We start from the raw sequence: 72,089 nt of genomic DNA, 5'->3' as shown, positions 1-72,089 counted from the left end.
ACATCAATTAGTTCCTTATCTCCCCACAAGTTCATACATATCAAAAGTTCTGAAATCCGACCTCAAATGGTCCTGCAAATCCTCAAGCAAAAGTCTAAGTTTCCAAGCCCCAGTTTACCCAATTTTAGCTCTTAAATTCCATTAATTATAGCTCTAATCCGTGAAATAATAGCATAGAAACGAGTTTTAGGTCCAAATTCCTTACCCCAATGAAGTTCCCTTGAAATCCCTCTTCAAAATCATCCAAAAAGCTCCCAAACCGAATTAGAAATGGTGAAAATAGCTCAAAATCGCGAATGACACAATTTATACCTCCTGCCCAGGCATTCTGCAGCCCTATTTACCGCTTCTGCGGTACTGCATTTGCGGTACTTGAACCGCTTCTGCGGAAATCACTTAAGTCCCCATGTTCCGCATCTGAGATGAAGTATACCGCACCTGTGCCTTCGCAGATGCAGTCCCACAACCTCTTCTATGGTTCCTTACGCTTCTGCGACTCCTCTTCCGCATATGCGGCGTCGCACCTGCGGTCCCCAATCCGCAGGTGCGGAAATACCAAAAGCAACACAATCTACAACTGCAACAATTCCTCAAACTCTCCGTCAACCATCCGAAATCACCCCGAGGCACCCGAGACCTCAATCAAATGCTCCAACATATCCCAAAAACATATTCAAACTTGTACCAATCTTTAAAACAACTCAAACAACATCAAATCAACCAAAACACATCGGATTCAAGCCTAAGTTCCCAAAATCTTCTAAATTCCGCTTTTGATAAAAAACCAAACCAAACCATGTCCGAATAACCCAAAATTTTGCACACACATACCAATTGACACAACAGAACTACTGCAACTCTCGAAATTCCATTCCGACCCCTATACCAAAATCTCACCTACCAACCGGTAATTGCAAAAATATCAACTTCGCCAATTCAAGCCTAAATCTACTCTGAACCTCCAAAACTCATTCCGATCACGCTCCTAAGTCCCAAATCACCTCCCGAAGCTAACCGAACCATCAAAACTCACATTTGAGCCCTCTAACACATAAGTCAACATCTAGTTGACTTTTTCCAACTTAACTCACTCCAAAGAGACTAAGTGTCTCAACCTTACCAAAAGCATTCCGGATTCGATCCGACCAACCCGATACCACATAATACAGATAAACAAAGCATGAAGAAGCAGAAATAGGAGAAAATAGAACGGTAACTCATGAGACGACTGGCTGGGTCGTCACATCCTCCCCAACTTAGACAAACGTTCATCTTCGAACGAGTCAAGAAACATACTTGAAGCCTCAAACAGGTGAGGATATCTGCTCCACATATCCCGCTCGGTCTCCTAGGTAGCCTCCTCCACAGGCTGACCTCTCCGCTACACTTTCACTGAAGCTATATCCTTTGACCTCAACTTTCGAACCTGACGACCCAAAATAGCTACTAGTTCCACATCATAGGTCAAATCATCATCCAACTAAACCGTGCTGAAATCCAGAACATTAGACGGATCCCCAATATACTTCCGGAGCATATAAACATGAAATACCGGATGCATACTCGACAAGCTAGGTGGCAAAGCAAGCTCATAAGCCACCTCCCTAATCCTCCGAAGCACCTCAAAAGGCCCAATGAACCGAGGACTAAATTTCCCTTTCTTCCCAAATGTCATAACACCCTTCATGGGCGAAACCTTCAACAAGACCTTCTCACCAACCATATAGGACATATCCCGAACCTTCTTGTCAGCATAACTCTATTGCCTCGACTGCGCTGTACGAAGCCTTTCCTAAATCACCTTCACCTTTTCTAAAGCATCCTGCACCAAGTCTGTCCCCAATAGCCTAGCCTCGCCTGGCTCGAACCAACTAACTGGAGATCTACACCGCCTCCCATACAAAGCCTCATATGGAGCCATCTGAATACTCGACTGGTAGCTGCTGTTATAAAAAAACTTTACAAGCGGTAGAAACTGATCCCATGACCCTCCGAAATCAATGACACAAGCACGCAACATGTCCTCCAATATCTGAATACTACACTCGGATTTCCCGTCCGTCTAGGGGTGAAAAGCTGTGCTCAACTCAACCTGAGTACCCAACTCTTGCTGCTCCGACCTCTAAAACTGCGAAGTAAACTGAGTGCCCCTATCTGAAATGATGGAAACCGGAACACCATGCAAACGAACAATCTCCCGGATATAGATCTCTACCAACCGCTCTAAAGAATAGGTAGTACACACAGGAATGAAGTGCACGGGCTTGGTCAGCCAATCCACAATCACCCAAATAGCATCGAACTTCCTCAAAGTCCGTGGAAGTCCAACAACAAAGTCCATAGTGATCCTCTCCCACTTCCACTCTGGAATATCCATCTGCTGAAGCAAGCCACCCAGTCTTTGATGCTCATATTTCACTTGCTGACAATTGAGGCACCGAGCTACAAATCCCACAATGTCCTTCTTTATTCTTCTCCACCAATAATGCTGTCTCAGATCCTGATACATCTTCGCGACACCCGGATGAATGGAATATCGCAAGCTATGGGCCTCCTCCAAAATCAACTCCCAAAGCCCATCCACATTGGGCACACAAATCCGGCCCTGCATCCTCAACACCTCATCACCACTAATGGTCACATCTCTGGTATCATTGTGTTGAACTCTGTCCTTAAGGACAAACAAATGTGGATCATCATACTGGCGCTCTCTTATGCTATCATATAAGGAAGACCGAGAAACCACACAAGCCAATACTCGACTGGGCTCCGAAAAATCTAGCTTCACAAATCGATTGGCCAAGGCCTAAACATCAACTGCAAGAGGTCTCTCCCTAACTGGAATATATGCCAAACTCCCCATACTCACCGCCTTTCAGCTCAAGGCATCGGCCACTACATTGGCCTTCCCCATATGGTACAATATAGTGATATCATAATCGTTTAGCAACTCCAACCATCTCCGCTGCCTAAAATTAAGATCCTTCTACTTGATCAAGTGCTGGAGACTACGATTATCAGTAAACACCTCACAAGACACACCATACAAGTAATGTCTCTAAATCTTTAACGCGTGAACTATGGCAGCCAACTCTAAATCATGAACGGGGTAGTTCTTCTCATGGGGCTTCAACTGACGAGAAGCATAAGCAATAACTCTACCCTTCTGAATCAATACACAACCAATACCAACTCTCAAAGCATCACAATAAACGGTATACGTACCTGAAACTGATGGCAAAACTATCACTGGAGCTGTGGTCATAGCTGTCTTGAGCTTCTGAAAGCTCTCCTCACACTCGTCCGACCATACAAATGAAGCACCCTTCTGAGTCAACTTGGTCAAGGGTGATGCGATAGATGAGAATCCTTGAACAAACCGGCGATAATATCCTGCCAAACCAAGAAAGCTATGAATCTCTATGGCTGAGGACGGTCTGGGCCAACTTTGAACCGCATCTATCTTCTTCCGATCAACCTGAATACCCTCGCTGGACACCATGTGCCCCAAGAAAGCCACTGAACTGAGCCAAAACTCACACTTGGAGAATTTTGCATAAAGCTTCTCCTCCCTCAATCTCTGCAACACAACTCTCAAATGCTCCGCGTGCTCCTCCTAACTATGTGAATATACCATAATATCATCAATGAAGACTATGACAAACGAGTTAAGATAAGGCTTGAACACACTGTTCATCAAATGCATGAACGTTGTTGTGCATTTGTCAGCCCGAAAGACATAACAAGGAACTCATAATGACCATATCAGGCCCTGAAAGTTGTCTTAAGAATATCCAAGTCCCTGATCTTCAACTGGTGATAACCTGAATGGAGATCAATCTTGGATAACACCATCGCTCCATGAAGCTGGTCAAATAAATCATCAACGCGAGGCAAATGATACTTGTTCTTAATTGTTACTTTGTTCAACTACCTATAATTAATGCACATCCTTATAGTGCCATCCTTATTCTTCACAAATAGAACCGACGCACCCCAAGGTGACACACTAGGACGAATGAACCCTTTATCTAGGAGTTCCTAAAGTTGCTCATTTAACTCCTTCAACTCCGCTAGTGCCATACGATACGGCAGAATAGAAATAAGCTGAGTGCCCGGCACCAGGTCAATACCAAAATCAATATCCCTGTCCGGTGGCATGCCCGACAGGTCTACAAGAAACACATCGGGAAAATCACTCACAACTGGAACCGAATCCATACTGGGAGTCTCAGCATTGACATCCCTCACAAAGGCTAGATACAAAAGACAACCCTTCCCAACCATACACTGGGCTTTCAAGAATAAGATCACTCTACTGGGAATATAATCAGTCACACATCGATACTCGATCCGTGGCACACCTGGTATAGCAATGTGACTATCTTAGCATGATAGTCCAGAATAGCACGACATGGAGATAACCAATCCATGCCCAAAATGACATTGAAATCCACCATACACAATAATAAAAGATCCACACGGGTTTCCATACCCCTAATAGTCACCATACATGACCGGTACACACGGTCTACAACAATAGTATCACCCACCAGGGTAGTTACATGAACAAGTGAAGCAAGAAACTCACGGGGCGTACCCAAATAACGAGCAAAGTATGATAACACATAAGAAAAGGTGGAACTGGGATCAAATAATACAGAGGCATCTCTATGGCAGACTGAAACAATACTTGTAATAACAACATCTGAAGCAATAACATCGGGTCTGCCTGGAAGTGCATAAAAACGGGCCTGACCGCCACCCGATCGACCTCCCCCTCTAGGGCGACCCCTAGCTGACTGACCTCCACTCCTAGCTAGCTGGGCGGGTGATAGTGAAGTAACTGGCACTGAAGCCGATGACTCACCCCTCTGCTGAGATGAACTCGCAAGACGACGAGGGCACTGCCTCCACATATGACCCATCTCATCACACTTATAACAATTCCCAGGTGCTGGAGAAGGGGACTGAAGGAACCCCTCACACCGGAGTGACTAGCAGATGCACTCGGCATAGAAGAGCCCTGAACTGATAGAGCACAGGACAAACTCTGAGATAAAAGGGCACTAAGTGATGACTGGCCCTGATGAGAACTGTGAGAACCATGCCCCGATGACGCCCCACGATAACTTGGGCGAGCTGGCTAAGCATGCCTGAATGGACGGCCTCGGTCGTGCTGAAACTAACCCGACCTCTCGAAGGAGCACCACTATAGCTATCAGATCCTCGAGGCCTCTTGGCCTCCCTCTCCTCTCGCTCCTGGCGACGAACAAACTCAGTCTCACGGGCGATATCCACAACCTTCTCAAAAGTAGCACTAGTCACCCTCTCCCTGGTCATTAGAATACGAAGCTGATAAGTAAGGCTATCGACAAACCTCCTAATCATCTCTTTATATGTCGGAACCAACCAAATAGCATGACGAGCTAACTCGGAGAACCTCATCTCATATTGCCTCACAGTCATCTCTCCCTGACACAACCACTCAAACTCCCTACATAGCTCCTCTCTACGGGACTGCGGTACATACTTCTCTAGAAAGAGAACGGAGAACTACTGCCAGGTAAGGGGTACTACACTAACAGGCCTACGCCTCTCAAAATCCTCCCACCAAGTGAAGGCAGCTCTTGAAAACTGGTAAGTAGTGAAAGCGACCCCGCTGGTCTCCAGAATACCCGCTGTACGAAGCATCCTCTGACACTTATCCAAGAAACTCAAGGCATCCTCACCTTCTGCACCACTGAAGGTTGGAGGCTAAAGCCTACCAAACCTCTCAAACCTACGCTGCTCGTCCTCTGGCATGGCAGGAACTACATAGTCCTGAGCAGCTGCAATCGGCTGGGCTGGATATGCCCCCGACGTCTGAAGTCCCTGCACAACCTTCTCAGGTGTGCGAGCGGCGGGAGTCTGATTGCCTCCCCCGGCCTGAGAAGTAGTTGTGGCTGTAGTGGCTGAAACCGCTTGAGCTAGGCCAGTGCAAACTGATAAGATCTGAGCTAAGGCCTCCTGAAGACCCGAAATCACAATGGGCACAGCTAGTGCCTGAGCTGGTGCTACTGGAGCATCCATAACTGGGACCTGATCCTAAATTGGGGTAGCTAGTGAATCTGCAGGTGCTTCCCTAGCTGCTCTGCCCCTACCATGGCCTCGACCTCGTCCTCGACCTCTAGTGGACACAACTAGTGGTACTGGTGATTGTCCATCCTGACCGGTAGTGCGTGTCCTCACCATCTATGAGAGAATAGAACAACAGAAGTTTAGTACTCGGATCAACAAAGTCGCATGACAAGAATTTCAAGAATATGAAGTTTTTCCTAAAGGTTCTACATCCTCTCGAGGATAAATACAAACGTCTCCGTACTGATCCGCGAGACTCTACTAAACCTGCTCATGACTCGTGAGACCTATGTAACCTAGGCTCTGATACCAACTTGTTACGACCCTAAACCTAGACCCGATCGTGATGGCACCTCTCGTGTAGACAAGTCCAGCCGACACTTCCCATTTCCAATTATTAACAGTTAAACCATATGAAATAAATATAAAGCATGATAAGATAATCCAAAGTTAATAGATAATAGTATAATTTGCAGAATACAACCCAACACAGCCCGATACCGGGGTGTCACTAGTCATGAGCATCTAAACAATCCGGAATACTCCAAATCAAACTACAGAGTTTAATACAGAAACTAAGAACATGAAGAAATAATATAGGGAAGAGCTCCAGGCTGTGAACGCCAACAGCTACCTAGAGACTCCTCGAATCCGCCTGAGCTGGAAATGATCAGTACTCGAGAGCGAGACCAGATACGCTTGAATCTGCACACAGGGTGTAGGAAGTAAAGTGAGTACTCCAACTCAGCGGGTAATAATCATAAATAAAGACTGAAAGCAGGAAATCACGTAAGGCACAAAGAATGCTATAATGAAGCAGTAAAGCCATTAATACAGTATACCAGTGAACGATAGGTAAAAATACTTTAACTCAAATTTAACTTCATGAAAAGCCTTTTTCAACAATTAAGCAGGTAATTGACAAGCAATTAAGAAAGGACAAACACATAAAAGTTCGCCCCTCGGGCAACATCTCAGAACAATACCAGTCCCTCGGGATCAATCTCACATCATAATGGGTACCCGCACTCACTGGGGTTGTGCATACTCCTGGAGGGGCACCTTACGGCCCAAGTGCAATAGCAAGCCATCTCGTGGTATCATCTCTAGGCTCCCGGCCTCATATTAACAAGCCACCTCGTGGCGTACATATCTCAGGCCCTCGACCTCATAATTAAAATCAAATGTTTCCTCACAACATAGGCCCTTGGCCTTACTCAGTCAAAATCCTCACAAGCCACTCGGCAATAGTAAAACATGATTCTCAGAATTTAAAAGATCATTTAAGTGTTAAAAAAGAGTAAACATGGCTGAGTACGAAAACAGTGAAGTATAACATGATTAATTCAACTATAAAGTCAAAACAGTGAGGAAATATCAATAAAAGTCCTTGAAGGGTTCAAATAGTTTGCATTCAGCCCAAATAATATTGATAGCAAATAGATTTCAGTCAGATACGCGGTAAATTAGTCATTTAGGACGGACTAAGTTACAATCCCCAACAGTGCACGACTCCACGCTCGTCATCAAGCATGTGCATCACCTCAATATAGCACAACGATATGCAAATCCGGGGTTTCATACCCTCAAAACATCATTTAGAATCATTACTTACCTCAAACCGGTCAAATCTCTAGCTCACGATGCCTTTGCCCCTCGAATCAACCTCCACTCGCGTCGAATCTATCCAAAATTAGAATCACGGCATCAAAATATGCTAAGGGAACGAAGCCCAAGAAACAATAATTAATATATGACACAAATCCTGAAATTACCAAAACCCGACCCCCGGGCCCACGTCTCGAAATTCGATAATTTTTACATCAATAGGTTCCTTATCTCCCCACGAGTTCATACATATCAAAAGTTGTGAAATCCGACCTCAAATGGTCGTTCAAATCCTCAAGCAAAAGTCTAAGTTTCCAAGCCCTAGTTTCCCCAATTTTAGCCCTTAAATTCCATTAATTATAGCTCTAATCCGTGAAATAATAGCACAGGAACGAGTTTGAGGTCCAAATTGCTTACCCCAATGAAGTTCCCTTGAAATCCCTCTTCAAAATAGTCCAAAAAGTTCCAAGCCTAATTAGAAATGGTGAAAATAGCTTAAAATCGCGAAGGACACAATTTATACCTTTTACCCAGGCATTTTTGCATTTGCGGCCCTATTTATCGCTTCTACGATACCGCATTTGCGGTACTTGAACCGCTTCTACGGAAATCACTTAAGTCCCCACGTTCCGTATCTGCGATGAACTATACCGCACCTGCGGCCCCACAACCACTTCTACGACTCCTCTTCCGCATATGTGGCGTTGCACTTGCGGTCTCCAATCCGTAGGTGCGGAAATACCAGAAGCAGCACAATCTACAGCTGCAACAATTCCTCAAACTCCCTGTCAACCATCCGAAATCACTCCGAGGCCCCTGGGACCTCAACCAAATGCTCCAACATATCCCAAAACCTTATTCAAACTTGTACCAATCGTTAAAACGCCTCAAACAACATCAAATCAACCAAAACACATCGGATTCAAGCCTAAGTTTCCAAAATTTTCCGAATTCCGCTTTTGAGCAAAAACCCAACCAAACCACGTCCGAATAACCTGAAAATTAGCACACACATCCCAAATGACACAGCAGAACTACTGCAACTCTCGGAATTCCATTCTGACCCCTATACAAAAATCTCACCTACCAACCGGAAATTGCCAAAATATCAACTTCGCCAATTCAAGCCTAAATCTATTGCGAACCTCCAAAACTCATTCCGATCATGCTCCTAAGTCCCAAATCACCTCCCAAAGCTAACCAAACCATCGGAACTCACATCCGATCCCTATAACACATAAGTCAACATCTAGTTGACTTTTTCCAACTTAACTCACTCAAAAGAGACTAAGTGTCTCAATCTTACCAAAAGCATTCCGGATTCGATCCGACCAACCCGATACCACAAAATACAAATAAACAAAGCATGAAGAAGCAAAAATGGGGAAAATGGAACGGTAACTCATGAGACGACTGGCCGGGTCGTCACATGTTTATTATCTGATTTTCTACATGCTTGGGCCTAATGTGCTAAATACCACTTTTTACCGCTTTAATATTATTTGGACTGTATATAAATTGCTGCAAAACCCTTCTCTTCTCATCTTTGGGGAAGTGCACGCTGGCGTGACTTCTTTTCTGTTAGTGTCATACCCTAATTTAGAATGAGGTTCGGACAAGTTACAAAGTTGGATGACCTTTTGGTTTTCGGTACGTAGCCCCCCCTCGGCTCGAGTTGTCCGCTTGCATAACCAAGTCTAAAATAATACACCCAGGTTTTAAACCTAGAATAACTTAGCCTCATGCCGGATCCCTAGTAGGAACGCTTGTTTGCATCATGTGCATTTGACTTTGGGGACTCAACACAAGGGTTGGGTCCATCTAGGACAGGTGTACCCAAAAATCAAAAGACCATCCTGATGCATTATTACGTGCTACTTGTACAATTATTTGCTTCGGTTTGCATGCTGACCAGTTGCTAGAATAAGGAGAAAAATTTGAAAAAAAAAATCAAATTGAGGTATGAGAGAGATAATTACCCGTTTTGAAAAATATGGTGTCCAAAATATACCGAAACTCTGCCGAAATTTTGAAAAAAGAGAAAGAATAGAAAAAGAAATGAAAATTATATCAAAATACTCCATGTTTTTTGTAGCGTCAAAGTTAACTGAACTACGCAGGTCTGATTCTCACCGGATGTGAGATACGTAGGCAAACCTCATCAGTTCTGACCCCAACTTTTAAAAAAAAATCCAAAAATATTTTCCTTTAATTCTTTCTTTAGATGTATTTCCTTATAAAATTCAACAAAAAAGATTTTTTAAACTTTAAAAAAAAGTGTTTCCTTCTTTCCAAAGTCTTTCATACGTAAAAAAAAGAAATAAAAAAAATTAAAATCCAAAATGCGGGTTTCCTTCATTTTGAAGCATTTTTCCTAAAAATCAAAATAAAAAATCAGAAACAAAAATTCAAAAATATTCTTTTCTTCTTTTGTCCATAAAAAATTGAGAAAATAAAAGTCCAAAAATATTTTTCGCTGTTCTTTGAAAGTACTTTCGTAAATTAAAAAAGAGAGAAAAAAAAAGAAAGAAAGAAGAGAAACTCAGAAATCCGAAACCATTTCTTAAATTCCTTCTTTCGAAAATTCACAAGTCAAATCAAAATTCCAAAAAAAACAAAATTATTTTTCTACCTTTTAAGAAGTCTTTTCCAAAAAATTCAAAAATAAAATAAAAAAAAAGAATAAAAAAAGTTCTTTTCTTTCTTTAAAAGTCTTTCTTTCGTAAATGTCATAAAAAATTAAAAATTGAAGTTCAAAGATATTTTTGTTTATCTTTAGAAGTACTTTTGTAAATAAATAAGAACTCAAAAATCCAAAATATTTTCTTAAAAGTCCTTCTTTCGAAAATTAAGAGGCAACATCCAAAATCCAAACAATATTTTCTTTCTTCTTTAGAAAAGAGAAAACAAATGAAAATTCAAACAAAAATATCTTCCTTTTACTTTTGAAATTTTCAAAGTTCAAATCAAAAGAAAAGAAATTTTTTGGATTCTTTCTTTTAAAAAATAAAGATAAAATCAAAATAAAAAATCCAAAAAAAAAATTAAAATATTTTCTTTCTTCTTTTAAAGCGTTTCTTTCAAAAATTTCAAAAAAATAACAAAATAAAAAATTCCAAAATAATATGTTTTTCTATTTTTTAAAGCTTTCATGGTCTGAGTTTTATAAAAATAAACAAACAAAAAAAGAGTTAGTTTATTTACTCCATTCCCAATCTTCCCGAACTAAGCAAGATCTGATTTATGCGGCGTTATGATACGTAGTCAATCCTCATCGGATTCGATCATAGCTATAAAATTAGCTGAGTTAAAAATAATTCGAAAAAAAGAAGAAAAAAAATTGAGTGAAAAAAAAGAATGACAAAAAAAAAGAAAAAAAAGAAAAGAGAGTGCCAAAAATAAAAGTGCGACAGAAACGAAATGAAATCATCAAGGGTGATTGAAGAGAGGCAGAAATAAAAGAAAAGAGGTACATACTGAAAGAGTTAGTTAAGGCCGGGATGAAGCATGCAACCGTTCAAACACATCGTAGAAACATTTAACTGTTAGGTGCATTGCATCCCAACGTGCGATTTCCTATATGTTAATTGTCTCAAAACTAAAAAAGTTGTTGGGTGTGCAAACTAGCCAGGTTTTGGTGGTTGATTTTGTTGGTATTCTAGCCTCCCCTCCTTCACAAGATCCAAAGGCATAGATAGCCCCTGCAAGCAATCTGCCAATCATCGGTCCTGAGGATAGCCCGACATCGGCTATTTTGCAGCTAGAATCAGCAGATGCTGAAGAGAATAAGATGTTGCGTCTCCGCATATTGGAAATGTGGGATGCCTGATCTAATGGTAGGGAACCGCCAAGTGCAATCCCTGGTCCCCTGAGTTGATCCCCAGGTCAGGCGAGGTTACCAACGCCCCTGTGCCCAACCTGCTCATCTCAGGCGGGCACCCTCCAATGCCATCCAATGTTCCTGGCATGCCTTCTATGGTTTTCTCCCAGGCTCCAGTTTCCTGGGAACCTCCAATGTTGTTCTCTGCAGCACCAGTCTACACCAGAGCACAACCAACTTTACCACGGCCGTATATTGAGCCTCCAATGTTCACCTTTCAGGGTTCACAGCTTCGACCAGAAATAACATATGTGACCCCGTACTCTTTCACTCAACCTCCACAATATGATCTCTCGGTGGATCAAGAAAAGGTGGTTAAAAATCCCGAGCAAGAGGAAATGGCTCGGAAGATGAAGAGCCTTGAACAAATCCTGAAAAAACATACGAGGTCTGAGTGGCCAAAAGAGTATCTCATACTCTGACCTCTGTATGTTCCCCCATGTCCACTTGCCAGCTGGCTTCAAGATGCCAAAATTTGAAAAGTACGACGGGCATGGAGATTCGGTCGCTCACCTGAAACGATACTGTAACTATTTGAGAGGCGCTGGTGGAAAAGAGGAGCTGCTAATGGCATATTTTGGGGAAAGCCTCACCGAAATCGCTTCTGAGTGGTATATGGATCAAGAAATTACTCATTGGTACATGTGGGATGATATGGCCCGAAATTTTGTCCGCCAGTTCTAGTATAATGTGGTCATCGCTCTCGACAGAAAATCTTTATCCAATTTGAAGAAGAAAACCGCGGAAAGCTTCCATGAATATGATGTCAAATGGTGTGAGCAAGATGCCAGGGTAAAGCCTCCAATGGACAAAATTTAAATGGTCACTGTCTTTCTACAGGACCAAGAGGCGGACTACTTCCAGAACATGATGTCCGCTATGGGAAAGCCATTTACTGAGGCCATCAAAATTGGGGAAATGGTTGAAAATGGTTTAAAAACAGGTAAAATCTTGAGTTATGCTGCTTTTAAGGCCACATCACAGTCTGCATAGAATGGTTCAGAAGTTTTGATGAACAGAAATAGGAGTGAAGAGGGAGCCATGTTGGTTTCAAGCTCTAGGGGGCCCTCGGGGTCATTCAGCCAATCATATGTGCCTCATATGGTCCCACCACACTATTATCCCCTTCAAAATGCTGCTTATGCCATGGCACCACCTCCTTATGCGGTGATGAACGCGCAACCTTACCCGCGACCACAACATTATACACAAAATCGAGCTCCATCTCCCAGAAATGCCTATCCTTACCAAGCTTCATATAGTCCTAAACAAAATGTTCCCTAGTACAATCTTCACTCAAGAGAGCCTTTCAGAAAGAATCAGTTCACCCCTATTGGTGAATCGTATTCAAGCTTGTTCCAAAAGCTAATCAGGCGAAATCTATTGCAGCCAGTGGCCTCGAACTGACCAAACCCCGAGTCCCCGTTGCACCAAGCTGATGCTAGATGTGAATACCACTCTGGAGCAGTGGGACACAGTACAAAGGACTGTTGGACCCTGAAAAGGGTAGTTGAAGACTTGATTGAAGCTGAAAGAATCGTTCTCCAGGACAAAGAGGCTCCTAATGTGATGAATAATCCTCTGCCTACTCTCACAAATGGGCCAGTAGTCGGAATGATTGGTGAAGATAAAGAATTTAATCCGGCGCTGAAGGCCATTCCAACCATTACCGAGACAGAAGAATAGCCAAAAAATGGTCGCTAAGCCTGAAAGTTCCCCATTAGATGAGAGTCTCGGTAGCCAGTCTTGCTATCTTTTCTGCGTCCGGATTATCTCAGGGTGTGATCCGGATGTTTTACTTTATTGTCTTACTTTCCGATGTAAACCCTTCTATCTTTAAAAATTTTTTAAAAAAAATAAAAAAAAATTCAAAAAATCAAAAATCAAATGAAATTAATATTTCATGTCCAGGAATGTCTTTTTTCTTAATCTTGTCATTTTTCTTATTCTCTTTTTAGTTCTGTTAAATGCAGATTTCAATAACATGACATGCTTACGGACTTCATGCCCAGATCCTAAAACGTTGTCAGACTTCGAAATAATGAATCAAGAATTAGATTGCAATGAAGATAAGTTTAAGGAAATAAAACAAAGAGTTGGAATAGCTAGAGAAAAATTGCCTCCAGATTGGAAAGATCCATACATGGTAACAAGGGTATTGCCAAAGAGAGTGTTGTACCTGGAAAATATCAAAGGAAATGTCTTGAAGCAACTGTCAATGCAAATGCAGCCAAAAGGTACTATGTTAGATCCTCTATATAATATAAATGTTCTCCGGTTGGGATGAAGAAGGCGTTTATTCTCGATAACCAAACACTATCAACCCTTTGCAAACCCTTTGAGCCGGTTACTTTTCTTTGATTACCCTCTTTGGAACCTGAAAGTGTTATTGAATTTTTTTTTGAAAAAATGAGATGAAAAGTGAAAAAAAAGAAAAGAAAAAGAAATACAAAAAAAGGAAGAGAAGACAAAGAAAATGAAAGAAGAAGAAGAAGAAAATATTAAAAAAAGAGAGAGGAAAAGGAAAGAAAAAGAAAAGAAAACAAAAAGTTTCCCTGAACTATGTTCAACTTGATTCCGAAAGGATATGTAGGCAGCCCCTCTCTGGGGTTCAGTCACACCAAAATAAAAATCTAAATTCCCCCCCCCCCAAAAAAAGTGAAACTAGGGCAGATGTTATAATGGTTCGCCGATGGTTTCGCCCGAAAGGTTCCAAAGTTAGTTAATCCAAATCCTTTTTACCCTAAACCCTGTTCAAGTCCTTCTGATCAATCGACAAAGAGGTTCAAAATGGGAGGATACATTTACTTGAATCCAATGCAATCAAAATGAGAGAAATAAAACGAGAGAGTCTTATTGGTGAAAACCCACACGGGCACCGTAAGGCGATGGTAAGAGGAGAAATTGAAAATGAGAGAGTCTTGTTAGTGAAAACTTGCAAAGAGCACTATAAGACGATGGTGAGAAGAGAAATTAGAGAGGTCAGGTTGTGAAAACTCGCAAAGGGCGCCCCTGATCAAAAAGAGGATCCTCACAGCCATCGACATCGATAGAGTCCTAGCAAGGTTTCTCGATTTTGAGGCAAAGGTTGTGACAAATTTCTGAGAGTCAGACGGTTTGCACGGATCAGGCATCTAGTCCAAAAGGCATGTCATATTAATTGAAGTCCGCATGCACTCCAGATAAGTCCTTCTTTCTTTTCTCCTAAAGGGACACATCTTGTTTAAACTCATTCTCTATTCCATTGTTTGTTTGCTTTGAATCCCTTTGGGTCTAACACTGTTCCGAAACTAAGACAAAGAAAGGATGGTAAGACTGGTTTACAGGGTTCTCGTTTGATACGAGCCAATATTCAAGAAGATATCCAGCCTCAACAGGTGCATCGAGTTGACTTCGAATGGCCATGATGGCTGATGCTTTGAAATCAAAAACTCCTGAAAAGAAAGGAAGTCAAAGTCAATGCCCACAAAGCCAAAATAAAGTTGAAAAAAGGTTAAGTCCCACATGGCTAAATGTCTCGGCAAAGATTTAAAAAGCCAAGGGATCCCAAATGCTCTGAAATTGAAGTTAAAAGAAAGAAGCCAAAAATGAAACACCTACGAAGGTAAAACGGGGTTGAAAAAGTTTAAGTCCCACGCGACTAGCTGTTGCACCAAAGTTTGAAGAGCAAAAGTTCCCCAATACTCTGAAGTTAAAAAAAAAGAAGAAAAGAAAGGATAAAAAAAGAAGAATAAAAGGAAGTCAAAAGGGAAAGGCCTACGAAGGCAAAATAAAGTCGAAAAGGTTGAGTTTCACCGACCAACCATCATGGCAAAGTCTAGAAAAACCAGAGGTTCTCCAGGGCCTGAAATGAAATCGGTCCTCAGGGAACAAGCAGTTGCAGTTGAGATCTTCATCAAAGAAACCGGGCCGAGATCAAGTGATTGAAACAATCAAGGCCATAAAACCAACCACCATTTCAAACTGACAAATTGTTTTTTGATTTGAAAACAGGAAAATAGTTGCAGTCCAAAACAACCTTCCAAGAAGCAGGTGCAATAAAAGTAAGGCACGCAGAAACCAAAAAGGTTCTGCAACAAAAGTTGACCCGAAAAGGGGAGTCCTTTTAAACTCTTCATTCATTTTCCTAAATAAAAAAAATATAATAAAAAAAAAGAAAAAGGAAGAAGAAAAAAAAAGAAGAAGAAAGAAAAGAAGAAGAAAAATTCAAAATCATGGTACCCTAGGGTCTCCAATCTCTACCTACGTTTTTCCAACATAAGGTCCCATCCCCTAGTCGCTGCCAGCATAACCTGGTAGTCTTTTCCAGTATAGGTCCCACTCCCTAGTTTATTCCCGACATAACCCGATGACCTTCCCGGTATAACCCGATGACCTTTTCCGGCATAACCCGATGATCTCCCCGACATAACCCCTGGATCTCCCCGGCATAAACCGAGGACCTTTTCCGGCATAACCCGATGACTTTTCCGGCATAACCCGTGCACCTCCCCTGCATAACCCGATGACTTTCCCGGCATAACACATGGATCTCCCCGGCATAACCCGAGTACCTTTCCGGCATAACTCGATGACTTTCTCGACATAACCCGTGGACCTCCCCGGCATAACCCGAGGGCCTTTTTCCGGCATAACCCGATGACTCTCCCGGCATAACCCGTGGACCTCCCCGGTATAACTCGAGGACCTTTTTCCAGCATAACCCGATGACTTTCCCAACATAACCCGTGGACTTCCCCGACATAACCCAAGGACCTTTCACGGCATAACCCGTGGACCTCCCCGGCATAACTCGAAGACCTTTTTCCAGCATAACCCGACGACTTTCCCGGCATAACCTATGGACCTCCCCGGCATAACCCGCCCGACATAACCCGATGACTCTCCCAGCATAACCTGTGGACCTCCCCGGCATAAATCGAAGACCTTTTTCCGGCATAACCCAATGACTTTCCCGGCATAACCCGTGGACCTCATCGGCATAACCCGAGGACCTTTTCCGGCATAACCCGATGACCTTCCCCGGCATAACCCGAGGACCTTTCCGGCATAACCCGGTCATTTTTCCAGCATAACCTGGTAATCTTCCCAACTTAGGGCCTCCGATCCCCAGTTGATTTAATTGTAGATATAGAGTCTCCACTCCCTAATCTCTTTTTCTCAGGGATATACAATCCCGATTTTATTGTTTTCAATAAAGAAGTAGTTTAGATTTTGTTGCAATAACTCACGAAATTTTCCTAGTGATAACTGGGGCAGAAAAATTTTGTTCGTTTGTTTGTTTTGGTGCATGAGCAGGTTTTTACCTTGAGGCACAAGTTTCGAGATGACCAAAAGACGAAGTGAACGAAAAGAAAAACAAGAAAAGAAGTGAACTCTAAGTGTAGAAGCAGAGAAAAGGTGCAGACTGCTCAAGATATGATTGAAGTCACAAGTTTTGCATGTCTCGCCTTGATACGAAAAGCTGAAGATGAATGAACCAGCACCTACAACTAACAAGCATCAAGATTCAGTTCAGAGTCCGCATGAAGAACCAACCAAGATTCAAGATCAAATTTCAAAAGACTCATAAATAGGAATCTTGTAACTCGTTGCTGCTAGGTTTAGTTAGTCTTTTTAATTTTGATTTTTGATGTAATAACAGGGCCGCAGACCGGAGCCTGGGACGGAACCTCGAACTCATCACTCATTTTTTAGAACTACACTGACTTGATTCCTTTAGAGCCAAGGATATGTAGGCAACCTCTAAAGCAAGGTTCGGTCAGACTTTTTCAAAAGATGCTTCCTATGGAGTTTCAAACGGGCAAAAATCGCTCGTAATTGCTCATTTCATCTTTGCTCGAAAACCATTCATGTTCCCGAGCAAAGAGGGGAAGCTGTGAGTACGTGATTTTTGCCCTATATGAAATACTCCTATAAAATTCAAAAAAAAAAAAGATTTTGCAATTATTTGCCATTTTGTAGGACTTTTGGTAGGATTTTATTAATTGTTTGCATTTTTGTGCATGTTTAATTTTTATTAAAATCATGAAAAATATCAAAAATACCATGCATTGAATTTAGATTTTGTTTATATATTATTAGGATTAATTAGTTAATTTTTTTTTTGAAAATAAAAATCACAAAAAATGGCTCATTTTTTTACATTTTAGATTAGAGATTTTTCTCTTTTAATTTAGGATCAAGCAATTGTTATAAATATTATAATTATATAATTATCTTAATTTTACAATTTAGACTAATTTAGGAATTTGATTTAGGTTTTCTCCTAATTAAAGTAAAGAAAAAGGAAAAAAAGAAAAGAAAAGGAAATAAGAAAAGAAATTGAATAAAAGGGTTTAGTTGGATATTGGGCTGATGCTTATACCCAAGTCGGCCCAAATTCCCCTCCCCCCAAACCGATTGATCAGTAATTCCACCCAAGCCCAGACCATTGGCCCAATAAACCCTTCCTTCTCCATTAAAGCACACATTATCAGATTTTTTTAGACCTAAGGGAAGACACCCAAAAAACGGTGCACCTATATGAGATCGAGGATCTCTCTTTCCCCATTCGGAGAAGAAACTCAGCAGCCTCCCATCTCAGTAGAAAAAAAATCAAAATAGACTCTCTTTCACCCAATTCCTATAAACTTTCTCTCATCTATATTCACTCATTTTTATTCTCTCATTTACACACGCACCTTCACGCATACACGCACAGAGAATGAAAAGGATGGGAGATTGATTCTTTGCACAAAGTAACAAATCTAAAAATTAACCAAAACACCGGAAGAGTTACAAAGGGAAAAGCTGGGCAGCAACTTCAAAAAGCAAGAGGAACGAAGAGCAGAATTGTAAAATTATTGAGGGGGAAGGGACAGTCAAATCCTGATTTCGAATTTTGAAACCTTTTGATTTTAGTTTCAAATTTCGGCTGTTACTTCTGATTTTTGATTTGGAGTCCGATGGAGTTTGATTGAGGTCATTGTTCGAGCTCCAGCCAATGATTTTGTTTGGGACGTGTCGTTGTCCATTTTCAAATTGAAGTTTTTCTTTAAAAGGTTAGATCTCTTTCAACAGAAAGGTCCACTGATGACTTCTTATTTTAAATTAATGCATAACTTTGTAACTTTATGTATCTGGATGAATTTTCCTTGGTTTCATAATTATCTCTTTTGTTGCTGCTTATAATACTACTTATTGTGGATTAAAGTGCCTAAAAAATATTTTTTTAATTTTATTTTGAGGCTTAAAACAGTAAAAGGGCATATTTGTTTGAGCGGGATTTTTATCGTACTCGCAAGTTGTTATTTCTTGTTGAATTTGTAGGATATTGAAATTTAGCCGTGAAATTGTTTCCCTTCGCTTCATGTTTATTTTTTTAGTGTTTTGATTTCTTTTGTTTATAATGTCCTTCTCCAGATGTTACTCTTATTAGGTGTTTAGGTTAATTGAACAATTAAAATTTAGCTTTTGACATTTATGGACTAAATAGGGCTGTGAGATTTGATAATTGAAATTTGAAAGTTGGATAAAAAACAAATTCGACTAGAGCCGCTAGCCCAGTCCAACAGAATGCAATAACTGGACCTTTCTTTGTAAATTCATTTAGCTAGTCACTTCACATAGGAAATGAACAACTTTGAACATTCGTAGTTTGATTTAGGCGCGTTTTACAATAAATTATCGCGACTATGAGTACGGTTCCCGTGGTATAGTCACGATAACTAATTTCCAACTTCGGGGGTGCATTTCATGTGACCCAATCATAACAACTTCGAATACTAATAAAATTAACATGTCACAAATCGCGGGTGCATTTCATGTAGCATGGTTTGTGATGTGTCCCAAAACAACAAGTGTACGATAATCGTAACTTGTTCAAGAAATAAATCCATAAATCCTAAAAGCGGTTTTAAAATAATTAAAAGCGGTTATGAAGTTAAAAATGCACAATAGGTTTAAAACATGTAATAAATCAGATAATATGCCAATTATTAATAGTTAAAGCGACCGTGCTAGAACCACGGAACTCGGGAATGCCTAACACCTTCTCCCAAGTTAACAAAATTCCTTAGTTAGAATTTCTGGTTTCGCAAACTTTTAAATAAAGTCCATTTTCCCCGATTTGAGATATTATTTTAAAAATAAATCGATGACTTGGGACACCAAATAAACTATTCCAAGTGGCGACTCTGAAAATAAATAAAATAATTCCATTTTGAATAATGTCACTTTAATTGGAAAAACTCCGTTATATACCCCTCAGGTAGAAAAAGGAGGTGTGACCCCAGGTATTATACCTCCTGATTGCGAGACCTACATAGAGACCGCGAATAATAAATAATCACTGCCCTCAAAATAGTCTACACGAATGCGATGGTTACCAGACCTGACACTTCGCGAATGCGTGCACACCTACCTGATCGTGTAGTCTTAAAGCCCGACGCCCTAGCTAACATCTCCTCTACGCGAACGGGTTACCCTACTCATGATCGCGCTAACTTGAGCCTCTCAAAGCTAGACGAATGCGAGCTTATTAGCGCAAACATGAAGAATAAATGACCGCTGCTAGCAACATTTCTTCGTGATCGCGTCCCTTTCTTTGCGGTCACGAAAGAGGAAACCAGATGCACAAAAATCAACAGTCCAACAATGAAGAAAAATGATCTGACACCCATTCAGAACACACCCGAGGCACTCGAGACCTCGTCCAAACATACCAACAAGTCCTAAAACACAACACAAACTCGCTTGAAGCCTCAAATCACATCAAATAATATCAAAACCATGAATCGTGCATCAATTCAAGCCTAATGAACCAATGAGCTTCCAACTTCTAAAATTAATGTCGAATCATATCAAACCAATTTTGAATGATCTCACATTTTGCACACAAGTCATAAATGACACAACAGACCTATGCCAACTCCCAGAATCGAATTCGAACCGTTATCGACAAAGTCAACTCTCGGTCAAACTTCTCAGCCTTCCAAACCTTCAACTTTCCAACTTTCGCCAAAAACTATCAAATCGACCTACAGGCCTCCAAATTAACATTTGAACATATGTCTAATTCCAAAATCACCATATGAAGATATCAGAATCATCAAAACTCCATTCCAAATTCGTATACATAAAAGTCAAACATCGATCAACTCTTCCAACTTAGGATTCCAAACTTGGGTCTATGTGTCCTAATTCACTCTGAAACATCCCCGGAACCAAACCAACCACCCCAAAAAGTCACATAACCACAAATAAATATAGAATAAGCAATAAATAGGGGAATGTGACTACAATACACAAAACGGCCGACCGGGTAGTTATATTTCCGAATCCATTGTTGGATCCGCCTCTAAAAATACACGCATACAATCCAATTAAGATTGCTCCTCCATCATTCTTTGTACCAGATGAGATGCAGATTAGAGATAATAAACACTAGCATATTCTTATGTATATGACACTGCATATAAGTAATTATACTTGTAACAAGAATGTGTAAGGGGGAGAAGATGTATATTCATTAGCTTCTTTATTTTTTACTTTAGTGTTTCTACGAACGTGTGTTGCACGTTAATAATAGCACGTAATAATTTAGTATATTATTTATATGAAGGAACATCAAAGTCAACGATATGATACAATTATATATATATATATATATATATATATATATATATATATATATATATATGCAAATACAATCCAATATTTGGATTGCTTGCCCTTGCACTTTATTATTGTCATTAAAAAACATAATCATAAAAGGGTAGCCGGTATACAAAGCAACCCTCATTCACGCATGGTCTGGAGAAGGGACATACCCAAGGGATGTGATGTAGATAACTATCCTAATGCAAGTATTAGTGGTTACTTTCACGAACTGTTCCGTGACAAATAGGTCATACATAGACCACTTTACTATTGCTCAAAGTCTCCCCTTCAACAAAATTCAAGCATATTGAAAATTATTTTCGGTTAAATTTAAAAGGATATCTTTCATTTTGTGGAGGAAAAAGTTAAATTCAGGGAATAAATATATGCTTGAAAGTATATTGACCCATCATGATTTCTGCATATATAATGTTATTATATTAAAATCTCTACATACCATTCTTGTACCATTACATAATTCGTTTGATTATCTAAGTTTCTCAGTAGCATAATGGGTGCATTTTCTTTAAATTTAACTTGTATGCGATGAAAGATCAATCCCATTTTAAATTAATATTATCTTCAGTTATCCAATTAAAGCAGCAACCAATTTACTTTTTAAAAAACTAATAAGAATACACGATATCCAAAATTGCAATAATTATAGGGGTATCAAGTTGTTAGTCACACTATGAAGGTTTGGGAGAGGGTGGTGGAGGCCAGGGTGAGGAGGTGTGTGTCTATTTTTGAGAATCAGTTTGGATTCATGCCAGGATGTAAGTGAATCATCTGGTTAGGAAATTAATGGAACAGTATAGGGAGAGGAAGAAGGACTTATATATAATGTTTATTTACCTTGAGAAAGCGTACGATAAAGTCCTGAGGGAGGTCCTTTGGAGGTGTTTGGAGGCTAGTGGTGTTCCGGTAGCGTACATTAGGGTGATAAAGGATATGTATGATAATGCTAAGACTCGGGTGAGGACTATCGGTGGAGACTCAGAGCATTTCCCTGTGGTAATAGGGTTGACCCAGGGATCGACTCTTAGCCCGTTTTTATTTGCCTTAGTGATGGATGTACTGTCGCGACACATCCAAGGGGAGGTGCCTTGGTGCATGCTATTTACCGATGATATAGTATTGGTTGACTAGACACAAAGCGGAGTTAACGCGAGTTTGGAGGTTTGGAGATGGACCCTGGAGTCTAAAGGTTTCAAATTGAGTATAACCAAAAAAAATACTTGGAGTGCAAATTCTGTGACGGACCCATGAAGCAGACGTAGAGGTAAATCTTGATGCTCATGTTATCCCTAAAAGAGCGAGTTTTAAGCATCTCGGGTCTATTATCCAAGGTACAGGGAGATTGACGAAGATGTCGCATATCACATCAGAGCAGGATGAATGAAGTGGAGTCTTGCTTCCGGTGCTGTATATGATAAGAATGTGTCACCCAGACTTAAGGAAAAGTTTTATAGAGTGGTGGTTTGACTGGCTATGTTGTATGGGGCTGAGTGTTAGCCAGTTAGGAACTCCCACATGCAGAAGATGAAAGTAGTAGAGATAAGAATGTTGAGGTGAATGTGCGAGTGTACCAGGAGAGATAAGAGTAAGAATGAAGTTTTCCTGTACAGAGTGGGAGTAGCCTCCGTGGAGGACAAGATGCGAGAGTCGAGGCTGAGATAGTTCAGACATGTTAAGAGAAGAAGCATTGATGCCCCTGTTAAGAAGTGTAAGAGGTTGGCCATGGCGAGTTTTAGAAGAGGTCGAGGTAGGCCTAAAAAATACTGGGGAGAGGTGATTAGACAGGACATGACATTGCTTCAGCTTACTGAGGACATGACCCTTGATAGGAGGGTGTGGAGGTTGAGGATTAAGGTAAAAGGTTAGTGGGTAGTTTTTAGTTGCTCACCGATAGTTTTAGTAGCACGCATGTCCCTTTATATTCTTAGATTTTTATTACATTATGTGGTTTTGTTTGCCTCAGGTATTGTATCCCTTGTTACTAGTATTTGGTACTATTATCCTTTATCTCTCCCTTTTTCTTTTCTCTTCCCTCTTTTTTCCTTTCTTGCTAGCCACTTTTTCTTATTACCCATCCTGAGCCGAGTGTCTATTAGAAACAACCTCTCTACCTGTTAGGTAGGGGTAAGGTCTGCGTATAGAGTACCCTCCCCAGACAACACCTAGTGGGAACATACTAGGTTTGTTCTTGTAGTTGTTGTAAAGACAACCAAAACCACGTAAAAGATAAAAAAATTAGTTGTCAAAAAGAATTGAAAACTTTCCAAAGTATGCATTTTGACGGTTTGCTCTCAAAGATTTACGAACTATGGCTGAGTGGAAGAGGAAGAAGGAATGCAGTGGAATCTATACAAATTAAATCTGGAATGATTCCTAATTGAATAGGATCTCTTTAAGCAATTAAACAGTTGGAACATAACCCATCCCATTTCAAATTTGACTATTGGCGGGGAATATTTTGGTGTCTATTTCATACATACATGATACTAATATACATGAGAGATAATAAAATTGATAACGAATCTGTGAAGTGGAAGGTCATTTGGTAATTTGTAAGGACCCGGCCGGTCGTTTTGAGAGTTTAAGCCCCGATACCATATTAACTGCTTCCCCCGTATCTATTTCTACTATTGTGACTTGTCGGGAGGCTTTGTTTTGGTTTTTGGAGTGTTTTGGGATACTTAGTCCCCTAAATGGAAGCTTAAGTCGTAAGATTTTGACTGTAATTAGAATTGTGTGAAGAAAACTCCGGAATGGAGTTCTGTCAACTTCATCGGGTAATTTTAGGCTTAGGGGTGTGTCCAGATTGTGTTTTGGAGGTCCGTAGCTCATTTAGACTTGAAATGGAGAAAGTCGAACTTTGAAGATTTAGACCAGTAGTGGAGTTTCTGATATCGGGTTCGGAATCCTATTCCGGAAGTTGGACCAAGTCCGTAGGGCTGATTATGACTTATGTACAAAATTTGAGGTCATTGGTTTGATAGGTTCCGGCATCGGTTGTAGAAGTTTGAAAGTTTCAAGTTCTTTAAGTTTGAATTGCAGGGTGATTCGTGATTTTAGCATTGTTTGATGTGGTTTGAGGCTTGACTAAGTTCGTATTGTGTTTTAGGACTTGTTGGTATAATTGGTTGAGGTACCGAGGGCTTCGGGTGTGTTTCAGATGCTTAACATGTTGAAATTTGGACTTAGGCAATTGCTGAAGCTGCTGCACTTGGTGTAATCACACCTGTGTACTTTGGGCAGCAGGTGCGGTGCCGCAGAAGCGACCATGGAGCCACATAAGTAGTTTTGGCCCTGACCTGCCGGGATCGCAGGTGCAGCGAATGGTCTGCAGAAGCGGATGTGCAGATGCAGTCCCAACCCATTTAAGTTGCCTTCGCACCTATGATGGATTTTCTACAGGTGCGGGACCGCAGATGCGGTTGAAGGCTCGCAGAAGCGAATTCTCTGCAGAAAAAAGGGAAATTTTGAGGGTTTGAATTCATTCTTCATTTTTGGACTTGAGAGCTCGAAAATTTGTGATTCTTCAAGAGATTTTCAAAGAAAGCTTTGGGGTAACGATTCCAAACTCGTTTTTGGTTGTATTCCATTAATCCTTAGTTGTTTTCTTCATTAAATTAAGGAATTTGGGTGAGAAGTTGGAAAAATGGGGGAAAAGTTCTCCAACTGAATTTCTGAGTTTTGATTGGGATTTAGACATCGGATTTGGATGATTTTGGTATGAGTGAACTCGTGAGTGAATGGGTATTCATAATTTGTGACTTTTACCCGATTCTGAAAAGTGGGACTGGGGAGGCTTTTTGGCCGATTTTTCCAATTTCTCACATTAGCTTTGATTTCATTAGCTAGATTAGTTTCTTGTAGTTATATTTATGTTATGTAATTGATTTTTGTTAGATTTGTGTCATTCGGAGCCAGATATTCAATGGAAAGGCATTGTGACAAATTGATTTGAGCTTGATTTGAGGTAAGTGGCTTGCCTAACCTTGTGTGGGAAAACTCCTCTTGGGATTTTGTTCTGTATTGATACGTGAGCGCCGTGCACGTGAGGTGACGAGTGCGTACATGGGCTATTTGTTCCAAAACTCCGTTTTTCATTAAGTAAAATACCTGTGTCCTTTTAACTAAACTACACTAGCATATGTAATTATCATGTTTAGGTTAGGACAACATATTTACGTGTCTTAATTGCTTATTTGAACTCTGGGCAGCATGCTTAGTGAATCTCCTATTCTTCCTTGACTTGTACTTAGTCTAAATTGTTGGATTCCGTGTTGTTGTTGTATTTCTATTATTGAGCTGCATATTTACTTTGGAAATACAGAACGGTATTCCGGGAGATCTCCCTATACTGCATATTTTCTTTGGTACTACGGAACGGTATTCTGGGAGACCCCCCTGCACTACATATTTACTTTGGGACTACAGAGCGGTATTCTGGGAGATCCCCTGCATATTTACATTTGGGACTACGAGACGGTATCTCAGGAGAACCCCTATTATTATCCCTATGTACTGAGCTATTACCTTCTCTAATTTCATTCTGTTAAATTTTAGTCTTTATTTACTGTCGTATTTCATTCTGCCTTGCTTTATTATATATATACCAGTAGGGCCTGACCTGACCTTGTCACTACTCAACTGAGGTTAGGCTTGACACTTACTTGGTACCGTTGTGGTGTACTCATGCCCTTTCCCGCACATGTTTTTCATGTGCAGATCCAGATACCGCTTATCAGTCGCATTACCAGTGAGGCGAGACAGCTGTAGAGACTTCAAGGTATATCTGCCGCATCAGCAGACCTTTGAGTCCCTATCTACTCTTCCCTATGTCAAACACTTCTTGTATTTCCTTTGTTTAGACTCTGGAGTATAGAAATACTATTTTCTTTCTGTAGCTTGTGACTTACAATATTCTGGGTTTTGGGAGAGTTTATGTACATTTCGAGAGTGATTATTGTATATGCTAGGCAGCATCTTAATTTCATATTTAAATTTACTTGTTGGATGTTAGCTTTTATGTTTTTATTTCATTTTTGAAAAATGTTAGGCTTACCTAGTTGTAGAGACTAGGTGCCGTCATGATGGTTCACAGAGGGAGAACTTGGGTCGTGACAAGTTGGTATCACAGCGCTAGGTTCATAGGAGTCGTGAGTCACAGTCAGTTTATTAGAGTCTCACGAATTAGTACGGAGACGTCTGTACTTATCTTCGGGAGGCTATGGAACTGTTAAGAAAATTCCACTTCATTTGATTCCTTGTCGTGTGAGATTATTGACTTCAAAATTCTAAACTTCTTTCTTCTATTATCTCATAGATGGCGAGGACACGTGCAACCGGAGATGACCAGGCACCCATGCCCCCTACTAGAGTCGCCCGAGGCTGGGGTAAATGATGAGGATGCCCATAAGGTGCAGCCAGAGCACCCGAGTGAGGTTCTATAGAGGAGCCACAAGTAGCTCCAATCAGAGTGCAGACACCTAAGGTGCCTACTACTACTACACCAGTCCTTTAGGAGACCCTTGCATAGTTCCTGTGCATGTTTGGTACTCTAGCTCAGGCAGGGTTGATTGCCCTTGCTCCAACCACATCTCAGGCCGGGGGAGGAGCACAGACTCTCTCCGCCCGCTCCCCCGAGCAGCGGGTTCAGGTTGATCAAATTCTAGAGGTTATACCGGTACCACCCGTAGCCCCTAGTTTAGCCCGAGGGTAGGGTAGTAATTTTCGAGGAGGAGCAGCATAGGCTTGAGAGGTACAAGAAGTACATCCCTCCTACATTCAGTGGTCTAGCATCAATGGATGCTTAGGAATTTCTAGAGGAGTGCCACCATATCCTTCGTACTATGGGCACAGCAGAGTCGGGTGGGGTTTCTTTTACTGCTTTTCACCTTCGAGGAGCAGCCTATTAGTGGTGGTGTACTTATGAGTTGGACAGTCCGGCTAAGGCAGCATCCCTTACATGGACTCAGTTCTCAGACATGTTTTTGAGAGAGTATGTCCCTTAGAGCCTCAGGAACATATGGCACGTGGAGTTTGTGTAGCTGCGCCAGGGTGCTATGACTGTTTCAGAGTATGCAGTTTGTTTCAGTGACTTGGCTAGACATGCACCAGCCTTGGTTTTTATAGTTCGAGAGAGGGTTCGTCGATTTATTGAGGGACTCATTCCCTACATCAGGGCTAGCATGGCTCGGGAGTTAGAGATGGATATATCGTATCAGCAGGTGGTGAGTATTGCTAGGAGAATGGAGGGCATACTTGCTCGGGATAGGGAGGAGAGAGAGGCTAGAGGTCTCGAGAGTCTGGCCATTATTCTAATGCCCATGCCCCAACTATAGTTCGTCATGGTAGGGGTTATGTGAGTCGCCCCGTTTATTTAGCTCTTCCAGCTGCCAGTGGTATTCAAGCTCCTTCTAGACCTCAGAAGCTCTATTATGCACCTCCAGTATCTAGTATGCCTTCTGCATAGGGTGCTTTTAGCGGTTAGTCCAGTAGACCTAGCTCGAGCTACCCACTATAGCCATGCCCTTCCAGAGCTTGTTTTGAGTATGGCGACACTCGCCATATGGTGAAGGATTGCCCCAGACTTAGGAGGGGTGCACCTCCATATACTTCTCAGCCACAACGTGCTCCACCGGGTCCTCAGGCTATGATTACAGCACCAACTGCCACCCTACCTGCTCAGCCAGGCTGAGGTGGAGGTCGGGGAGGTAGAGGTCACCCTAGAGGAGGAGGCAAGGCCAGATACTATGCCCTTCCTACTCGTACAGAGGGAGTTGCTTATGATTCTGTCATTACTGGTATTGTTCCGGTCTGTCATAGAGATGCATCAGTTCTATTCGATCCAGGCTCCACTTATTCTTATGTGTCATCTTATTTTGCCCGGCATTTGGGTGTATGTCCTGATTCCTTGAGTTCCCTTATTTATGTGTCTACTCATGTGGGAGTTTCTCTTATTGTGGACCCCGTGTATCGGTCGTGTTTGATTACTCTTAGTGGTTTTGAGACCAGAGCCAATTTGTTGCTCAGCATGGTAGACTTTGATGTTATTTTGGGTATGGACTGGTTGTCGTTCCATTATGCTAATCTTGATTGTCATGCCAAGACCGTGATGCTGGCTATGCCAGGTTTATCGCGATTAGAGTGGAGGTGTACCTTAGATTACACTCTCAGCAGAGTTATTTCATTTCTTAAAGCTCAACGAATGGTTTAGAAGGGGTGTGACGTGTATCTAGCCTATGTGAGATATGTCAGCATTGATACCCCTACAGTTGAGTTGATTCCAGTAGTGAGGGATTTCCTGATGTGTTTCCAGCTGATCTTTCGGGCATGCCGCCCGACAGAGATATTGATTTTGGCGTTGATTTGTTGCCAGGCACTCAACCCATCTCTATTACTCCTTACTATATGGCCCCTCCTGAGTTGAAGGAGTTTAATGAACAGTTACATGAATTTCTTGATAAGGGCATCATTCGGCCCAGTGTGTCACCTTGGGGTGCCCGTGTCTTGTTTATTAAGAAAAATATGGTTCTATGTGTATGTGCATTGATTATCGCCAGTTAAACAAAGACACAGTGAAGAACATGTATCCTTTGCCTCGTATTGATGGCCTATTTGATCAGTTCCAAGGTACCAGGGTGTTTTCCAAGATTGGCTTTCATTCAGTTTATCATCAGTTGAAGATTTAGGAACCAGATATCCCAAAGACTGCTTTCAGGATTCGACATGGTCATTACGAGTTCCTTGTCATGTCATTTGGGCCAACCAACGCCCCAACAACATTTATGCATTTGATGCACAGTGTATTTCATCCTTATCTTGAATCATTTGTTATTGTCTTTACTGACTACATTCTGGTGTACTCTTAGAGTCGGGAAGATCATAAGCAACACTTGAGGACTATGCTTCAGACCTTGAGAGGGAAGAAATTATATCAAAGTTCTCTAAATGTGAGTTCTGGTTGGATTTTGTTGCATATTTGGGTCACGTGGTGTCGAGTGAAGGGATCAAGGTGGATCTGAAGAAAGTGGAAGTGGTGAAGAGTTGGCCCAGACCATCCTCATCTATAGGGATCCGGAGTTTTCTTGTTTTGGCGGGGTGTTACCATCGATTTGTTAAGGGATTCTCATCTATTACAGCACCTATGACCAGGCTGACCCAGAAGGGTGCTCCGTTCAGGTGGATGGAGGAGTGTTAGTAGAGCTTTCAAATGCTCAAGACAGCTTTGACTACATCCCAAGTATTAGTATTGCCTTCACGTTCGGGGTCTTATGTAGTTTATTGTGATGCGTCACGAGTTGGCCTCGACACGGTATTGATGCATTTTTCATGCCTTGAAGATTTGGAGGGATTATTTGTATGGTGTCTCTTGTGAGATCTACACCGATCACCGAAGTTTGCAGCATCTGTTCACGCAGAAGGATCTTAATTTGCATCAGAGGAGGTGGTAGAGCTTCTTAAGGATTATGATTTTACTATTTTGTACCATCCTAGGAAGGACAATGTAGTGGCCGATGCTTTGAATCGTCGGGCAGAGAGTTTGAGGAGTTTAGCATAGCTAAGCAGCAGAGAGGCGAATAGAGTTGGATGTTGAGGCCTTAGCCAGCTAGTTTGTGAGATTGGATATTTCTGAGCCGAGTTAAGTGTTGGCTTGTGTGGTCTCTCGATCTTTTCTTCATGATCGTATCAGTGAGCGTCAGTGTGATGACCCCTATTTGCTTGTCCTTAAGGACACGGTCCAGCACGGTAATGCTAAGGAGGTCACTATTGGGGATGATGGTGCATTAAGGATGCAGGGCAGGCTATGTGTGCCTAATGTGGACGGTTTGCGTGAGTTGATTCTTCATGAGGCTCACAGCTCGCGGTACTCCATTCACCCGGGTGCCACAAAGATGTATCAGGACTCGAGGCAACATTATTAGTGGCGTAGAATGAAGTAGGACATAGTGGAATATGTTGCTCGGTGTCTAAATTTTCTGCAGGTGAAGTATGAGCACCAGTGACTGGGTGGATTGCTAGAAGTTAGAGATTCCGGAGTGGAAATGGGAGCGGATGATAAGTAGGGACTTTGACTGCTTATTTGCTCTCTTTTACTTGTGTTTTAGCTCAAAAATGCTTAAAGGTATTCCCGAGAACTAATGAAATGTGCTTTCTTGCAGGAATATTGGGAAATGAGTGAAAGAAGTGAAAATCAACTCAAAAAGGAGAAAAATTGGACAAGGACCAAAACAAGGCAAAAAGGGCCATAGTGCGGACCGCACAATATTATGTGTGACTGCACAACTCTGAAAGAGCACTGATGGAATTTCCTCACAAAGTGCAGACCACACACTTATTGTGCGGCCGTATAAAACAAGCTTAAGAGAACTTGCATGTTAGGAGATTGAAGATGTGCGGACCGCACTATTATTGTGCGACCGCAGGATGCCAAGTGCGGCCACACTCATTATTGTGTGGTCCGCAAAAGAGGAGAATTAGAGAGACATGTTTTTGGAAAATTGAAGATGTGCGGACCGCATTATTATTGTGCGGCCGCAGGAGGCTAAAATATGGCCGCACTCATAACTGTGCGGTCCGCATAATGAAGGCCAGCTCTAGTCCAAGTTCAAGTGTGCCGCACTCAGAAATGTGTGGTCCGCACAATTAAATGAAGTGCCGCCGCATTCCAGTTTTATGTGACCGCAGAAAGCCCAATTGACCAGTCAATCTCAACATGCGGACCGCACAATCTCCGCAGGGGGAATTTTGTCAGATATTTTCACCTTAGTATAAATAGAAGTTTTATTCATTTTAAGTTAAGTTTTGTAAGTTGGGAGCACCGAAACCGTTTTTATTTACTGTAGTGGGTAACATTGTACTAGATTAGCTTTTAAATATTAGATTTTCTTACCTTAATCAAGTATTATGAATTCTATCTTAGTTTCTTTTCTAATTTCTGCACTTTCCATGAGTAGCTAAACCCTTAGCTAGGGTTGTGACCCAACCCTAGTATGGGTACTTAATGGGTAATTGGTTTAGGGCTTATTTATGATTGGGTTTATAATATTTAGCCTAGTTCTTGCTTGAATTTGAGAATTGATGGTTGCAAACATTGATTCATGCCTATTTAACCTAGTCTCTGTTTGAGAAAGATAGACTAAGTCTAGGAAACCTTGGCTAACTAGGAATTGGGGTGAACTCAAGAAATTGATAGCCCCAATTAAAGGGTCGAACCTAGAGATAATAAGACCCGACTAGAGCATTTATCACTTGCTTTGTGAAATGTTTGTTTGGACTTGAGAAAGCCAAATCACGCAAAATCACTCAAACTACCGAGAGGTATAGAGTGAGTAATTGAGTGTGATTGCTATATTATATCTCGATCAACTAAACATTCCCTAAAGCTCTAAATCCGTTAGGTAACCAACTAGGCGGAAGTCGCAACCCTAGATCTTTCATAACTTGAAAATCAACCAATACAAAAAATATTGTCTCTTAACTCTACAATTACAATCAATAACTTAAAAGTAGCAGTAGAAACAACAACCAATCATGTGGAAGTGTAATTTGGGGCATATCATACAGTCACACTATGTGTATACCTAATCAAAAATCTAACTCCATGTGGATTCTACCCCGACTTGCTTTGGGTTTTTATTATTGCTTCTACCGCCACACAACCTATATTTGTAATGTGAGTTTGGGCGACATCAATTTTTGGCGCCGTTGCCGGGGAGTTAAACGGATTTAGCTATATATCTAGATTTTTGTGTGATTTGTCTTCTTTTCCTTCCGAGTCACTAAGTTTGTTTGTGAATTAATTACAAGTATGAGAATGACTCTCAAAGACAATGATCCTCTTGGAAACGTGCTATTGGGGGATGAGGGGGATGATGACCAAGTTGATGTGGTTCCTCTTGAACCTCAAGCAAATAGATGAGGCTGGCCGCCTCAAGATAATGTTCCCGTTCCACCCCTATCTCCTCCAAGAGAGGCAGCGCATCAGGTGTTGCCGAACGAGGGTTATGCAAGTGCTATAGTCCCACCCCGTATTAGGTCGAGCAACTTCTAAATCACCAATGTGATGCTTACACTACTTGAGTAACGTTGATTCTTCATCAGGGTTCCATGACAAAATGCTTACAAGCATTGATGTGCCGGAGAATTTCAGCACATTTAATACAAATTGCTTAGATTTTAGCTTATTTTAAATGCAATTATCTTTTATACTTATGTAATTTTAATGTTTTTGCAGTGTAAGAGGTTTAAGGACCTAAGAACATGGAAATGAAATCAAAAAGCCGCAAAAGGATAAGAAAAGAGCAAAATGTGATCGCAGATGTGAAAGTCCGGAGCGCAAATCTAACATGCGGACCGCATAATGCTCAAAGTAATCGCAAAGCCCAACAGTATGTTGGCCAAATTAAAGCGCAAGAAATGCGGTCCATTATGTGACCGCACAACAGGTTTGCGGGATGCATAACGGATCGCAAACTCCTTGTAGAAGTTGTTGAAGGCGGAAAATATGGTGACCAATGTGATCGCAAATCAACAATGCGGACTGCATAACCTAAATGCGACGAATACTTGGGAACTAGGGTTTCGAAGATGCGATGGCTGTGACAAGAATGAGGACCACATGTCTGTTATGTGACAGAAATGTGATCGCATAATTGACCTGGAAGGGTATTTTTGTCCAAATCTGGTCCCGAGTTTTAGCCCACTATAAATAGATTTATTGGGATTTTGTGGGGGCATCTTGTCTGGTTTTTGAGCTACATTCCAAACTTTGAATATTCCTCTATTTTGGAAGCTTTAGGAGTGAAGAATCTTGCACTTTGTAGCTTTATGGCATTTAATATTCTCATCAGTTTGTATTTTAGCATGAGTAGCTAGCTTTAAATACTAAGGTTGTGGACCCTAAATGGGTGTTATGTTAATGGGTGTTTAACATTGAATATATATATATATATATAATGGTTGGTTGATATATATTTATTTCTGGTTGATATATATTTATTTCTCATTCTTCATTTATTGTTTGTGGTTGCAAACATTAACAAGAGCCATTAAACTCTTTCTTTACTTGGAAAAGTGAGTTAGAGTTTGGTAGAAGTAAATATCAAAGACTCAAGGCTTTAAACCTTGTTTAATAGAATCGCTTAGGAATAAGTGTGGTTTATTTGGTATAAAGTGATTGCTCTTAATTGAAACTCTTTTATATTTGGAAAAATCATAAAAAGGAAGTACTACCCAACTATTGGAAAATATTGGGTAGTCATTTAGAAATCATTTGCATATCCAAAGAACCTTCCATTAGAAGTATATCATATTAACACCGATAGCATTACATTTCATTGAAGGGGACACAACCTTGGTTTCCTTAATCAAACTATTTACATTCTCAACATTACAGTTAGTTATCTCTTCAAATCACAATCATATCATACTCTTGTTACAATTAACCGAATAGAATTACGACCTAAGTCAAGTAGCACACTACTCGAGTAACCTTTTCACGCCTATTCCCTATGGGATTCGACCCCAATCTTGTTGGGTTATTATATTTGACACCGACCGTCTTATACTATTTAATTAATGTGTAATTTGAGCGTATCAAATTTTGGCGCCGTTGCTGGGGAATACAATTTTGAAATTACTAAATAGTATGTGCTTTACTTTACGTCTTATTCTATTCCATCACACTTTTCTTGTTTTGCTTGGTATTTATAGGAAGACATGGCCAATATAAGGAAGTAATGGAAGAAAATCCTTTTACGGGCATAGATGAGTGCATCGAGGATACAAATGCTATTGTACCTCCGGTTGTTGGTGCTGCAACTTTCAGAGCGGAACATGGCTTAATCCTAATGCTCAAAGCGGAGGGGTTTTTTAGGAATTCCACTGATGATGATCCGACACAACATCTTAGAAACTTCTTGGGTGTGTGTACGATGCATAAGCAGATCAATGTCTCAAATGATACCCTAAGATTGAGGGTGTTCAAGTACTCACTAGCTGGGGATGCAAGGAAATGGATTCAAAACATGCCACCAAATTCCATTCATTCTTGGCCTGAACTTGTCCGAGCATTCTTAGCTTAATGGTTCCCGTAAAGTAAGAAATCTGAGCTCCAGGATAAAATTTTCTTTTTCAAGCAAGTACTGGGAAAACATCTACATAAGGCATGGGATCGATTCAAGTTATATTTGGTGAGGTTCCCAATCATGGTTTTCCGTATTCTATCTTGTTGGAGAAATTCCACATGTGTTTAGATCCTATGAACCAATCTATAGCCAAGAATGCAGCTGATGGATCTTTTATGGACAAGACATTCGCAAGGGTCACACAAATCCCTGACAAAATGGCACATCATAATCAAGCTTGGCACTCAGAGGACACCATAGGTGGAATTGCATATGGTTATCCTTCCTTGACCAATATGATCAAGGAAAATCAAGAGAGAGATCAAGTAATCGCAAGGCTTGCCACCAATGTCAATGTGTTGACAAAGATGTTCACTGAAAGCCAAACGAAGAAGGTAAATGTGGTGGAGGATGTGCAACCCATATCAAATTAAGACTTTGAGGAGGCAAACTATGTCAACAACTCTCAAGGAGTATATCAAAGGCAACAATACCAAGGTCAAGGACAACAAAATCAATGGAGGCCTAACCCGTAAGGACAAGGCAACCAACAGTGGCGAAATGACCAAGGTGGCTCAAATTAAGAAAATTGGAATAACAACAACAACTTCTCAAATCGGAGTTCAAACCCTTATGTTCCTCCAAAGGGTTAATATTCAAATCAAGGTTCCTCAAGTGATTCCAAGTTGGAAAGCATGCTTGAATGGGTATTGCAAAATCAAGATAAGTCTGATACTTCTATGAGGAATATGACCGAGCCTGTTGGCTCTCATACCTCACCCATTCAAAAATTAGAGATGCAAATGAGAGATCTCTCTAGGGAACAAAATCCGAATCAAAAAGGGACACTTCCAAGTGACACAATTGCAAACCCAAAGGGTAGTGGAGTGATCCAACTTCTCATATCATGGCAATTACTACTCGGAGTAGGAAGATACTACAACGAGAGAGTGAGTAAGTGGTTGAAGTAGAAGAGTCTGAACAAGAGGTTGAGGTTGAAGAGCCAAGTGTTGTTGAAGTTGAAAAGGTTCCGGAAGAGTTGAAAGTGCAAGATGTAAAGGAAAAGGTAAAAGAGACACCAAAAACTCTACCACCTATTCTAGACCTACTCCTCTATTCCCTCAAAGACTTGCTAGGAAGGTTGATGATAACAAACTCGAAAAGTTCTATGATATTCTTAAGCAGTTATCGGTAAATATTCCATTTGTGGTAGCATTTCAGGAGATGCCGAGTTTTGCTAAATATTTGAAAGACTTGATTACCAAGAAGAGAACCACCAAGAATGAAGTGGTGAATGTGACTCACCAGGTTAGTTCCATCATTGCAACATCCACCGTTCAAAAGAAAGAAGACCCGAGAGCTTTCACCATTCCATGTACTATTGGGGCACATAATTTTGCAAGAGCCCTTTATGATAATGGGGCTAGCATCAACTTAATGCCTCTTGCTATTTACAAGCAAGCAGGGTTAGGTATGCCAAGGCCCATAAGTATGAGATTGCAAATGGCCGATCGTTCCATAAAAAGACCGGTGGGAATTGTCGATGATATGCTTGTAAAAGTGGGAAAGTTTCATTTACCTGCCGATTTCGTAATCCTTGATTGTGCAGTTGACAAAGAGATCCCTATCATCTTGGGGAGACCATTCCTTGCCACAGGAAGAGTACTAATGGATTCAGAACAGAATGAGATCAAATTCTGTGTGAATGATGAAGATGTTACATTCCAAGCAAGCAAAGGTATGAAACTACCACATGAATATGAAAGCATCTCGGTGATTGATATTGTTGATGAAGTGGAAGATGCGGTTGAAATGAAGATGGAAGAACAATGCCTCAGCGAGGCCTTGGAGGCTATTTTGGTAAACTTTTATAGTGAAGATATAGAGGGGTATATGGAATCAGTCAATGCATTGGAGGGGCTTGGGTCCTACACTTATGCTCTGAAGAAGCTCTCTCTCAACTTGGAGAATAGAGCCACTCCTCCCGCAAAGCCTTCTATTATTGAGCGACCGCAACTAGAGCTCAAACCACTTCCACCACACTTGAGTTATAAATTTCTTGTCTCAAATGATACTTTACCGGTAATCGTTTCTTCTTTGTCGAATGATGTGCAGGTAGGACAATTGTTGGATGTCTTGAATGAGCATAGGCAAGCTATTGGGTGGACAGTTGCTGACATCCGAGGGATTCCCACCGGAATTTGCGAACACAAGATCCAATTGGAGAATGAGACTAAACCAAGTGTGGAGCATCAATGACGGTTGAACTCGCCCATGCAAGAGGTAGTAAACAAAGAAATTATCAAGTGGTTGGATACCAGGGTAGTCTACCCTATTACCGGTAGTTCTTGGGTGAGCCCGGTGAAATGTGTGCCGAAAAAGGGAGGTATGAGCGTGATTGAAAAATGATAAAAATGAGCTAATCCCAACAAGAACGATGACTGGATGGAGGGTGTGTATGGATTATCAGAAGCTCAATTGTGGCACGTGCAAAAACCATTTCCCTATGCCTTTTATTGATCAAATGCTTGATCGGCTAGCGGGAAGGTCATTCTATTGCTTTCTTGATGGATATTCCGGTTACAACCAAATCAACATAGCATTGGAGGACCAAGAGAAGACAACATTCACTTGCCCTTATGGAACGTTTGCCTTTAGTCGGATGCCGTTTGGTTTGTGCAATGCTCCGGCTACTTTTCAAAGATGCATGATGTCCATCTTCTAAGATATGGTGGAGGATTTTCAAGAGGTTTTCATGGACGACTTTTTGATGGTAGGTGACTCTTTTGAACATTGTCTTAACAATCTTAGACAAGTGCTCAAGAGATGTGAGGAGACCAACCTTGTGCTTAACTGAGAGAAATGACACTTCATGGTGGATGAAGGCATTGTCTGGGAGCATAAAATTTCAAAACATGGAATAGAGGTTGACTGGGCAAAGATAGAAATCATTTCCAAGCTTCCTCCATCTACTTCAGTTAAAGGTGTCCGAAGTTTCTTGGGGCATGCCGAATTCTATAGGCTTTTCATCAAGGATTTTCCAAAATTGCAAATCCCATGTGCAATCTCCTTGAGAAAGATGCAAAATTTGTGTTTGATGAGAAATGCCTTAAAGCCTTTGAGGAATTGAAACAAAAGCTCACCACGACACCTATTATTGTCACACCCGATTGGTCTCTTCCATTCGAACTCATGTGTGATGCCAGTGGTGTATCTATTGGGGCCATGCTTGGCCAACGTCATAACAAGGTTCTTCACCCGGTCTATTATGCAAGCAAGACACTCAATGGAGCGCAAATGAATTATACGGTGACTGAGCAAGAACTTCTTGCCATTGTCTATGCCTTTGAGAAATTCCGGGCTTATTTGTTGGGATCCAAGGTGATAGTGTACGCAGACCATGCTGCCCTTCGCTATCTTATGTCAAAGAAGGATGCAAAACCTAGTTTGATTCGGTGGGTCCTGTTGTTGCAAGAATTTGACTTCGAAGTCAAAGATCGAAAAGGGACTGAAAATCAAGTGGCGGATCATTTATAAAGGCTTGAAGAAGTAGGGAGACCAAAGGAAGATTTTGAAATCAACGATGCTTTCTCGGATGAACACATATTGGCATTATCTAACACTTTTGCGCCTTGGTACGCCAATATTTCTAACTACTTGGATAGCGACCTTATTCCAGATGGATTGGAAGCCTATCAGAAGAAGAAATTTTTGAGATATTGTTGGCAATACTATTGGGAAGAACCATTCTTGTTCCGTGTTTATGCTGATAACATCATCAGAAGGTGTGTTCCAGAAGAGGAGATTATGCCAATTCTAAAGGCATGCCATGACTCACCGGTCGGGGGTCACCATGGGGGCAATCGAACGACGACAAAGGTGCTTGAATGTGGTTATTATTGGCCGTCGATTTATCATGATGCCAATCAAATGGTCAAGGCTTATGACCAATGTCAAAGGAAAGGATCAATCTCCAAGAGGCATGAAATGCCAATGCACTTTGTGATGGAGATAGAGATCTTTGATGTGTGGGGAATTGATTTTATGGGCCTCTTTGTAAGCTCTTGTGGTATGAAATATATTTTGGTGGTTGTGGACTATGTGTCCAAATGGGTTGAAGCAATTGCCTTACCAAATAACGAGGCAAGGAGTGTGACCACATTCTTAAGGAAAAACATATTCACGCAGTTTGGCACTCCTAGAGCCATTCTTAGTGATGGTGGGTCTCATTTCTGTAACAAGGCTTTCACGGGGCTACTAGAGAAATATGGCATCTAGCATAAGGTGGCCACACCTTATCATCCCCAATCAAGTGTCCAAGTTGAAGTTTCCAACCGGGAGATAAAGAATATTCTAGCAAAGACTGTTATTGCAAACAAGACCGACTGGTCAAGGAAGCTAGATGATGCGTTGTGGGCATACCGTACGGCGTACAAAACCCCTATTGGCACTTCTCTTTATCGGTTAGTCTTTGGCAAGGCTTGTCATCTACTCGTAGAACTGGAGCACAAAGCCATGTAGACTTTAAAAAGGTTGAACTTGGACTGGGATGAAGCTGCAAATTTAAGGTTAACACAACTCAATAAAATGGAAGAATTCTGTTTCCATGCAAATGAAAGTGCAGCTGTGTACAAAGAAAGGTGAAGTTCGTCCACGACAAAAAGATCTTAAAAAGGGAGTTCAAGTCGGGTGACTTAGTTTTGCTCTTCAACTCAAGGCTCAAATTGTTTTCGGGCAAGCTCAAATCGAAATGGTCCGATCCGTTCAAGGTGGTAGATGTATCCCTTTTTGGAGCTGTGGAATTAAAATCAGAGGATGGGCTCCGAACCATCAAAGTAAATGGCCAGTGAGTCAAGAACTACTTGGGCACAGATGGAGAAAAACACTTGGTGGAATAGTTGTCTCTCAAAGATGGTTTGTACCTGACCATGAGTGAACCCAAAGAAAGGCCAACTTCGTCGTGCCGCAATGTTAAATCAAGCACTTCATGAGAGGCAACCCATGTGTGGTAACATCATTTTTGTCCTTTAAATTTTAACTTTTGTTAGATAGATTTAATTGAGAAATTTAAAGCGTGTGTTAGAGTGAAGGTGATTCAAAAGATCATAACAAAAGGTAAAATTACGTGTGAAAGGAAGAAAAGTCACCATGGGAAGTCTGCTACACGTATGCGATCGCATTTTGACTATACGGACTACATAGTGGTCGCCTGGACAGTTTGTTTGGCAAAAATTGGTGGTAGAAATGCGGCGAGGACGTTCACTTTGCGGACCACATTTCAGTTATGCGATCGCACAAGTGCACCACATTGTGTCCATGAGCAACTCCAGTTGAAACCACCGCATAACACTTATGCGGTCGCATAAGGTGTTAGGTAGTGACTTATCATCCGCAAACTTCACAGGTAAGTCCCCCTAGCCCTTCGCACTTAAACACACACCAGCACTCACAGTTCCCTCTTAAAAAAACACAAAAAGAAAATGAAACAAAAAGAAAAAAGGAGAAAGGAAAACAACTAGTCTAAACAACGACCCCCTTTGCTAAGTTCATCTCCCAAGTGTTCCACATTCTCCAGTCTTGGTAAGTTCTCCTTTCCACTGTAAATTTTAGTTTTTAATTTTGCTGTATTTTTTTCCTGTGTTTTTTTAGTTTCCTTTTGTGTGTGTTCTACTCCCTCGTCATTATTGGGTATATGCTTATAATATGGGGGGGGGGGGTGTAGGGTTCTGGGATAATTAGTTAGGCTTGGGGTGCTGGGTAGTGAAATTGGGTTCGCCATTGTAGAGGGTGGAGTTCAAACCATTGAGGAAGATGACTTTTGCTGATCGCATAGTCATTTTGCGGTCCGTATTGTTGCTGCATAACAAACCCTAGGTGGACTGAGGAAGATGGCAATTTGCAGAGGCTTTGCAATCGCATAAGTGATATGCGAACCGCAAAGCCACCGCATACCTGAACAGTTTCTGGTCTTTTGTAACATATGATTTGCAGCTAATTTGCGATCGCAAATTCATCTTTGCAGTGGATTTTGCGATCACATAGTGAGAATGAACTTTCCATGCAAATAATTTTGCAATGGTTATGCGAACCACATAATGGATATGCAATCACAAAACCCATTGCATAACTATATCCTTTCAGTTGGCAGAAGTTTGCGATAGGTTTGTGGTCCACATAGTGGTTATGCAATCGCAAAGCCTGTCGCATACTTGAATTTCATTGTACTTTTTTTTTCTCCTGATGTCTGCGATGTTGCTCACATTTCATTTCTCTACAGATATGCCTCCCAAGAAACATATATCTTCTTCAAGGAAAAGGTCATCCACCAGTTGTCAAGCACAACAAGCCAAATGTTCACGACCGAAATCTACTGCTGCACATCCCTCCCAGTCTGATAAAGAGGATATCTTGTCGTCAGTTGACCTACAAGATGAGGTAAGAAGAAAAATAGGAGATGATTTCAAACTCAGGTTTAGGGTCGACGGCTCTAGGGAGCTGTATAGAGAAGGGCTAACAAAATGGAAAATCTTTGCCGAAAAACAACTGAGTCTGAACGGGCTATAAGAGCAGTACCCTCACATACTGGAGAACATCAAGGCTAGAAACTAGGAGTGCTTCACTAAGCTGCCTGATGATTACAATGAAACGATGGTTCGCGAATTTTATGCATCTTATGGAGCCTCTAGGACCCCTCACCACAAGCGCAACAAAGTTTTCTGTGATACTGTTTTGGTTCTGGGGAAGCAAGTGTTTTGTAGCAGTGACACCATAAATGAGTTCTACTTCCCAAACTGGAGATCGGGCACAACTGAGTATGACACCAAATGGGACAATAGGGATAAAGAGCGTGGTTGGATAACTTCAGTGATAGCCAAGGGGACCCCGACTTGGATTGACTCTTTGCACAAAATATTCAAGGAAGATCTCACACGAGAAGGTCGATTCTGGCTCAGCTTTGTCACCTTTCAATTGATATCATCCCGAAAGGAGGTTGACATAAGCATTGAGAAAGCTCTTCTCATTGTATGCATTATGTCTGGGATAAAAATTGATGTGGGCGACTTTATCTTCCGAGAGTTAGGGATCCGGGCCAGCCAGACAACCACGTCACTTCCATTCCCGTACATGATCAAAGCCCTCTGTAAGGTTGTGGAAGTCCCTTCAATGCCACACACTGACAAGACGGGAAAAACGCTAAAGGATATTGCTATCACGTGCATAAATGATGCGGCACCACCGGTAGTTGTTGCTCCCCCAGAGGTTAAGACCTAGATTCCTACTGATATAGAGCCCTCAAACTCCCAGTCTCCTGTTTCTCCTCAGGCTACAACTGCCTCCACTTCCACTCCACATCCCACCTCTCAGGCCACCATTGCACAACCCTCTACTACACTGCAAGTCATTTCAAGGATCGGTCTCTTAGCTCAGCATGCCAATGCTAAGGTAGACCAGCTTCTGAAGCACCTCCCTACACTCATAAGGCAGGCATTGACCCCTATCCAGTCCTCAGTGACGACCCTCCAAGAGCAACTAACATCTTATGGAGATCGCCTGAAGCAACTTATGGTGAGGATTGAAAAGATGGAGCAGGGTGAGGTTGGCGACTTGCCAAAGATCCATGATGAGGTTGCCACATTGAAGACTGAGCTCCACAAAATGCAAACTCTGGAGTTTGATCTATCCTCCTTCATGCCCAAGGAAGGAGAACATGGTGCGGGCACGACTGTGGCTGGATTAGACCTTGATTTCTCCACTTTGACGACAGCTCCCGCACCTCAGATTGTTGGGGCTTCCAAGCCTCCAGCTTCCCCTGCACATATTGACATCCCTTCTAAGGAAGATTCCGGACACTCTATAGAGTCCGATGGTAGGGAAGCAGACAAGAGAGAGATTGATGAAGAGTCATGGTCCAAGGATGATGAGGGTCCTCAGGAGAAAGGTAAGCAGATTGATGTCCCTACAGTTGCAGAGGAGGAACAAGCAGTTATTCAGTAGGCGATAGAACATGCAAATCCATCGACCACTCAGCTATCATCATGCGAGGCTAGCAGCTCACAGGCCCTAGCTCTAGTTTTGGGCCAGTTGGAGATCCCTTCTCCATCAGTGGAGGTCACTCCTCCGGCCGAGATCTCATTGGCCCCGGTTTTAGTATCAGAGGGTGACCCCACCATTATTCAGCTGACTTCCGACTCCCATAGCGCTTAGTGCGCCTTAGGGAGCCCCTAATCTCTGTCTTACATTATCTTGCATTGGGGACAATGCATGCTTTTCAGTTGGGGGTGGGATAGCCTTGTACAAACCTTTTTTGTGAATTGAACTGTTGTACATGTTTTTGTGTTATATTAGCAAACTTCTGTAACTTCTATATATACTTGTGGTGTGTGGTTTTTGTACATAGGTTATCTTTGTATATAAAAAAATCAAAAACAAGTAGATAGTTGTATGTTCGTCTTTAGTAATTAGCAATGAATTCCCCTTGATTTTTCTTCACGGGGTTCTTTTCCAAGGGTGTAATAGTAGAACCAGGGTAGTAGAATGAAACATTTTGACCGGTTTGGTGTAATTGTTTAGTTTCAAGCATGTGTGCCTGTAAATAGCCTATACCCTTCCATTAATATATAAAAAAAGGAAATCAACTGTGTGAACTTGAGGCTCGCTCTTTGACTCTATGTTTACCTAGAGTTATACATGTAAATATGATGAAAGCTTCAAGTTGCCAAGTGTTTACTCGAGGGCTAAACCTATGTTGAGTAAACAGTTCGTGTGTCATGTGTGTGAGTCTTTGTATAAATAATTCTGCGTTTACTTCTGCAATCTAGAACTTGCCCGGTTGGTCTTTCGATGCTAATGATAATTACATTTGGTTGGAGAAATGACCTTAGGCAGTCTTTGTGATTTCAGAAAACTAGTTAGCCTTTCAAGCTACCCATTGTATAGATATTATCACTAGTTACCCCATTTGAGCCTTTAACCTTTTCTTTGGCTACCTCATTACAAACCTTTCGCCTTTTGTAAAATAATTCCTTCTTTTGAACCCGTCCCTCCTTGAACATTGAGAAAGAGGCTAAAAGCCTAAGTTGGGGGTGTGGTGTCAAGCCAGAAATTGACAAGGTTATACAGTGAGAGTAGGAAAGTATACCTCAAGATATGAATTCAAGCTCCAAAAGAAAAATTTAAAAAATGCAAGGGAAAAGAAAATAAAATAAAATTAGAGAGGTATTTAAGGTGGTTCAATGCTGGAAATTAGGAGCTAATGAGGGCTGTATGGTTTGAAAAGAAGCAAAGAGCAACAAGAAAGAAAAATGTGAGTAGTGTTGAAGGAGGGTGTCGTCACTTGTACCCAAATGCTTATCCGACCCCCTTCCCTAAACCTACATTACATGCTTAAAATGTTCTTATGGGATATCTAACTGAACGTTCTTAGAATAAAATGATGAATTAAAATAAGGGCAAGCCTATGGTATGACATGTTGTAACACTTGAAACTCTTTTTGAGAGTGAATGTCTTTGTGAGTCCGTCCCTTTTGTTGTCATTGTAAATATTGTGAGTTTGGGACTTTCTTTCTAGTGAGGGCACATGAATTGTGAGGTTGGATAGAAGTTGAGTTTTTGAAGTTGAATGCAAGTGCACTCATCTGAGAGTAACATTTTGTCAAATTGGTCGAGGCTCAAAGTTTCACAAGTTGATTAGTTTCTTTGTAAATAACAATTATGGTTCAGGAAGGGTAAATAAGCGAAAGTGCATGCTTGTAGTACTGACAACTAACACCGCCCACGATCACTATTGTTTCATATTGTTTAGATGGAGTCTATAATAGGATAGTGTCATTTTAGTTGCTTGAGGATAAGAGTTTAAGATGGGGTGTTGATGTGAAGGAGAATTTCGGCACATTTAATACAAATTGCTTAGATTTTATCTTTTTTTAAATGCAATTATATTTTATACTTATGTAATTTTAATGTTTTTACAGTGTATGAGGTTTAAGGACCTAAGAACATGGAAATGAAATCAAAAATCCGCAAAAGGACAAGAAAAGAGCAAAATACGATCGCAGATGTGAAAGTGCGGACCGCAAATCTAACATGCGGACCACATAATGCTCAACAAAATCACAAAGCCCAACAGTCTGTTGGCCAAATTCAAGCGCAAGAAATGCGGTCCATTATGCGACCGCAAAACAGGTTTACAGGATGCATAATGGATTGCAAACTCCCTGTAGAAGTTGATGAAGGTGAAAAATACGGTGACAAATGCGATCGCAAATCAACAATGCGAACCGCATAACCTAAATGCGACGAATACCCGGGAACTAGGGTTTCGAAGATGCAATAGCTGTGACAAGAATGCGGACCACATGTCTGTTATGTGATAGAAATGCGGTCGCATAATTGACATAGAAGTGTATTTTTGTCCAAGTCTGGTCTCGAGTTTTAGCCCACTATAAATAGATATATTGGGGTTTTGTGGGGGCATCTTGTTTGGTTTTTGAGCTACATTCCAACCTTTGAATATTCCTCTCTTTTGGAAGCTTTAGGAGTGAAGAATCTTGTACTTTGTAAGCTTTATGGCATTTAATATTCTCATCTTTTTGTATTTTAGCATGGGTAACTAGCTTTAAATACTAAGGTTGTGGACCCTAAATGGGTGTTATGTTAATGGGTGTTTAGCATTGAATATATAATGGTTGGTTGATATATATTTATGTCTTATTCTTCATTTATTGTTGGTGGTTGAAAACATTAACAAGAGCCATTAAACTCTTTCTTTACTTGGATAAGTGAGTTAGAGTTTGGTAGAAGTAAATATCATAGACTCAAGGCTTTAAACCTTGTTTAATAGAATCACTTAGGAATAAGTGGGTTTTATTTGGCATAAATTGATTGCTCTTAATTGCAACTCTTTTATATTTGGAAAAATCATAAAGAGGAAATACTACCCAACTATTGAAAAATATTGGGCAGTCATTTAGAAATCATTTGCATATCTAAAGAACCTTCCATTAGAAATATATCACATTAACACCGATAACATTATATTTCATTGAAGGGGACACAACCTTGGTTTCCTTAATTAAATTATTTACATTCTCAACATTACAATTAGTTATCTCTTCAAATCACAATCATATCATACTCTTGTTACAATTAACCGAATAGAATTACGACCTAAGTCAAGTAGAACACTACTCGAGTAACCTTTCAAGCCTATTCCCTGTGGGATTCGACCCCAACCTTGTTGGGTTATTATATTTGACACCGACCTCCTTATACTATTTAATTAAAGTGTAATTTAAGCATATCGAGCGTCTCAAAGGGTTTGTCGATATTTGTTGACGGAGCAAGCAAACCAATGTTTCCGAGGATGTGCTGCGGTTGAGGCTATTTCCCTTTTATCTATGGGAAAAAGGCATTGGACATGTTAGAGAGATTGCCCAATCATTACATCCATACATGGGATGTTTTGGCGGAAATATTCATTGCCAAATTCATCTCTACGAGGCATATGACTACACTTCGGGATGATATTTTTGTGTTCAAGCAAGAGACCGATGAGCCATTGCACGAGATTTGGGAAAGATATCGTACCATGGTTAAAGAGTGCCCGAATTATGATATGACCGAGGCCATGATCTAACAAACCTTCTATAAGAGGATCAAGACAACAAATCAATGTGTGGTAAATCAACTCGCCGGTGGGAACTTCATGAACATGCCTTATGCTGAAGCTTGTGAAATCTTGGATAAGATGGCCGATACCTCATCGACATAGAAAAGTAGAGGCAATTTTCCTCAAGTGACCTGTTTACTTTGAAAATGGTAATTACAATTAGATTTGATTTTGTGGTTCTAAAAATACATGATCTATTTTTATGCTAGTTGTTTAGGCAATAGATGCTAAGTAAGAGATTGGAAAATGGATAAGAGCTTGTAGATAGTATAATGACCAAACCAAATGGCTAGAAATCGGGGCCTCGAGCTGGCGTATAAGGGCCTCGAGGTCGAGTCAGATGCTCAGCTAGGGTCAATCGCGGGGGGATTAACAGTTATGATAGCTTTGATGGAAGCCTTTTATGATCAATAATGAGCAATAAATGAAGAATAATAAATAGAACACAATGGTTATAAGAAATGAATGTAAGTAATGAGATCAAGAGAATATGTTAGAAAGTAGAGAGAATGTTTTTGTCTATTTATTATTGAGTATCGATGTTCTACAAAATGACAAGGTTCCCTTTTATATATGAGGGGGAATCCCAACATAGTACAAATGCCTTTATTACCAAGATACATGGTTAGTACAACTATTTAATGCCACGGTAGGGACCTAAGAATAAAGATAGAATTTAGGCTTTCGAAGGCAGTCCCCAAGTGAGACTTCGCTCAAGCTCGGGCGACTTGAAAACTTGTTTCGAATTTAAAGTAAAGATAGCCTTAAGGCATTATAGATAGATCCCGAATGAGGGTAAGCCTAGACTCGGATAGCCCTTGGATTAAAATAACCAAGAGGGCATTTAAATTGATCCGAAGGCAAGAAATAGACCTAAGGCTTTATTAGCAGTTTTCGAGTGCAAATTGGCTCGGGCTCAGGTACCTCGAGGGCCAGAGGATCGAGTAGATAACTCGTATTTACAATAGGATAAATCCTCGAGGAGGGGTACCACCTCGAAATCAGGCCCGTATGAGTAGATTTTTATATCTTATCTTCATTTTAGAAGAAGTCCTCATGATTGAGTACAATCTCGAGGCTTGTACAGTTATCAATGGCTCCTTAGAGCCTATCTTCTTCTTGATAAAGGTCCTCGAGATCGGGTAACATCTCGAGGCTTGTAATGATGCGGGGGTTTTGATCCCCGAAATGTCGTATGGCAACATTAATTGTATGACATGATTATGAAATGATCAAGGCGATCGCGCTGGTATATCTTCCCAAAGTGGTAATGGCTTATTCAGTATTTCTAATTGGCCTTTTTGGCGGGTGGATATCTACCACTTTCTCTATATATATAGGTTTACCTTCCCTCCTTTAAAGATTCCGCTATTCTAAGTTGTTATCCTTCTTTATAGAGTTCTTCTTTCATGCGTTAGGTCCCTCACCATTTCAACTTTGACACCCTTGTTCAAATTCCCACTCCAATTCCCTAGTTATACCACAGTTATGGTTGCTACACCAGGGTCCACTCGGGAAGGAGAATGGAGTTCCGCCCTCGAAAGCTTCTTTAACCAAAATGTTCTGGGTCATTGGGAGTATGCCTCGAAGTTTATTTCTCTAATAGGAGTGGGGAACCTTGAGTTAGTGAGGAAAGATTGCAGATAAAGGGAAAGGGTAGTACTACGTGTACATTCCCCAGAAGAGAGCATCGTGGATCATGCTAAAGGGTTTTTGAATGTGTGCACATACCCCTTTACGATGGGCCCTCCTGATAGGGTTGTGCTCGACTTCTGTCAAGAGTACCAGGTTACCTTGGCATAGGTTCACCCATCATTTTGGAGGATAGTATTGATGATGGGATTCTTTGTAGAAGAAGCATGGCTTGAATTCACTCTTAGTCATCTTATCAGCCTGTACTAGCCTTTTCACCATCGAGGTCTGCTAACCCTACGATGCCGATCCACCACACCTTTCATTGTTGATTATGAAGAAGATGGGGATCGGGGATAGATGAGCCGATTCGTCCGAGTATAGACTGTCGATATTATCCCTTTGGCGTTTCTGCTATTTCTTGAGGAATGGAATTTTACATGTAAATGGTACACTTTTGCCTTTGTAGTTTTGATTATGGCGGAGGCGGGCTTCGTAAATGCGCCTTCCTTTCCCTTTTTGCAGCAATTTCATGGATGCCGTGCGAGGTCCCCAACCTAATGGATTGGGCTCGGAAGCTAGTGAACCACTCGACTTATAATGAGCATAAGTGGCGAGCTTTGTCTAATGGGAGGCAAAGCACCACGGTACATGCTATGCGATTTGCTCCTTTTTTGAAAAACACTTTCTTTTTATACATACTAACTCTGTCATCATAGGAATTGGGGAGTTCTTTGAGGCGAGATCATGCCCTATAGGAGAGGGAGAAGGATCACCAGCTTTAGGGCCGAGGGGTAATAATAATAATAATAATAATCAAAAAAGGCCTTCGCAGGGCGACAATGATTATAGCGAGACGAGTCCAGCCCGAAGGCTCAGAGAGGGCGTATCAACCAAACCTTTAACGCCAGAGATTTCTGGTTTTAGAAAAATGATCCCTCCTCTGCCGCCGTCATCTTTTACCGTTGAATGTACTTCGAGGAATGAGGGTTCTCTACTACTGACTTCTTCTCCTGTCGAAGGCACTTCGGGGGATGTTCGATGCCAGGGGCCGCATATATTGGGCGATTGTATCCCAACCGAGGGCGATTCTACCAGGGTAGATAGAGCCATACTAGTAGATGTGAGCTCAACTTTCGAGGAAGCTCAGCGGCTCTACTCTGAGGTGAGTTTTGGCCGTCCGTATTTGTTTTATAGTTTTGTAATTTTTACTCTCTTATTGAGTTTATCTTTCATAGGCTTTTAACAAGCTCAAGTTCGAGCTGCTCCACCGTGAGACCAGGTTGCGAGAAGCCGTGGATGTGGAGAAATCCCTCAAGCTTCTTTGCGATGAATGGTAAGATGAGTTGGCACACTTGCGGTATAAGGCGAGTCAAAGTCTGAACTATAAAAAGGTACCTCGAGGAGCAGGTGATTTTTGTTTTGAGGGAGTGCGTGTTTCTTCTCTACCTTCTGAGGCTAATGTTTTGCCTTCTTTAGTTGCATAAAAAGATGGAGGACTTGGAATGCCTTAGGAACAAAGTTGGTCAAGCCAAGTGCGAGCGTGATGAGCTAAAGGCTCGGGTGGACACCCAGATATTGGCTTAGAAAAATGCTTTGGCCAAGGCTTCTACCCTCGAAGTGCAACTTCACAACGCTCATGAGAACAACTTGGTCTGAGCGGACATGATTTCAAGGCTCAAGTCTGAGCTCCTAAAGATTAAGGCCGAAGTCGTGGATGCCCAAGCTGAAGCTGAAGTAATCCGAACTAAGGCTGATAAGAAGGTGGTTGTCTACTTGAAGGATGATGCCAACGCTCGTGCTGAGCTAGGGGATCTCGACCAGGAGAGTAGTAACAAAGAGTACGTGAGATGTAAATCTCGAAAGTAAACCCTCGAGGAAATTCATGCCAGGGGCTTCGATCACTCGGAAGAGATAAAGAAGGACAAAACGGAAGAATATGATGCTAAGTTCCTTCTGTCTGATGCCGAAGGTGGCAAGAAAGAGGCCAACGAACCATAGTCCCTGAGGGGGATGTAGATTAGTCCTTTCTTTTCTTGTTTTGTGTATAGTGCCTTCAAAGAACTTTGCAAATGAAGCTTGTATTTTCTCACATATATGTATAAAAGGAAGCCTCGCAGTTTTATTTTTCATGCATTTCCCTTTGCCTTGATGTTTGTCGGTTGTTAGCTAGATGAATTGGTCTTCGATTTAAAAGGAATCCTCAAATTCATAGTATGACCCTGGGGCTCATTGGGCTAGCACATAGGCTCTTACGCGCTTGGTTGGTGTCACACCTCCTTTTTCCGCACCCGCGAGGGGGCGCAGGGGAGTTTTTCCAATTAAAGGACAATCGAAACGGGGATGGTTTATTAATTTCAGAGTCGCCACTTGGGAGATTTAGGGTGTCCCAAGTCACCAATTTTAATCCCGAATCGAGGAAAATAATGACTCTATATTACAGTCTGCGTACCAGAAATCCGGATAAGGAATTCTGTTAACCCGAGAGAAGGTGTTAGGCATTCCCGAGTTCCGTGGTTCTAGCACGGTCGCTTAACTATCATATTCGGCTTGATTATCTGATTTTATACAAGTGTGAACTTATGTGCAAAATTTAACTTTTAACCGCTTTTATCATTTTACTGTTTTTATCAGGAATTGCAACGTTGTGAAAATGTATCTCGAACCGCGTTACAATCAATGTACCCGTGGTTGTCGACACACTTTGACTCCGTTGAGATTGGGATTTGGGTCACATCAATGCGCACCCGAGTTTAAGAAGGTAAGATTTATTAAGGCGCGTCCTAAAGAGTCTATCGTATTGTTATTTTTAGGAAGGTTGTGAGATTTGCTAAACAACCCGTCCTGGAACCTAAATGCTTCGATAATATACATTTAAACAAGGGCCCCGCATTTGCACGTTTTGTTTATTTTCATCGAGGCTCATCTCGTTCTTATTTTAAAAGGATATCCTATAGCAACTACGTTTCTTATCGCGTTTGTCCTTATCAATTGTAAAACAGTAGATAGTCCTAATTAATTACATGCTTACAAGTTGATTGTAACAACATTCAGAAATGCCTAAATCAGAAACGAGGCTGTCCGAACAAATAATATCGGGCCCAAATCCAGCCCAAGCGTGATTGGCCAGACCTGGGCCACTGCTTGTTCGAAGCAGGCTGGCTTGGCCTGTTTTGGCCTGAACTCGATCTTTGTGAGGTTGAGGCCCTGAGTTTGTGTTCCTGATCTTAAAACATGGTTTTAAGAGTTATATATAGCAATTTATTGGAAAGGAAAGAACTTATTTAGTGTACGAATTTCATGCTTGGCATACATTACATGCTTATACTACACTATTGCACTAAATCTGAGATACAACCTGTTGCCTTAGGCATACTCTTATCACCATCCTATATGCACAATCTAACATTCAAACTACCATTCATTGACAGTTGTCAAACCTGAAGGCTATCTCCAGCATCCAAAACAAGCATAAAATTTCATACATTACATGATATTTCAAGGGACAAACTACGTATATAAACAAAATTCTTCAGGTCTTTCATTTACATTCATGCTCAAATTTCCAGTTACATCTGACAGTGTATTGGGTGTGTACCTGGTATAGAAAGGAAAGGAAGAAAGGGAATAATCAGTTGAGTAGTGTGCCACAATCAACAGCAGCAACAGACACAGCAACAACACAGCAACAAATAAACAGCCGATAATGGTGAAGCTCAGCAAGGAGTCGAGCGACCAATGAACAATCCCAGAAAAAAAACAGAGCAGGAAACAACAGCCCAGAGTGTTGAATGTAACAGCAACAGAAATCCAATAACCACAAGAAAGCTTGGCAGACAACAGGAAAAGCAAAACCCCACAGAAAGCCTGATCAAACTGGACTCTTGCACAGTTTCTTCTAGACAATACTCATTCACAATGTTCTGAAGTTTATTTCTGTTTTTCCTTTTTAGTTTTTCTTACTCCCAGGATCTCTCCAGACTCTAAAAATTGAACCCCCATTCTAATGGAAGGTCTGCCTCTTTTATAGCCTAACCTTAACACTTTACAGTCTTTTTGACAACTCCAAATTCCCCCCTCCTTGTTGTTTTTCCACTCACCTCTTTTAAATAAATAAAACTCCCATCAAATTCCTAACAGCCCCTCTCTCTTTTGTTGTTAAAATGTACTAATCACTTGTTTATTTAACAAAAGTATGGGCAGTGGGAATATAATCTGACAGCACATGCTGTCCAGTTATTTTAATTCCTTAAAGCTAACCATACACATGCTGCCCACGGTCCAAACCAAATGGCATCGTGTTTTAAAATCAAAGTCTGAATCTGCCATTATAACCTTTCCCCTAGATGTTCTTTAATTCAATTTGAACAAAATCAATAGGCAATACAATTCAGTTCCTAATGGGATTCAAATACGATCACAGCAAAAATAAACAACATGAATCAAGTTGTTATCATTAATGACTGCAACTAATTGACGACATATATCGACTCGACTATATTAGTCGTAACACATAACAATCAATCGTTCATATAAACAACACGTACAGAGTCCCGAGTGACTTCAGACAACTTTGTTCAATCACTGGGAACCTATATGAATTAACTCGTTTGACGACTAATCTAATCGAACATGTATATCACAGAATACATTCAAATCATACACAGAAACAATTGACCAAATAAAAGGTCTTTACAAAGACGGAAGAAATTAAGAAGAGTATCAGAAAACACCGAACAAACACAACAGAACATGCTAACATACTTAACTAGCAGTTGAATAAAACAAAAAGGAAAAGAAAACTTACCAAAAATGTCCAAACAAAACTGAACCAAATCTGACTCGACATTGACCCTTTGAGGCCGAACAAACTTTAATCAGGGTGTTCTCACATGAGAACACCTTGATTAAGGTCTATTAGACCTCAAACCCCCGTTAAGGCTAGCCGGATTCCCCATGTGCATGTGTTCTAAAGTCTGGATTTTCAGATCTGGATTTTTGGGAGTTGTGGGTAGATTCGGACCAAACCAAGCTTGGTTTGGTCACGAGGAAGGTCAGGGGGTGTCTGGTATGAAGATGGGGTGGTTTGGCATAGATCCGGGTTCGACTCAAATCTTCAAATGAAGATTCGAGACGAACGAAAGTGATTCGAGGCTAGGGAGTAACAGATCCATGTTCAGGAGAGTGAGGGGGTCTTAGGGTGTTCGGGAAGTGGCCACCGGCGTTCATGCCGCCGGGTTTTGGTGGAAGGGAAACTAGGGCGGCGTTAGGGTTTGGGGGTTTCAGGGTTCGGGGAAGGAGATGACTGAAGGGGGGGGGGGGGTTCGGATAGGGGGTGCAGGGTAAAGGGCTGAGTTTATATATGGGGAGGTTGATTGGATCTGAGCCGTTAGATCAGATGATCTCAACGGCTGGGATCTGATGCTGAGAAATGAGACGGGGTCGTTTGGTAGTCAAACGGGGTCGTTTGGTTTAAGTGAGGGGTTGGATCGGATTGGTTCCTGGGTCGGGTTTTGAAGCGGGTTACTGATAGAGGTCCTGAGCCGTTGGATCGAGAGTTTGAACGGCTGAGATGGATTGGCCTGAAACGGTGTCGTTTCAGGAGGTGTCTGGGCAACCGGATTTGGACTGGGCCTGATCGAATTGGTTTGGGCCTATTTTTGGTTTATTTCCTTGGCCCAAACCGTTTTCTTCATTCTTTTCTCCCTTTCTTTTTTCCTTTTTCTTTTCTTCTTTTTTTTTCTAATCTTAAAACTAAAAATAAAATGAAATTCAAACAAACATAATTATCAAAATATTTAAATAGGTTAAATCGCACCCTAGAATATTTTTGTGAATTTTTCTTTTACTGAATGAATTATGGTCTAATTACCAGGACATACACATTTTGTATTTTGTTTAATAATGTAAAAATGGACAAAATGGACAGAACCACACATGACTAGCAGCACACGTTACGGAAAATTTGAAAATTGTACAGTGAGGTCCTTTGTTACTATTTCTTTTGGAGTGACTGTCCGTGAAGCAAAAATCACGTGCTTACAGCTGCCCCTCTTTGCACGAAGACACGAAGGGTTTTCGCGCAAAGATAAAGCGAGCGATTTTTGCCCGTCCGAATACTCCGTGTGAAGCATTTTTTGAAAGAGATTTGACCGAACCTTTGCTTCAGAGGTTTCCTACATATCCTGGGCTGAACAGGAATCAGGTCAATGTAGTTCGGGAAATTTTGGTAGCTGGGACTACCGTGTGACTGTATTGCTTGCTGTTGTTGTGCGCTGTTGTATGCTGCTGTAGGATGCTACTGCTCAACCGATCTCCCTATTACATTGCTCTAAAAGGAAAACAAGAAGCTAAGCTAAACTGAGGATCCTGAAATCTCATCCATCTTCAACTTGTTCTTGTTGCCTTGCTTTCTTGTCGGCTAACGCTTTCCTCTGACGCCTTTATTTTGTGAACTTGGAGATGATGCTGGTCCTTCACCTTTTCTGAATGCCAGTTCTCATCACTTTGCTTGATTTGCTGGGGACACGACTTTCTTCTTTAGATCTTCCAATGGTTTCTTCAGTGGTATGGCTTTTCATCAGAATTGTTATACTGGGCATGCTACAACGTTCCCAAACTACTTCTTTTGAGACGCGTTCCTTCTTCCCTTTGAATGTGCGCTTGCTTTTGCAGTTGTCTGCTTCTTGGTGCTGGGATTTTATTGTTTCCCGTTCGGGGCTCTCTGTTGTACCCTTCCATTTTCGGGTGGGGTGACTGATTCCAAAATCTAGAGCTAAAGGGTATTCCCGCATTATACTGGTGGGCGACCTAGAACTTAAAAGTATTCCCGCATTATACTGGTGGGCGACCTAGAACTTAAATGTATTCCCGCATTATACTGGTGGGCGACCTAGAACTTAAAAGTATTCCCGCATTATACTGGTGGGCGACCTAGAACTTAAATGTATTCCCGCATTATACTGGTGGGCGACCTAGAACTTAAATGTATTCCCGCATTATACTGGTGGGCGACCTAGAACTTGAAAGTATTCCCGCATTATACTGGTGGGCGACCTAGAACTTAAATGTATTCCCGCATTATACTGGTGGGCGACCTAGAACTTAAATGTATTCCCGCATTATACTGGTGGGCGACCTAGAACTTAAATGTATTCCCGCATTATACTGGTGGGCGACCTAGAACTTAAAATGTATTCCCGCATTATACTGGTGGGCGACCTAGAACTGAAATGTATTCCCGCATTATACTGGTGGGCGACCTAGAACTTAAATGTATTCCCGCATTATACTGGTGGGCGACCTAGAACTTAAATGTATTCCCGCATTATACTGGTGGGCGACCTAGAACTTAAAAGTATTCCCGCATTATACTGGTGGGCGACCTAGAACTTAAATGTATTCCCGCATTATACTGGTGGGCGACCTAGAACTTAAATGTATTCCCGCATTATACTGGTGGGCGACCTAGAACTTAAATGTATTCCCGCATTATACTGGTGGGCGACCTAGAACTTAAAAGTATTCCCGAATTATACTGGTGGGCGACCTAGAACTTAAATGTATTCCCGCATTATACTGGTGGGCGACCTAGAACTTAAAAGTATTCCCGCATTATACTGGTGGGCGACCTAGAACTTAAATGTATTCCCGCATTATACTGGTGGGCGACCTAGAACTTAAATGTATTCCTGCATTATACTGGTGGGCGACCTAGAACTTAAAAGTATTCCCGCATTATACTGGTGGGCGACCTAGAACTTAAATGTATTCCCGCATTATACTGGTGGGTGACCTAGAACTTAAATGTATTCCCGCATTATACTGGTGGGCGACCTAGAACTTAAAAGTATTCCCGCATTATACTGGTGGGCGACCTAGAACTTAAATGTATTCCCGCATTATACTGGTGGGCGACCTAGAACTTAAATGTATTCCCGCATTATACTGGTGGGCGACCTAGAACTTAAAAGTATTGAAATTGCTTTCCCGTTCTTCCGAGAAAATTTTCGACAATTGGCAGAAAATTTCTGCCCCGGTTTTTGGTGACTTCCATGGCGGTGCATCTTGCTGCCATCATCAATCCTTTGTTTTCCTGCAGCAGACAAAAGGATTTAATCAGTTTTAATCGTGGTGGTAGAGGGTGCCTTTCTGGCGAGCCGTTTTTCTCCCTTCCCCCTTTCTTGCTCTTTGTTCCCATAACTGGTTGGCGGGCAAAGTTGCCTATTGGGGGTCTCTAGCCTGCTGGGGATTGGTTTTCAATTTATCCCCTTTTCTGCTTTCTCTTTAAACACATGATGTGGGAGTCTGCTTCTAACTCCCGGAACCACTCCCTTTTGGAGCTTACTTCTTCCAAAAATTTCCGGGCACAATCACTGCATTGCCTGGGACCGGCCCTTAAGACTGTTTGTATTATCCTGCATTGGGATGAATTCCCCTTCGGTTTCTGGTAGTAAGCTTTGAAAAATCCTTTCAAGACACATTTTAGGAAAAGAAATAAAGATATGGAAAAGAGAAAAACTTTCTGAACCAATATTTTGTGGGAGGAGACAATCCAAAGAACTTATCTGGAGGACACAACTGGTCCCCGTGATCATGACGTGCACCATAGATTCCCGACCCAGTCTATTTGTATCAATCGATTTGCCCGATGGTCTGACTTGCGGGGGATGATAAAGGAGTGTCCGTTTCGGATGTTGTAGCTTTTGCCGATCTGTCTTGTCGCCTCATAGTGCCCTTCGAGGGGTTTTCACTAATGAGACTCTCTCGTTTCTCTCATCTCCCGGCGCCTTACGGTGCCTGTGAAGGTTTTCACCAATAAGACTCCCTCATTTCATATCCCTCATCTTACATCGCCTCTCGGTGCCTGTGAAGGTTTTCACCGATAAGACTCTCTCATTTTATTTCTTTCGAGGATCCGGGGTGTGGTAGATACGACCCTCTCTTCCGGGGATTCTTTTGACTATCAACTCAATCCCAGTCTTACGATCCTCTTCTTTGCTGGGGATCAGTGTATTATTCTCGGCCTTATTTGCCGGATTTGGCATCTCTCGAACATTGATCGGGAGGTCTTTTGGATGTCGATGTTGGTTTTGGTGTGGGATTGAAGAAAGGCTATAAAAATGAAAACAACTTGAAGGGTGATGTGCTACAACTTTTGGAATCAAACCTTTGTTGGAACTTAAAACATAACCTCTGCCCCAGTTTTCTTGCTTGGGGAATTTATTTTTTACGCTTATGTTGAGTTACGTGCGTTACGCACATTGTGCTATATTGTGCACACTATGTACATTATGCATCCTATATTTGCTACGATGCATACTATGACCGAGCCGTGAGGCGCCTACGTATCCTCTTTGAGGAATCAGGTCAAACGTAGTTCCCACCGTTTTATATTCCTTGATTTTTCTTTTCTTTCTTTTCATTTTCTTTTCCTTTTCTTTTTCTTTTTCTTTTCTTTTCCTTTCTTTTCTTTTCTTTTTTTCGTATCTTTCCCATTAGTGATTCCAAAAGAGGGGTATTGAAAGAATTTGCTTAAGGCTCAAAGGGGGAAGCGAGGGTTAAAAGTGTTTGGATAGAAGAAAGAATTGCCTCCGTCATCTCATTATTCAACAAATGCCAAATACAAACAAATAAACCAAAATTGCCATAATTTAAAGAAATTACGCATAATATCTCTTGACTGCATCTGAATTGATAGCCATGTCGACACATCTTCCCTCGACATCTGTCAAACACAAAGCACCATTGGCCAAGACTCTGGTCACGATATAAGGCCCTTGCCAATTTGGGGCGAATTTGCCTTTTGCCTCGACCTGATGTGGGAGGATCTTCTTCAATACCTGCTGCCCTACTTCAAACTTCCTGGGGCGCACCTTTTTATTATACGCTCTTGCCATTCTCTTCTGGTACAGCTGACCATGGCACACTGCTGCCAATCTTTTCTCATCTATCAGGCTCAACTGTTCCAAGCGAGCTTTGATCCATTCATCATCATCAATTCCGGCTTCAGCGACAATTCGGAGGGACGGAATTTCGACCTCCACTGGTATCACGGCCTCAGTTCCATACATCAACAAATAAGGAGTTGTGCCTATGGAAGTCCGGACGGTAGTGCGGTAACCCAACAAAGCAAAGGGTAATTTCTCGTGCCACTGTCTGGACCCTTCCACCATTTTTCGCAGTATCTTCTTGATATTCTTATTGGCTGCTTCGACTGCTCCATTTGCCTTAGGACGATATGGGGTGGAATTGCGGTGTGTAATCTTGAATTGTTGGCATACCTCTCTCATCAAGCTGCTATTAAGATTCGCACCGTTATCCGTGATGATCACTTTTGGGATCCCAAATCTGCAGATGATATGGGAGTGAACAAAGTCCACCACTGCCTTCTTGGTTACTGATTTGAAGGTTTTAGCCTCAACCCATTTGGTGAAGTAATCAATGGTAACTAGAATGAACCTATGACCGTTGGACGCTGCTGGCTCGATGGGCCCAATGACATCCATGCCCCATGCTACAAACGGCCAGGGTACTGACATCGTATGTAACTCTGTTGGCGGAGAATGAATCAAATCTCCATGTATCTGGCACTGATGGCATTTCCTTACGAAAGTGATACAGTCGTGTTCCATGGTTAGCCAATAACACCCTGTTCGAAGGATCTTTCTTGCCAATACATATCCGCTCATGTGCGGCCCACAAACTCCGGCATGTACTTCCGCCATAACCGTCGTTGCCTGCCCGGCATCTATGCATCTCAACAATCCCAAATCCGGGGTTCTTTTGTACAATACTCCTCCACTGAGGAAGAAACCATTCGACAAACGCCGAAGGGCTCTTTTTGGTCCCCAGAGGCATGTTCCGGATATATCCCCATCCTGAGGTATTCCTTGATATCATGAAACCAGGGTTCGCCATCTGCTTCTTCTTCTATGGCATTGCAGTAGGCGTGCTGATCACGGACCTGGATGTGTAGAGGGTCAACATCCATTTTGTCAGGGTGGTGCAGCATTGATGCTAAGGTGGCTAAGGCATCCGCAACCTCATTGTGAACTCTCGGGATGTGTTTGAACTTTACCGATCGAAATTGCTTGCTCAGATCATGCAAGCATTGTCGGTATGGTATGAGCTTTAGATCTCATGTTTCCCATTCACCCTGAATTTGATGTACCAAGAGGTCCGAGTCTCCCAAGACCAAGACGTCTTGGACATCCATGTCAGCAGCCAAGCGCAGACCCAGAACGCAAGCCTCATATTCGGCCATATTGTTGGTGCAATAGAAGCGCAGTTGAGCCGTAACAGGATAATGCCGTCCTGTTTCAGAAATGAGTACTGCTCCTATTCCAACCCCTTTTGCGTTTGCAGCTCCATCGAAGAAAAGCTTCCAACCCGGTTCCTCGGGTAATTCCAACTCATTCGTATGCATCACCTCTTCGTCAGGAAAATACGTTCTTAAGGGCTCGTATTTTTCATCAACGGGATTCTCGGCCAAATGGTCTGCCAGCGCCTGGACTTTCATGGCCGTCCTCGTCACATAGATGATATCAAACTCTGTGAGCAGAATTTGCCATTTTGCCAACCTTCCCCTGGGCATAGGTTTCTGAAAGATATACTTCAATGGGTCCAAGCGGGATATGAGATAAGTAGTATATGAAGACAGGTAGTGCTTCAACTTCTGAGCTACCCAAGTTAGGGCGCAGCACGTTTTCTCGAGTTGAGTGTACTTGACCTCATGCACTGTGAATTTCTTGCTAAGATAGTAGATGGCCTGCTCCTTCCTCCCTGTGTCATCATGTTGCCCCAGTACACAACCAAATGAATTTTCCAAGACCGTCAGGTAAAGGATTAGGGGTTTCCCGGGCTTAGGCGGGACCAATACGGGTGGATTAGACAGATACCCTTTGATCTGGTCGAAGGCCTCCTGACACTCTGCTGTCCAACCTACTGCAGCGTCCTTTCTCAGCAGCCGAAATATGGGCTCACAAGTTGCTGTGAGTTGAGCGATGAACCTGCTGATATAATTGAGAGTCTACCCAGCAAACTCATTACCTCTGTTTTGTTCCTTGGCGGTGGCAAATCTCGGATGGATTCAATTTTGGACGGGTCTAACTCAATTCCCCGTCGACTGACGATGAATCCTAGCAACTTTCCTGATGGAACCCCGAATGCGCATTTGGCCGGGTTAAGCTTGATATCATACCTCCGGAGTCTTTGGAAAAATCTCCTTAGGTCTGCTACATGGTCCTCCTGACGCCAAGATTTGATGATCACATCATCGACGTACACCTCTATTTCTTTGTGTATCATGTCATGAAACACAGCAGTCATTGCTCGCATGTACGTTGCCCCGGCGTTCTTTAACCCGAACGGCATTACCCGATAGTAGTAGGTTCCCCATGGCGTAATAAACGCTGTCTTCTCAGCATCCTCCTCATCCATTAGGATCTGATGATAACCTGCATAGCAATCCACAAAGGATCCGATCTCGCTCCCAGCGCAATTGTCGATCAGGATATGAATGTTGGGCAGCGGGAAATTGTCCTTGGGACTTGCTTTGTTGAGGTTGCGGTAATCAACGCATACCCTGATTTTTCCATCCTTCTTTGGGACTGGTACCACATTGGCCAACCACTCGGGATACCGAGTGACCCGAATGACCTTCGATTGTAATTGCTTAATCACTTCTTCTTTGATCTTTACACTCATTTCTGTTTTAAATTTCCTTAGTTTTTGCTTGACCGGAGGGTATGCTGGGTCAGTGGGCAATTTGTGAACCACTAAATTGGTGCTCAATCCAGGCATATCATCATATAACCATGCAAAAACATCTTTGAATTCCCTGAGAGTTTCGATCAATTCTGCTTTGACATTCGGCTCAATGTGGATGCTAATTTTGGTCTCTTGGATGTTATCAGCGTCTCCTAGGTTCACAGCCTCAGTGTCATTTAGGTTAGGCTTGGGTTTCTCTTCAAATTGGCACAGTTCTCTGTTTATTTTTTCGAAGGCTTCACCTTCGTCACATTCAGATTCATCGTCACAAACGACCTTTTGCATCATTGAGTCGGTTTCAGATTGATTTATTAGACTAGGTCGAAGATCCGCTGTGCATGCCATGTCATTAGAACCAGTAAAAAGAGAACTGTCCAGAAAGAAAAAGAACAAGACAAAAATTAAAATGAGACAAAAGAAAAGAACTTTATTAAATTTGCGGGATAAAAAGGGTTCACACTTTTACAAAAGGAAAGTAAAATTTGGATTACACCCTTGAATAATCCGATCAAACAAACAAACAAACAAAACATTAATCAAAGCCTACTACCAAGACTCCCCTTGGACAGGAAGAGGAGTAACCGTCCAATTGTTGGTCTTGGCCTCAGGCCCCACAAATTGTATCTCTGCTCTGCTGGAACCTTCTCCAGCTTCCACCATACTGACATCCGTGAACAGCCTCTCAAAACTCTGATTCAGGTCTTCATTTATACCGATCAAAGGTCCTCGAATCTTTGGGATCGCTGACCCCTTGGCACTTGCTTTAACAAAAGACCTTGAGAGGCGTGGCACTGGTTTAGGCAGAAACCAGACTCTCTTCTTCATTTTTCGCGCTTGCTTCCTGTCTGCTGCGGTTGGTTTGAACCCCAACCCGAAAGTTTCCAGATTCTTAGGAAGGGAGACAGGTTGGACTATCCCTTGAAGTTCAACTCCCAGGCCTTTTCCCGGCACAAACCCATTACCCAGCATTTCTGATACCATCATGACTGTTGCGGCAGCCACCCTAGGGTGCGGGATGATTTCTCCTTCAGAAATTTTGTTGGCCGACCTTGTATCGAGAATCTGGTAGACCCAGGGACCCTTGTCATCAGTGGTCTCTATGAAAGGCACAATGGTTCCGCCCATGGTGCATGTTGTATCCTCGCCGTGCAACACGACCTCTTGTCTTTCCCACTCGAACTTCACTGTCTGATGTAGGGTAGAAGGCACCGCTTTAGCTGCATGAATCCAGGGTCGTCCTAACAGCAAGTTGTAAGATACCGTGGCGTCCAACACCTGGAATTCCATGGTAAATAGGACCGGACCAATGGTTAATTCAAGTACAACATCCCCTACAGTGGCGGTTCCGTTTCCGTCAAACCCCCGGACACAGATGCTATTCTCCCGGATTCTTCCACGGTCAATCTTTAACTGGTCCAGGGTGGATAATGGACAAATATTGGCGCTTGAGCCGTTATCCACCAATACTCGAGTTACCACCGAGTCTTCACATTTGACAGCTAGGTATAGAGCTTTGTTATGCTCCGTACCTTCCACCGGCAGGTCATCATCTGAGAATGTTACCCTGTTCACCTCGAAAATCTTGCTGGCGATGGTTTCCAGGTGGTTTACAGAAATCTCACTGGGTACATGGGCCTCGTTCAATATCTTTAACAGGGCCCGACGATGTTCCTCGGAATGGAGGAGTAATGACAATAGTGAGATCTGGGCAGGTGTTTTTCTCAGCTGCTCAACCACAGAATAGTCTTGTACTTTCATCTTCCTCAGGAAGTCTTCAGCCTCTTCTTCTAACACTGGCTTCTTGGTTGCCACTGGGTTGGTTTTTCTTAACTCCACCGGAGCAAAACATCGACCTGATCGAGTCAGCCCTTGCGCTTCACAACTGACTTCTTCCACCTGTTTTCCTTGGTACGTCACCACTGCTTTTTCATATTTCCAGGGCACAGCCCTGCTGTCAAGCATTGGCAGTTGGACCACCGGCTTTATGGTCACCCGTTCTCCACATACCCCTTTCAACATGACTGCCGGTATGGGCAGGATCCCTGGTATTACCAACTTGCTTGGCTCGGGTTTGCTTGCGATGACGGACGGGCTCTTCCCCCATATTACTACCGGCTTGACGCCTTCTCCCTGCGACTGTACATTTGTTCCTCCACTGGTTAAGACTTCTTTTGGGGCAGCTTGGATCATCATCACTGTTTGTGAGGGTTTTCTTAATTCTCCTCCCTCACACACCAACTCAATCATGTGAGTTTCGTGGTGCGCTGGCAGTGGGTTTTGGTTGATGTTAGGAGCCTCCAGTGTCTGGACCTCGATCTTATTGGTGTCAATAAGATCCTGTATGGCATGCCTTAACTTCCAGCACTTCTCGGTATCGTGCCCGAGCATCCCTGAACAGTATTCACAACTGATTGAACGATCCAAATTCTGAGGCGGGGGATTTGGTTCCCGAGTATGGACAGGACTAACCAAACCCAATTGCCGCAGCTTGTGGAACACATCGGTGTAGGTTTCTCCCAGTTCGGTGAAGGTTCTTTGCTTCCGCAACCTGTCATTTCTGGCATCTGGATTTCCCCGGAAACCTGCCCCTGAAGGATTTCTATATGCCCTTGGTGGAGGGTAAGTGTTTTGTGGTGGTGCATATATGTTCTGGGGAGCCGGTGCGCGCCATTGTGGGCGAACCGGAGGCTGAGTGTATACCTGGGCTTGGTGTACGGAACAATGTGGTTCTCGAGGTGGATAGAAATTTTGTGGTGGGTTGTATGAGTAGTTTGACCTGTGAGGCCTGGGTTGGTTGTAGTGCGGCCTGCCAGCCCTGGACCAACTGCCTGCCTCGATCGTGGCAACCTCTTCTTTCTTTCTTCTTAGTGCACCTCCCGTGCCGCTTTGAATAGCCTGGGTTGTGGCCTTAAGTGCCGAATAGTTTAAGATCTTGTCCGACCTCAAACCTTCTTCTATCATGACCCCTATTTTGACCACCTCGTTGAAAGATTTTCCAACCGTTGTCACCAAGTGACCAAAGTAGGTTGGATCCAATGTCTGCAAAAAGTAGTCTACCATCTCTCCCTCTCTCATGGGAGGATCGACCCTAGCTGCTTGTTCTCTCCAGCGGAACCCGAACTCGCGAAAACTTTCCCCGGGTTTCTTCCCAGTTCTCAATAACGTGAGACGGTCAGGGACTATCTCCAGGTTGTACTGGAAATGACCTGCAAAAGCCTGCGCCAGATCATCCCACGTGTACCACCTGCTGAAATATTGCCTGGTATACCATTCCAGTGCAGATCCACTCAGACTTTGGCCGAAATAAGCTATCAAAAGCTCATCCTTGCCTCCTGCCCCTCTCATTTTGCTATAGAATCCCCGCAAATGTGCCATGGGATCACCGTGCCCTTCATATAAATCAAACTTGGGCATCTTGAACCCAGCCGGGAGTTGGACATCTGGGAAAGGGCACAGATCTTTGTATGCCACACTGACTTGATTGCCCAGCCCGTGCAAGTTCCTGAAGGATTGCTCCAGGCTTTTGAACTTTCTTAACACTTCATCCTGTTCAGGGGCCTTAACCGGCTTCTCAACCTCTGCCGGTACTTCCAGATGGGGATTGTAAGCCTGTGGTTCGGGTGCATGGAATGTAGGCTCAGGGGATAGTATTGTGTATCGTGAGCCTGAAACAATGGCTCACTGGTCGTTCGCTGCAAAGGGGCTGATGCAGGTCCCACAAAAATGGGAATATTGGGTGTTGGGAGAGGTTGATGGGGTGGTGGAGCTTGGGAATCATGAGGGCTTCTTTCTTGATGATAGAGGGGATTTGGGCGGCTTGTGGAAGGGCCAGAGTGAGGGTACTCCGGCATGTGTCCCAGTGTCTCAGGGCTCTTTTGTGTTTTGGCCAGGGCTAGCTGCATTGCATGCATCTCTAGTCCCATCCTTTCAATCTTTTCCATTGCCTCTTTTAGCAACTGGCTCATCGGCCTTTCTTCCTCATTACTATTCTCTGAAGTAGTCATGCTTGTTGCTACCGGTCCTTTGGATCTGGTTTGGTATGAATGTGTTGCCAGAATTCTTTAACAACTAACTGTCTGGTATCAGACAACAACAAATTTTGTTAGTGTTAGAGCTTAACAGATTTGATCATAACACATAGAGGATGCAATGCACCTAGGCAGTTAACCGTTTCTACATGCTTTGCTTTAAACCACATGCGTCATCCCGGCTTGTTCATTCGTCTCTTTTAAAGTATTTTGCGAAACTCTGCGTTTTATTTTATTTACATTTTCTTTTCTTTATTTATTAAAAGCGGTCGAATCTTATGGGGATTGCCTACGTATCACGTCCCCGCGTGAATCAGACCAGGCGTAGTTCTGCCCCAAAGTAAAGACACATAGAAATTCTTCCGGAGTCACTTAATTTCATTATCAAAATTTGCTATTACACATTGCTTCAAACAAAATAGCCACAGTACAGACTCCACAGTTCTTTGACCCTATTTGATTGAAGGAAAAATGGAAAACAATATATGGGAAAACATCAAAGCTCAACTAAAACAAGACTCGACCAGAGGTTAATTTTCCAACTTAGGGACCCGCGAGGCATCGTTCGGCCTTTTCGCGGTTCTAGGTGCGAGATCCCTTTCGAGCTGCTCCAACTCGTGCATGGTCTGTTTGACATAACCCATCACTACTGGGAGAACGGTAACGCAGGTCATGTTTTCACACCGTCGACACCTTCTGATGATGGCATGGGCAATGGCCCTGATCTTGTCTCTGGTTTTTTTCTTCTCTATGAGTAGGTGTCTTATCTGATCACTGCACGTCTTGAATACCTGTGAGTCCTGTATATGCTGATCCCTCAGCTGTCGCACTTCTTCCTTCATTTGGGCCAACAAGTCGTAACAGTATCTACTCTCCGATTGGAAATCCCCGGCCTGCTTAACTGCTTTAAACTCAAGTGTAGCCATCTCCCTCTTTATTTTGGCCACAGTCTTCTCATGGTCACGTTTCAATTGGTTCAAACATCGGCGATGCTGATCTACTCTTGTTCCCCACCGTGCCTTGAACTCTGTCATGACCTTTTCGGATTCTTCTAACCTGTCTCGCCATTCCGTGATCTCTCTTTTCAAACCCTTTATCAACCGCTGGTCTGATCGACTTCTGGGCTGCTCATCGAGAGACAATCTCAATTTTTGGACTTGGGCCTTAAGCTCTTCATTCTCTTGGATCAATCTATTCTTTTTGCTTCGATCCGCCGCGATTTGTACGCTGTTATCGAATTTCAGACCGTCCATTTGTAGCTTCAAATCGCCAATCTCTGCCCGATAACCCTTATCTTTTGCTAACCAGTTCCATTGCCCTTGGGATGATTCTACAAAATCTTTGAGATGCGGCCTCTTAGCCGGTCTTTCGTAGGACAAGCTACCTCTAAACCAAGCGTGATATTCTGGGGCGACTTCCCCTTTTGCCGTATCAATCACACAAGTGTTTGCTGTCAGATGTTGGCATTCACTCCAGATTTGGCGAACTTCTTCTTCAGGGAAATGACCGTTCGGACTGATTTCAATCACTTGGGTACTCAAATCTTCATCTTTCGGCACCACTTGGTACCTCCCAAGTTGCCTCAAAACCCGATACGGTGCATAGGGTTGGATACTTTTCAGTCTCATCAACAGAAAGTGAGGCCGGGTTGCCGGCATGTATATGATTTCCTCGATAGGTGACCATCCGAGTGTCCATTGGATTTGGCTGGCAGTGAGAGTTCGGAGAAATGCGGTCCATGATGTGACTCCCTCAGGTAAATTGAGCCCTTTGATTCTCGTGTAGAATTCTCCAATACAAGTTTTCTCTGGCGAACCATAACCCAAAAGTGAGGAGCGATGGCATAAATGATCGGTCATCCACATTTGCAACAGTAGGTTACATCCTTCGAAAAAGTCGCCCCTGGCTCGACAAGCAGTGAGAGCCCGGAAAATGTCAGCCATAATCATAGGCGCCAGAGTACTTTTATCTTGGGTAAGCAAAGTATTGACGACCCCGGTTATCTTTAGATCAATGTTTCCATCTTTCCTAGGGAACACTATAAGACCCAGAAAGGCTGTCATAAAAGCCACTAGCCTGTGTTCGTCCCACTTTTGTCGGTTGCCTCTACTGCATAGTTTGAAATCCGGCTTATTGAACCCGCCCACGTGGCCGTATCTAGCATATATGAGGTGGAGACTGCAGAATCCTTTGGCAAGATCTGGATGGTGGAATGTCCGAGGTATTTTTAGGAAATCCAGAAACCTGTGTACCGTGACAGCTCTAGGTGCAATCAAGTATTTGAACCTAAAAGGGGCTTCATCAATCCCGATGTACCCTGCTATTTCTTCCAACGTCGGGGTGAGCTCGAAGTCCGAAAAATGGAACACGTTGTGTGCGGAATCCCAACAAGTGACCAATGATCTGATGATATCACCCCGAGGCTGAACGTTTAGTAGGTCCGGGAGACCTTTCAGATATTTCCTTACTTTGCCTTGCCCTTCTTTGCCTAAGTCGTTCCACCATAACCGCAATTCAAATGGGATCTTGGTCATTACTGAAAAAGGTTCGTTTTGTACCGTGCTCATCCTGCACATTTATTAGGGTGATTATGCCAAGTGAATAAAAAAATAAAACTTTATTTAGACGTATACTTTTTATAAAACTTTATGAAAAACCCTGCACATTTATTACTGTGCTCATCCTGCACATTTATTACCTTTTTTTTGAAAATTAAGGGTCTAAAAACTTCCATGACTTTTGGCCAAACAAGTATTTTTGCCACAAATAAAGACATATATTTATATTTATATATATATATATATATGTAGAGATATATATATATCAAAAATAAGACTCTTTTCCATCTTCATTTTTGTGACAGGACAAACTATATATATATATATATATATATATATATATGTATTTTTTATTTTTTATTTTTATTTTTTTATTTTTTTATAAAAAGTATATAAAAAGCAGAACGACGACCCCTTTTTTTCTCTTCTTTTCTATTTTTCCTTTGCATTTAATAAAACAAAACTAATAAGACATTTTCTTTTCATTTTCTCAAAATTTCGGCAGAGTTTTGACGGTATTTTGGCATTGGCCTTTTTTTTCAAAAATAAACAATTAACTCCTTAACCGCTATTCCTTCCCTTTTTTTTCTTTTTTTTTCAATTTCACATTATTCAAACACTGGTCAGCATGCGGGCTCGAGACAAATAAATGCACGGAAAACAAATGGGATGCATTAGGATGGTCCTTTCATATCAGGTTGCTAGTCCTAGACGGACCCAACCCCTGTGTTGAGTCCCCTAAGTCATATGCAACATGATGCAAATAAGCGTTCCTACTAGGGATCCGGCATGAAGTCACGTTATTCTATGTTCAAAACCTGGGTCAGTGTTCTAGACAGTGTACCCGAGCGGACAACTCGAGCCGAGGAGGGGCAACTTACCGGGAACCAAAAGGCCGTCCGGCTTCGTAACTTATCCGTCCTCTTTCTTATTTCGGGTATCGACACTAACAAAATAGGGAGTCTCGACCAGCGAGCCTTTCCCCGGAGGAAAGAAGAGATGGGTTTCGGCACAGTTTATATACAGTTCAGATAATATCAAAGCGGTAAAAGCAACATTTAGCACATTAGGCTCAAACATGTGAACATCAGATATAACCAAATATAACAATTTATCTAAGCTCAAATTTCTAACCCTGAACCAGTGGTTATGGGTCAAAAGAATCCCCAGCAGAGTCGCCAGAGCTGTCACACCTCCTTTTTCCGCACCCGCGAGGGGCGCAGGGGAGTTTTTCCAATTAAAGGACAATCGAAACGGGGATGGTTTATTAATTTCAGAGTCGCCACTTGGGAGATTTAGGGTGTCCCAAGTCACCAATTTTAATCCCGAATCGAGGAAAATAATGACTCTATATTACAGTCTGCGTACCAGAAATCCGGATAAGGAATTCTGTTAACCCGGGAGAAGGTGTTAGGCATTCCCGAGTTCCGTGGTTCTAGCACGGTCGCTTAACTATCATATTCGGCTTGATTATCTGATTTTATACAAGTGTGAACTTATGTGCAAAATTTAACTTTTAACCGCTTTTATCATTTTACTATTTTTATCAGGAATTGCAACGTTGTGAAAATGTATCTCGAACCGCGTTACAATCAATGTACCCGTGGTTGTCGACACACTTTGACTCCGTTGAGATTGGGATTTGGGTCACATCAATGCGCACCCGAGTTTAAGAAGGTAAGATTTATTAAGGCGCGTCCTAAAGAGTCTATCGTATTGTTATTTTTAGGAAGGTTGTGAGATTTGCTAAACAACCCGTCCTGGAACCTAAATGCTTCGATAATATACATTTAAACAAGGGACCCGCATTTGCACGTTTTGTTTATTTTCATCGAGGCTCATCTCGTTCTTATTTTAAAAGGATATCCTATAGCAACTACGTTTCTTATCGCGTTTGCCCTTATCAATTGTAAAACAGTAGATAGTCCTAATTAATTACATGCTTACAAGTTGATTGTAACAACATTCAGAAATGCCTAAATCAGAAACGAGGCTGTCCGAACAAATAATATCGGGCCCAAATCCAGCCCAAGCGTGATTGGCCAGACCTGGGCCACTGCTTGTTCGAAGCAGGCTGGCTTGGCCTGTTTTGGCCTGAACTCGATCTTTGTGAGGTTGAGGCCCTGAGTTTGTGTTCCTGATCTTAAAACATGGTTTTAAGAGTTATATATAGCAATTTATTGGAAAGGAAAGAACTTATTTAGTGTACGAATTTCATGCTTGGCATACATTACATGCTTATACTACACTATTGCACTAAATCTGAGATACAACCTGTTGCCTTAGGCATACTCTTATCACCATCCTATATGCACAATCTAACATTCAAACTACCATTCATTGACAGTTGTCAAACCTGAAGGCTATCTCCAGCATCCAAAACAAGCATAAAATTTCATACATTACATGATATTTCAAGGGACAAACTACGTATATAAACAAAATTCTTCAGGTCTTTCATTTACATTCATGCTCAAATTTCCAGTTACATCTGACAGTGTATTAGGTGTGTACCTGGTATAGAAAGGAAAGGAAGAAAGGGAATAATCAGTCGAGTAGTGTGCCACAATCAACAGCAGCAACAGACACAGCAACAACACAGCAACAAATAAACAGCCGATAATGGTGAAGCTCAGCAAGGAGTCGAGCGACCAATGAACAATCCCAGAAAAAAAAAACAGAGCAGGAAACAACAGCCCAGAGTGTTGAATGTAACAGCAACAGAAATCCAATAACCACAAGAAAGCTTGGCAGACAACAGGAAAAGCAAAACCCCACAGAAAGCCTGATCAAACTGGACTCTTGCACAGTTTCTTCTAGACAATACTCATTTACAATGTTCTGAAGTTTATTTCTGTTTTTCCTTTTTAGTTTTTCTTACTCCCAGGATCTCTCCAGACTCCAAAAATTGAACCCCCATTCTAATGGAAGGTCTGCCTCTTTTATAGCCTAACCTTAACACTTTACAGTCTTTTTGACAACTCCAAATTCCCCCCTCCCTGTTGTTTTTCCACTCACCTCTTTTAAATAAATAAAACTCCCATCAAATTCCTGACAGCCCCTCTCTCTTTTGTTGTTAAAATGTACTAATCACTTGTTTATTTAACAAAAGTATGGGCAGTGGGAATATAATCTGACAGCACATGCTGTCCAGTTATTTTAATTCCTTAAAGCTAACCATACACATGCTGCCCACGGTCCAAACCAAATGGCATCGTGTTTTAAAATCAAAGTCTGAATCTGCCATTATAACCTTTCCCCTAGATGTTCTTTAATTCAATTTGAACAAAATCAATAGGCAATACAATTCAGTTCCTAATGGGATTCAAATACGATCACAGCAAAAATAAACAACATGAATCAAGTTGTTATCATTAATGACTGCAACTAATTGACGACATATATCGACTCGACTATATTAGTCGTAACACATAACAATCAATCGTTCATATAAACAACACGTACAGAGTCCCGAGTGACTTCAGACAACTTTGTTCAATCACTGGGAACCTATATGAATTAACTCGTTTGACGACTAATCTAATCGAACATGTATATCACAGAATACATTCAAATTATACACAGAAACAATTGACCAAATAAAAGGTCTTTACAAAGACGGAAGAAATTAAGAAGAGTATCAGAAAACACCGAACAAACACAACAGAACATGCTAACATACTTAACTAGCAGTTGAATAAAACAAAAAGGAAAAGAAAACTTACCAAAAATGTCCAAACAAAACTGAACCAAATCTGACTCGACATTGACCCTTTGAGGCCGAACAAACTTTAATTAGGGTGTTCTCACATGAGAACACCTTGATTAAGGTCTATTAGACCTCAAACCCCCGTTAAGGCTAGCCGAATTCCCCATGTGCATGTGTTCTAAAGTCTGGATTTTCAAATCTGGATTTTTGGGAGTTGTGGGTAGATTCGGACCAAACCAAGCTTGGTTTGGTCACGAGGAAGGTCAGGGGGGTGTCTGGTATGAAGATGGGGTGGTTTGGCATAGATCCGGGTTCGACTCAAATCTTCAAATGAAGATTCGAGACGAACGAAAGTGATTCGAGGCTAGGGAGTAACAGATCCATGTTCAGGAGAGTGAGGGGGTCTTAGGGTGTTCGGGAGGTGGCCACCGGCGTTCATGCCGCCGGGTTTTGGTGGAAGGGAAACTAGGGCGGCGTTAGGGTTTGGGGGTTTCAGGGTTCGGGGAAGGAGATGACTGAAGGGGGGGGGGGGTTCGGATAGGGGGTGCGGGGTAAAGGGCTGAGTTTATATATGGGGAGGTTGATTGGATCTGAGCCGTTAGATCAGATGATCTCAACGGCTGGGATCTGATGCTGAGAAATGAGACGGGGTCGTTTGGTAGTCAAACGGGGTCGTTTGGTTTAAGTGAGGGGTTGGATCGGATTGGTTCCTGGGTCGGGTTTTGAAGCGGGTTACTGATAGAGGTCCTGAGCCGTTGGATCGAGAGTTTGAACGGCTGAGATGGATTGGCCTGAAACGGTGTCGTTTCAGGAGGTGTCTGGGCAACTGGATTTGGACTGGGCCTGATCGAATTGGTTTGGGCCTATTTTTGGTTTATTTCCTTGGCCCAAACCGTTTTCTTCATTCTTTTCTCCCTTTCTTTTTTCCTTTTTCTTTTCTTCTTTTTTTTCTAATCTTAAAACTAAAAATAAAATGAAATTCAAACAAACATAATTATCAAAATATTTAAATAGGTTAAATCGCACCCTCGAATATTTTTGTGAATTTTTCTTTTACTGAATGAATTATGGTCTAATTACCAGGACATACACATTTTGTATTTTGTTTAATAATGTAAAAATGGACAAAATGGACAGAACCACACATGACTAGCAGCACACGTTACGGAAAATTTGAAAATTGTACAGCGAGGTCCTTTGTTACTATTTCTTTTGGAGTGACTGTCCGTGAAGCAAAAATCACGTGCTTACAGTTGGTATGACCTTTTAGTATAAGCCGACGTTTTAGCTCTTTTGCTTTTGCTCTTAGGCATATTTAGTTAACTATTTGTGGT

The 72,089-nt window shown here is 41.9% G+C and overlaps 1 long non-coding RNA gene across 2 annotated transcripts; it reads left to right on the top strand.

Moving 5' to 3' along the window:
* Positions 1 to 18,104: 18,104 nt before the first annotated feature.
* Positions 18,105 to 33,183, top strand: LOC142179464 (uncharacterized). 2 transcript variants are annotated; one of them, XR_012707648.1, is made up of 3 exons: positions 18,105 to 18,651; positions 25,988 to 26,048; positions 32,499 to 33,183. It is a non-coding gene; the product is annotated as an uncharacterized LOC142179464 (long non-coding RNA). The 2 variants fall into 2 exon arrangements; XR_012707647.1 differs by lacking the exon at positions 32,499 to 33,183 and having other exon boundaries at positions 25,988 to 26,288.
* Positions 33,184 to 72,089: the final 38,906 nt, after the last annotated feature.

Source organism: Nicotiana tabacum, chromosome 3 (genome assembly GCF_000715075.1).
Source record: "Nicotiana tabacum cultivar K326 chromosome 3, ASM71507v2, whole genome shotgun sequence".
NCBI classification, from domain to species: Eukaryota; Viridiplantae; Streptophyta; class Magnoliopsida; order Solanales; family Solanaceae; genus Nicotiana; species Nicotiana tabacum.
Note: the sequence above shows the minus strand (reverse complement) of the source record. Positions and strands in the feature narration are given on the sequence as shown.